This window comes from Tinamus guttatus, unplaced genomic scaffold (genome assembly GCF_059628265.1).
Source record: "Tinamus guttatus ecotype Peru unplaced genomic scaffold, ASM5962826v1 Tinamus_guttatus_pri_ptg000330l, whole genome shotgun sequence".
Taxonomy (NCBI): Eukaryota; Metazoa; Chordata; class Aves; order Tinamiformes; family Tinamidae; genus Tinamus; species Tinamus guttatus.
The window spans coordinates 1960492-2021439 of record NW_028288864.1 but is presented as its reverse complement, the minus strand read 5'-3'; the positions used below and the strand labels follow the sequence as shown (position 1 = coordinate 2021439).

The following is a 60948-nucleotide window of genomic DNA, read 5'->3' as shown; positions in this document are numbered from 1 at the left end:
ATGAGAAGGAGCCCAACAAAGGCGCCCTTGTCCGAGCGGGGAGATGCCGCCGAACCTGTGTCTGGATGAAAACTGCCCTATCAAAATAGCCATAAACAAACCCGCCTCCCCAGCTACAGAAAAGCTGTTGTACCAGGAGCATATTAAATTGTATATGCTTTTTCTCAAGGCAAAAGAATTGCAGCAGTGACGGCAGCTGCGCGCGCTGGAGCTGAGCCACTGTGTTCAGCTCGTGAAGGCCTCGCTGAGGACGGCGTGGGGGAAGGACGGAGCATGAATGTATTATTCAGAGAGACCCACACTGAAAAATCTACCGGCACTCGGGGATGTGCGATGGGGAGAATAAAAAAGTAGTAATTGCCCAGTGGCCAAAAGCTAATGCCTTTTTTTGGGGGCGGCACAGGTGATGGGCAGGAGAACATCAGCATAGGAGGGTTTCATCACCGTTCACACGATCTCAGGCACCTGTGAAATTAGTCTTGTTACCAGCGCTGGGAGCTCAAGGCCTGGTCCTTGGGTTTCCTTCCTGCTTGCACTTTCCTCCCACCTCCTTGGACTGTGAAGGGTCCGAGGGGGAGAGTGTTGCAGCCCTGCATGGAGGAGATGCATCTGTAGCGCCTGTGTGAACCTGGCCCATACAGAGACCTCCTTGGGTCCGGTGAGCCTTGAAAATCTTTTTCCTGCTTTTCTCATAATCTCTTTGCAAGTCAAGTTGTGTTGTGGCTAATGGGTAACTTTCCGATCAGCCTCAAATTTAGACACCTCAGGAAAGGGTGCGGTGCTTCCCCTATTAACTCTGGAGCATGCAGCTCACACGGATCTCCCTTACGTGGGAGCGAAATAAAAGAGAATAAAGCCAGAAAGGACGATATCTGTGAAAGCACTTCCAGGTGCCTCATCAAGGATGGGTTATCCTCAGGCCATGGAGTTCAAACGCAGCAGCCAGGAGGCGGGTGGAGGAGCCCGACACGCTGCAGACTGAACCCGTCACTGCAGCTGTCCCTCCTTCAAGGCACGAGAGGAAATTTATGGCCGCGGTGCAATGCGAGCAATGTCCTGTGAGTGCCCACAAGGTAAATGCCCTTTTGTGTTTGAATCGTCCTGTATCTGCCGTCATCGCGCGCTCGGGCTGACATGATTCAGTGAAAGGAAAGCCATTCCGGTGGCTTTTTAAGCAGATTACAGCAGATTAGCTGCCTAATCTACATGGAATCCTCTCTCCAACAATTTTGAACTGTAAACAAATCCAACCACTTTTATACTGTGGATAAATATTGACTATGGATTAGATTAAGATTAGCTTCAGATGATATTTGCAACAATGGTTTTATTTTGCCATTTGCCACCTTTAAGTAATGTAAAACCTTTTGAAATAGCCGTATCCTCACCAAAGTGTGACTTTCAGGCAGCTCAGCCCTACAATAGCATGGAACAGAGTCTGAACACAAACAGAAATTAAATACTTTATTGCTTGGAGGCGAAGGGAGCTCTGGTGAGTCACTAGCTACCGGTAGGAAATACAACTGAGAGCTGATCACGACAGGGCCGTGAGATCTTCCCCAAAAGATCCGATTTACTGTTAGCACCTTGTGCCTATTACAATTTATTCCACATCTAGAAAACCCAGTGTGAGTATCTGGTTTGTAAGCAGAGGGCATTTGATGGATGCTGTTGAATATTCTGGGTTTTCACCCAGCGATGTTCAGCGCAGTGAGTTTGTTCCTGCTTCTGACCAGGTGATTCCAGATTGAGGAGGCAGCCTTTGGAAGCAGGTGGTTCATCTTCCCGGCAATCCAGGGTTTTTGCCCTATCTCAGGAAACCTGAGATGCCCTGGAGCATCTTAGGACCCCATTGGTGCTCCTGCGAGCCCAGTACATTGGCTATGTGAAAGCTCCTACATTTAATCCCCAAATTTGAAACGTAAGCAGGGAGATGAGCGGTGGGAATGCCAGGAATTAGCAGGGAGCTCGGCAGCAGAGGGGATTAAAAGGTCGAAGAGGAAAGGTGCCATGAAACACGGTGGGGATGCGAACTCATCCCTTGGGAAGCCAGTGATCCGGGGGAAGCTGCGTTCCTGAGGAGCAGCCCTGGCCGCGTTGGCAGCGCGTCGCGCTCCGAGTATCCCCGGAACCGGCCCCGCGGAGCGCAGCCGCCCTCGCGCCTCCGGACGGGCCGCGCGCACTGTTGTGTCTACCAGGCCAGCGCAGGAATGCTCCGTTTACAACACAACGGCTTTTTAGGAAGCCAGGAAAAAAAACTCAACAGCCTTTCCAGATGGAAGATTGTCCCTTCCCACCCTGTGTATAATTAGGGTAGCTTCACTGTCCTATAAAGAGACAATCTGTTTAATATAAGAGATTTCCAAAGTCTTAGCAAACGAGCATCCGAGAACTGGCTTCTGATGTGGTTTATGTTCTTTTTGATAGATTTGGGTTATGGGAATGCTGGTTGCACAGGCAGGGTGTGATTCATGCTGAAACTATCCGGGTGCCATCTGATCCGCGCTGTCCAGCCGAAGGTAGAGCAGGCGGCTGCGCGCGCCGCGTTAGTGCCTGCAGCCTGAGCCGGACGGGGATAAAATTAAAATTGCAGAAAAGTTGCTGTAACACAGAAGGAAAGGGCTGGGTTTTACAGGAGAGGTGATTCCTGCCAGAACAGCGTGTACGTAACAAGCTGCTGTTTTTGTTAGCGATGTCTGGAGACCGCACTCTGGAGGGTTCTGTGGAAGGAGCCGTACCAGCACCCTGGAGGAAACAGGTCTCCGTGAAGCGTCTGGTCTGTTTTGGATGAGAACAGAACTGTTAGCAACTGGCTGCTCGGTGCTTATTGCCCGGCTTGGAACTGCATTGGAAAAATCTCTTCCTTGCTGTTCTAGCTTCAGTTTTGTCACAGTAGTGCTTGCAGGATGAGGCCCGTCAACAGATAGGGGAGAGAAATGTGGGAAGAGATATTGCTACCCTCCTTCTTCCCCGCTGGTCAAGCATTTTGGAATCCTGAAGGTGTTTCAGGAACCCCAAATCAAGCCAAAGGGCAGATCCTGCTTCCGAAAGGAGAGGATCACTGTCCTCAGGCTCACGTGGTGCCTGGGGTCCATGTCCCACCAGGAAGCTGAGGAGAAGCGTCCCATGTCCAGCACGGCAGAGCGATGCCGGCAGCGGAGCGCGCGCCCGCGGAGGGCGAGAGGCCTCGGAGGGCGAGGAGGTGGGTGCCCTGCCGAGTTATGGGAGTTCCCTGACCATTGCAGTTGACTTTAGCACTGCCAAAAGAAATTCAGTCTCTAGGGATCACAAGTGACATCAAGAGAAAGCCCCATGGAGGCCACACAGGCCTGCGGCCTTGTCGCCCTCCGCTGGTATCCAGGGGCTCCCGGTGGGGCCTGTGCCCCTCAGGGGACATGGACACGCTGTGACCGAGCGGCGCAGCCGCACTGGGGTCCTTAACAGCCCACGTGTCCTTCCCCCGAAATCGCCCTGGGGTCCGTAACAGCCTCCGTGTCCTCCCCCCGAAGTCACCCTGCTCGCATCCTGCGGGGCCCAAGCAGCCGGTGTCTGTACCCGCAGCATCAGCAAGCCCAGCTCCACCTGCAGCCATTTGCACTGTCACGTAGAGCCCCAAACCTCCCGGATTATGAGGGGAAAACAAGGGACAGCAGCAGGGACACATATCTTCTCTGAATTCACGTGACCGCGTCCCTTTTTGCCTATCGCCAGGTTGTGGCCTTGGGCGAGAAATAATCTCTAGCTGGACAGTCAACAAGGGAGCCTCGCTGCGCTGGCAAGAGGGTGGCTGGAGAGCAGCACTAGCAACTCCTTCTGTAGATAACTCGGTGCACTTTCAAGATTTATTGCCTTTATCCCCATTTATTGCCAGCCTGAATGTTTCAATTATCTTTTTATGTTTTGGCATTTCCCTAACAAGTAATGTTATTTTGTTGCTTCTGTTGGAGCGGGGACAGAAAGGGCCTTGTTTTCCAAACAGGGCGCGCGCACCCTGAACAGGCGGCGGGCGAGCGCGGGGCAGATTTGCTCTGTCTCAGATCTGAAAGGTTATTAGCCGACCTCTGTCTCATCACCTTAGCCCCATAAATCTCGTAACGGCTCCATTCTTAGCCCTTTAGAAATGAATCCTGTTTCCTCTGTAAAGGACTCGTGATTTTATTGCTGACCTTACCAATAAATCCCCAATTTTCATTCAGTCCGAGTTGCTTAGAAGTTAACCCGCTCCCTTGCTTGAGTTTCCTGGGGCAAGTCCAGCCTCAGGGTAACTCCACTGATAGTAACAGTTCCATCAGCACCATCTTTGGCCCATGGTTGCTACTTTTCGAGTCTATTAGTGTCTTAACTCACTGGCATTGGATGTTTGTGTTAAAGCTCTCAGATACCTTCAGGTTTTCCTCTTTGGTGCTATGTAAACTCATAATAAACCATGTTAGCTAATCTCCTGAGGGAGTTCATAATGTCTTATGGAGAATCTAGTAGGATAAAATATCCACCAATTTGTTCTGCTGTACAAAAGGTCCTTCTGATTTAGCCCTTCCGGAGAAAATTCCCACTAGGGGTGGAAGTGTTCAGGAAAAATCATGAGTTTCTTCCTTGCAACCATCACAATGTTTCACATTCTGATAGCTGCAGCTCTGCCTGGCTTGTCTCATGTTTCTGAACTTCAGAAGTTCTCATAAAAATGTCCATCGCTCTCCAGCAGCTCCTTGGGTGACCCTGCGCTGCCCGTTACCCTCTGGAGCCCCATTGCAGCCCCAGAGGGGTGGCTGGGCAGAAGGTGCTTGCTGCACACGTGGGTTTCCATGGGGCAGGATTAGGGTATGATCCGGGGGGGATTATCAGCGCCCAGGCTCCACACGCCGACCGACAAAACTAGATTATTAAAGGGAAAGAAAAACAGAAACACAAAGCGATGAGAACTCTCCTTATGTCGCTGCCAAATGCGATCCTTTGGCATTAGCAGATTCATCTAAATAAAGTTCTGGCCTCCGCTTTTTAATCTGCTTCGGGTCCCACCCAGCATTAGCAGCGAGGCTGCCAGGCCACCCCTGTGCCTGGCCAAGGGCGAGCGAGGGCTGGTTGTCCTCCGTGGGGCTGCTGGCGTGGGCTATTCCGTGTACAGCGTGGGTTATTTGGTGTTTGGCATGGAATATTCGGTGTATAGAGCAGGTTGTTCGGTGTTGGGCATGGGTTGTTCAGTGTACAGGGCAGGTTATTGGGGTTTGGCATGGGTTATTTGGTGTGCAGGGCAGGTTATTTGGTGTTTGGCATGGGTTATTTGGTGTTTGGCATGGGTTATTTGGTGCACTGCCGACGCAGCCAAGCGTCACGCTGCCCCTTACGCTCGACACCATCCTAGGCCAGACGTGTCTGTCCAACTCCCATCCTCGCTCAGAAATCGCAACAACCCGTGGGTGCCAAAATGCTTCTTTTTTTAGCAACAGAAATACGTGTGAAACCTCCGTTCCCAGGAGGGGGGATCAAGGGTTGTGTTTTGGCTGCAGAGATGGAGCGGGTGCCGTGCAGGTACGGCGAGCGCTGTCTGGGCCTCGCCACGGGCTGCTGCTAAACTCATCTTTAATGGAGCGTTTTCAATTATTTCCTATCCACTTGATACACCACCAAAATAGATCCAGTTCTCCCCTGTTTTAGCCTCTGCTAAAACCCTCAGACCACATCTTCTCCTATAACAAAAAGTATGTGGAATTGGCTAAAAAAGAAACATTCCTGTTCTCACAACACTTAAAAAAAAAAATCCACTCCTTTCCTAAAGAAAAAAATAGCATTTCTAAGCCTTTATAAAACTGCTTCTGTCCAGAGAACTCCTGAATCAGATCAGCTTTGTCCCTTAACCATTGCTTTGCCAAGCCCCACTGTAAATTATTAATCATCCCAAAATAGCTGCTGAAAATAGAGGCTAAAGGGAAGGCTTGATAACAGAACGAGCATGACATAATTTATTTTGATCTGGCTGCAAGTCCCGCCTGGAGCTGGCAGCCCAAAGCCCTGATCCTTAAGAATTCGGGGCAGGACAAGGGGCACGATAAAAACCAAGGGGCTGCAAGGAGAGAAGCGAGCACCGGGCAGGGACAAGCGGCAGGATGGGGACAAGGAGCAGGACACATTTATCAGGCTCAATAAATAGCCGTGAAAGGGAGCGGGAGAGGGGGAGAGAGAAATCCTGCAAAGCAGCTGAACTTGCAAATGTTTCTGGCATGAACTCACGAGGGCGAATGCAAAGCGCAACACCCACCCGCATGTTCGTGTGGCTGCCACCCTCCGAGGACATCCCAGATATACGTATATGTACATATTTTATATACATATATATATATGAAAGAAGGGCTTTGCATGGAGGGGTTCCTGGCTGCTAGAGCCGGAGCAGGATGCCCTGTGGGCCACGTTACCTCCTGCGGCAGCCTGGCAGAAGGTGCAGGGATGGATCAGGGCAGATGCTGGAGGGTTGAGGCATCGCGGGGCCGTGAACCCCAGGATGAGGAGGACAGGGCAGCCTAGGGTGCCACGGGGGGCCTGGGCGCTCCCCGGCCACCCCAACCTGGGGACACCACACGCGGGAGGAGATGCCTGCAGAGAGTGGGGCGTTTTGTTGCGAAAAGGAGGCTTCTTCTGCTGCTTTTTTTTCCCCCCCAGTTGCTTTTCTTTGCAAGGCTTTGTGGACGTGTGGGCAGAGCCGAGTGGGAGGAATGTGAAGGGAGAAGCCAGCTCGGGGTCACAGCCCGATCCGTGAACATGAACCAAGCGGTGGCTCGTGGCACGCGGCAGCTCCCGGCGCTGGGGACGCGGGCGGGCGGCAGGAGCCAGCTGTGGCTCTGCTGAAGGAAACCTGCAGGTCGGGACGGCTTTTCTCCTCTGCCATGTGCAATGGCCTCTTCTCTGGCACCTGCTTCTTTTTTTCTTCATTTATAGCTAAATGAGAAAACAACTATCGGAAGGAAGAGCGGAGCACAAGAAATTGTAACTGGATCTAGCACGGCTTCATGGCTCTTGTGTGCATGGCCGGGGGTTGCTCTCATCCTGTTTTCCTCCTTGGGACACGCTGGACGTGGGCTTCGCATCCACTCCTTAGCTTTGTGCCATGCTTTGGTGAAAATCCCTGTGCCTCATGGAGCCCTTTGTGGGGCCAGGACACACGGAGCCGGGTCAGAGCTCCGCGGATGCAGAGCTACCATCTCTGGGAGATATTTGCAAAGCGGCTTGCAAGATTTGGAGGACAGGGAAGCGTATTCCCCATGGAAGGTGGCCCAGCGAGCGCCGCGGTGGGACTGCGCTCCCTGGGAGCACCGCGGACCTCCTGGGCCTCGCAGCGCGGGCAGGCCGTGTCTCAGGAGGGAGGCTCTCCCGGCATGCCCACACGTGCGTTAGGAATTGGACCGACACCATGAAGTTCACTGCAGGTCAGAGACGTGTTTCGAGGCAGTGACGTAGAAGTTAAAGGCTCCCTCAATGATTCCCAGTCTCCTGTGCCATCTGGCTCCCCGTCGCTATTTTATCTTGCTCGAACGCTGCGAATGCCAAGGCCTCGTCCTGGCGTGATGGTGCTGCAAAGAAAACCGACAGCCCGTTCGAGTTACGCCGCCGTGAAGCTGAGAACCGCAGGACGCGGTGCAAGATCGGCCTCGCGGCCCGTGTTTGCTGGTGGCATCCGTGGGGGCCGGCGGCTCCGGGGCGCTGGAGACCATTCCAGCAGCAAGGACGCAGCCAGCCCCGAGCGCGGCCCGCAGGCCAAGACGTGGTTATGAGATCAGAGAGGAAAGTCAGCCGAGAGGTGGGGGAAACCCCGCGAGCCACGAGGTGGAAAGGGTGGAGCTGCTTCGTGCCGGGGAAAGAAATGGCCCACGGGATGAAGTCAGTAGCCCACTCGGTGCTCCTTGTTAGTCATGGTCCTCGGCGCCGGGCTGGATCCCGGCTGCGCTTGCACCTGGCCCCTGCGTCCCTCGGGAAGCTGGGCCTGAGTAATCTGCACAGACACCGCACGGCCCCGGGGGACGTGATTAAGCCGTGATTAAGACCCGCCGGCTGCTGCTGCGTTTGAGGGTGTCGTGTGCCCTGAGGGCACAGCAGGAAACCCGACCTTGGCCACGGCAGCCTGGGAGCAAAACCCCGGGAAGGACCTGGACAACACGCCAGGAGCCCGGGCAATGGAAACTCATGCCGCGCTAGCTCGGATATTTGGATTTCTACATCGTTTACACCTTACATAAACAAAGGAGGCTAGGGAGGTAGGTCCGAAATCCTTCGATAGGATCCTTCAGTAGCCAAATTCCCATTTGGCCCTTCCCAGGTCCTGAACGGCCGCGGGATATTTCCAAAGTTTTTGTAATTACAGCGGAAGACTCTTGCAGTAGAAGACCCTGAGGCAGTTTTATCGCTGCCTTCAGTAAAGCCGAGCGCTAACCCTGGGTGCCGCTCAGGGCAGCGGCCAATCGTGCCAGCCGGGATGCGGATAGAGCGGTTGGCACCGGCCGGCAGCGCAGCCAGGTCACTGCCCGGGGAGCCCGAATGCAGCAGATGCAGCCAGACACACGTGGGAGTGTGTTAATATACGGCCTGATGTGAAAACCACCTGCTGGCTTGGCAGGAAAGGCGCGCGCGCTCATGTGATTTTGCAGTGTGTACGAAGGCACCTACTGCCTCCTCATCCCACCACGTGGAATTCCCATTTGCCTTCACAGGAGTCTCGTGCACTGAGGCGCCGAACTGGAGCGAGATGGAGCCGATCCCTTTCATGCAAGCAGCAGGCTGATGTCTTCAGTGTTCCCTTTTTCATGTTTCCCCATGGGAAGTGTGCAGGGCACGGCCAGGAGCGATGGCTTGGCCTCCTCCGGCTGCCCTGCTGGAGCCCCAGGCCGGCTGGGACACAGGCCGGGATGCCCTGGAAGCTCCTCTCTCATCTCTCAGCTTCCTCCTTAACGTTTCCAAACCTTTTCTGCTCACCTTACTCCTTTTGGGTTTTCTTCTCGCCCAAAATAACCGCAGCAACACAACCCACTCCTTGGAATTGCTGTCATGGCCTCGCAGTCGCCACTTTCTGTTGCCTTTTCCCAGTTTCAGGCAGCCGCCTGGATAACAGGATTATTTATCATGCTCTCCCTCCCCTGGCAGGATGACTTGCTGTTTATGGAAAGCGCTGGAGTGCAGGGGAGCTCGGGCTGCAGTTAAACAGGCACCACTTAAAGGGCCATTCCCCGTGGCCAGGCTCTACACGAGGCTTTTTTTGGGGGGAAAAAAAAAAAAGCAAAACAAAGCAAAACAATCCTTCACCTTCCTCTTATCTGGGTTTCTGGGACAAAAAGAGTCAGCAAATCAATTAGGAAATGTCACAGCAGCTGCAAATGACGGCAGTCTGCAGCAAATTAGCCATCCCGCTCCGTGGGTCCCTGCATCTCCTGCATCCCGTGGAGCCGGGATGTGCCTGTCGTCCTCCGCAGCTCCTACCACGTGGGAGGGAACCTCCCGGGACGAGTGTGCAGTGTTGCAGGAGCAACCAGGTTGCGTGGGTACCGCAACACGAAGGTTGAGCTTTGAGGAGCTCAAATTGTTTGGAAGAAAACCATGGTGGAGCTTGGAGGGAGCTTCCTAAGACAGCCAGGCCTCGACAGGCTTCCAAGTTGCAAACAGTGAGGAATAATATCCCAATTTTATGGTGCCTCGCATGGCTGAGTTGCACCCTGGGGAGTCTCCATGGGAGCGCTGCGCCCGGCTTTGGTTTGAGTCCAAGGAGCAGAGTTTGACACCCGCGTGGCTGGGGGTAAACGAGCCCCCCATGCACGGGGCCCTGGATGGCACAGACGGAGAGTTTTGATTTCATTTACAAAGTCTAACAGCCTCGTATACCTTAAATGGAGCCAGTACAGGTGTTCAGGTGTGTGAATCAAGGATTACCGAGAAAACATGGCCCATTTTTAAGAGACAAATCCACCAGGCAGGAGGTGTCCCCTTCCCAGCAGAGAAACCATCTCCCAAAACGTCTTTTCTTGCGGTTATTCAGCCACACGGGCCAAATGGGCCGTAGTTACCTCATGTGTAGCTGCACGGAGCCCTTTTGGATCCCTCCGCTTCACCGAAACCCGCGGTGGATTCTGCATCTCATGATGATTTGAAAATGATCAACCAGGAGAGCAGCTGGAGAGCGGCACCGAGGAGAGTTTCAAAGAAAACAGAGCTCCGCCAGGAGCATGGAGCCAGTGCAGGGATCCAAAAGGAAGAGCTGGAAAGGGAGGAAATGATCTTTGTAGGTGTAACAGCTGGAATAACATCTCTCCTGCTTGTTTTCCTTGTGTCTTGTTGCTTTTTGTGGGCCAAGTTTTGAGGAAGAACCTGGTTTTCCTGCCCGAAGAGCGTTCGGCGCTTGCAGTCCTGGCCGGCGCTTTGCTCACACCTGGAACATCTGGGATGTCTCCGTGCCCCTTTCCCAAGGCAGCTGCCGGTCGCTTGCAGAACCCACCTGTGTGTTAGGGGCATTCGTTTCATTTTGAGTCTGTTTGAGGGGGCTTCAACGCGTGCCCCCTGCACCAAGGGCTGTGCAAAGCCTCCCTCTTGGCCACCTGCAGTGTTCTCCCATAGCTCCTAGCATTTGAGGGGCTTGCAACACCTTTAAATTAGACAAGTACTATCCTGCTTGCTCCTCTTAATTGCATTTAAAAAAAAAGCAAAACATAATTTTCCGATGCTCTGCTATTTGTGCTGATTTTCTTTTAAACCTATAAATACCACCCTGTCACTCTTTTGACATGTCTCGTGGTGGGTCTTGCATAGAATATGATATTTCAGGTATGGCACACGCAGGTCTAATGGAGCTGTAGACTGTAGGAAGGTGCCATGCAGAAGCAAAGTGCTTTTATTTCTCCCGTACGGTGTTTTTCATGCGGATATATCTTTGAATCCTTTAAAAATTCTCACAGCTTTGAGCAAATGCATTTTTACATCACCCGACGTCCAAGGAGACAATTTGTTTCCTAAGTGGAGGGATAACCCAAGTATAAAGCTGTGTGTAGAATTTGTGTGAATTTTACTCACGTTCTCCGGTCTTTGGTCTCTTTGGGGATCTTACATATTTTTCATTATTATCAAATATTTGCAATGATCCATATAAACAGTCTAATGTTAAAAGCTGCTCCAAGTGTAACTCGACCCAGAGGAAAGATGCTTATCTGAGCTCAACAATGACAGATTTAACAAAGATGCTGAGGCAGTGTGTTTCCCATAAAATCGAGGGAAATGCAAGAAAAAATCCAAATTGCAAAGACTCCTTAACAATAGCCGCAGTAGAAGTTATCTGCACGTTTAGTAGGGGGCTATCACTTGGAGGAGCTCCACACACATGCCCAGCAGTGCCGGTGCCAGATCCACATTAGCCAATGAAGGGAGAAACGAGAAGTAAACGCTCGGCGAGACCGGTACTGTCAGAATCTATTTCACTGTTTGGTAATTATTATTTTTATTACTATGACAACCCAGACCATTGGAGTTGTTGCTTTAACCCCAGCAAATGATAAGTGCAGATCAGACATTTTTTAACTGAAGTCATCACTTTTTGCCTCTGTGATGTAAACCCCCAAGTAAAGAAAGTGATGGCAACTACCGAATGCTCTGGTCCCTCCCTGGCTTTCCCCGCTGGCCTGAGCGGGTCTGTTGCAAAGGGCCACTCCAACCAACCTTTCTTTATTTCTTTCTTTTTTTTTTTTTTTTTATCAGAAGGCATTTGAGAATGGCTCCACACTGGCTCAGCATTTTCTGCTTAAAAAAAAGCAGCATTCCTCTTTTTAAAGTGCTTCCAAATCTTTTACATCTCTTTCCCTTTTCTCCCTTTTCAACCCCCACCTTTTTTATTTTTTTTTCCTCTCCCCCCTTGTGGTCCTGCAGACCACCCTGTAAGCCTACATGACATCATGAGGGAGAATTAAAACGTACTTGAAAGGCCACTTCTGTTTTGGTGGGAACTTCTATGCAATTGCAAAGTGCCCATTAAAGCACAGGTTGTTTCCTAGAAGCATGTCCAAGCCAGTAGCGTGCAAACCCCTCCAGGGCTTCTAGAAAGCATTCGCTTTTGAAATGCTGAAGGAAATTCAGAGATGAAAGGATAAGTCTCCCTGGCTGTGCATTTACAGTCTATTGTCTTCCATGAAGGATAGTATCACTCCTCGCTTGTGTTATTGCAGTTAATCCACTTAAATGCTATTGGATTTTCAGATGAGCGGAATTCTTTGCCTCTGCTATTAAGGTGCTTTGTTTGGCTGAGAAAGGGCCGTTATTTAAATGACAATGAGTTCAGGGAGATGTCAGGGTGCGCGGGGCATTTCCCGGGGGGGCGGCCGGGGCGCCGCGATCCGCGGCCGCGGCGGGGAGCCCCGCGCCCGCGCAAGGCGCCGCAGCGCGCAGGGCGGCCGCCCCGCTGCCCGCGTGTTTATTATATATCTGTATCTGTGTATACACACACACACACATCTGCATTTTTTTTTTTGGGGGGGGAAGGTGTTCTTAAGTTTTTTTTTTTCTTTTTTTTTCTCCCGTGCTATGAAGGCTGAGCTGCAATAGTAAGGGCAAATTAGGAAAAAAAAAAAAAAAAAAGGTAGAAAACAGCACCCCCCTGTTTTTCTTTTTTTTTTGTGGGGGGGGCTTCTTCCTCCCCCCCCCACCACAAAAAAATAATAATCACCACGAAGCGCCCCCGCCAAGCAGGGCGAGCCCTTGCGGGGCACAAGGTGGATGCGGGCAGGGCACGGCCGCCCCGGTGCCGCAGAGCGCCGGGGCTGCTCCCCCCGCGGCCCCGCGCCGCCTCTTAGCGATTATTAGGAGAATTTGATGATGATTTTTCCCTCCCCTGCCGCCCCCGCGGGCGGGCAGAGCCCCCGGAGCGGCGGCCCCGCCGCTCCTTGTGTCGGGGGCCGGGCCGGGGGAGGCGCAAGCAGCGCGCAGCGCTAAAGGCTGCGCCGCCCGCGCCGCTCCGCACAGGCCAGCGCGAAGCCGGGACCTGCTCCTCGCCTCCGGCCCCCTGCGGATTTAAACCTTCATGCCTATATCTATATAGATATATATATATATTTTTCCTCTTTCCTCCTCGCTTTTCGCCCGTGCAAAGTGCGGAAGGAGCCGCACCGAGGCAGCCGGCGAGACCTTTGCAGTATCGCTCCGATCTATCACCGCTCTTACCCGTAACCAATTATTATTTTTCACCTCGCCCCCCAGGCGGGAAGGGAAGAGGGACGATTCTCAGCAGGAGAAACACTGCGATCCGTATCAATAAAGACCTTTTTTTTTTTCCTTTTTAAAAATATTTTTTTAATTTTAATCTATATTTTTAATTCCCTCCCCCCTCCTTTTTTTTTTTTCGCGGAGGGGGAGAGGGCGGAGGGCAGCGCAGCGGGGAGGGGGAAACGCGGCGAATCGCGCGGAGGCTCCGCGCCGCTGCCGGGCGCCCGGGGGGGGCGGCCCCAGCGCCGCCCGCCGCGGGGGGGCCGGGGGGGCGAGCCGCCCCACACAGGTGATGGGCGTTTCGGCTGCGCTCCGGATCGACTCCTTGGGTTTCACTTCGGTCTGATCTAAGCAAATATGCAGAAGTACCGGCTGGTCTAGTGCAAAGAGCCAAGAGGAGCGGAGCGCGCGCGCGGCGCCGAGGAGCGCGCGGAACGTACAAAAACCCCGCGGCGGCGCCGCCCGGCCCGAGGCCGCGGCGACGGGCGCCCATGCGGAGCGGCCCCGCGCCCCCGCGCCGCGCCGCCCCCGGGGGATGGTGCTGAAGCGCTGCGCGGCAGGAGCCGGCCCGCAGCCCCCCGCCCGCCGCCGCGCCTCGCCGCCCTGCCCGCAGCGCCCGCGATGAGGACCTGGGCTTGCGTTTTGCTGCTGGGCTTCGGCTACCTGTCCTGCACCTTCGGCGAGGTAGGTGCGAGCCGCGGAGCCAGCGCGGGGCCCCGCGGCGCCTCCGCGCCCGGCTGCGCCCGCCCTGCGCGGCCGCGGCAAGAAATAGCTGTATTTACATACGTATCTAAAGCGAGTTGCCATTTCATGCGTGCCACAGAAGGGGAATGACCGCGCATTGCGCTGCGGGGCTGCTTAAAGAAATACATATCTATGTGTATTTATATGCATGCGCACGGGTGATATTCGCTGCGCTGCCGCGGGCTGCGCGGCTCTGCGCGAGGAGCGCAGGGCTCCGCGCCCCGGTGCGGAGCTGCGGCGGGGCCGGCCGCGCTGGATGCGGCCCCGGCGGCGGCTCCGCGCGGGCTGCGCGGGCGCGGGTCGGGCTCCAAGCGGCGGCCGCGGAGGCTACAGGTGGTCGCGTCAGGGTAGGGAGGGGGGCTCGGCAGTGCCAGGGAGCGCCCCGCGCCCGCGCAGCCCGCGCGCAACTTCGGGCAAAACTTCAGCCCCGCGGGCGCGGGGCGCAAACTCCGCGCCGGGCCGCGGCGCAGCTGAGCGGGGCGCGCTCCGGTACCGCGGGGCGGAGGGGGGGCCCCGCTGCCTGGTGCTGCCCGCAGTCCCCGCGGGGGCTGCGCGGTGACCCGCGGGCCGTGCGCGTCTCTCCGCAGGAGGCCGAGATCCCGCAGGAGCTCATCGAGCGGCTGGCGCACAGCGAGATCCACAGCATCCGCGACCTGCAGCGCCTCCTGGAGATTGACTCCGTAGGTAAATTAGTCCCGTCCTCCTTCCTTGCGCGCCCCGCGGGGGGCTCCGCGGCCCCGGCCCCGGCGCGGGGGTCGCCCCTGGGGGCTGCGGGGGACCCTGCGCCTCTCCCCGCGCAGCAGCCGCAGCCCCGGGGGTTTCGCCGCGGCGCCCGCATCGCGCTCGTGCCTTTCAACTACCGTCCGAGAGGCATTTAAAATATTTGAAACAATATTTATGAATGAAGTAATGTCTCTGCGAGAGCAGGGCTTTGTTAGAAGGAAAATAAACGCTCCGCGCTGATTTTAAGCAGGAGCCTGCCTATGAGGCTTACTCTTAAAAATATGCTTTTTTTTTTTTTTTCCTGGAGAAAAATAGCGCGGGTTATTTTCTGCATCATTAGGCATGCAAATGGGTGTAGTGAGAAGGCGCAGTTCAAACAGATCGTTGCAGCAGTAAATCAGCTCCGGGAGCACTGGGGAGCCGGGCTCCTTATCGTTCGGTTTCACTTGATGCACTTTGCTCCCGGTGCTTTCGTCTCTCCGTTGAGAAAGAATAAACCCGGCACCTTTGATGTGCCCAGGGGAAACCTGCATCTTCCCGAGAACAAACATGGAGCAGAATGAATGAGTTCTTGCTTGCGTTGGGCCCGGGCCATCTCCCTTTAAACCATATGCTGTGTATTTTTGTAAAGTCTGCGCCAGGTTCAATCACCTTCATTCAGGGCTGCAGGATCCTTCGTGGGTTTAACTCGCCGATTTTTGTTTTTTTGCTTAGTGCCGTATTCCTGAGCGGGGAACGTGTTTTACGGATGCAGCTTTCAATTTTCACGCGATTAGGGAGTAGGCAGCTTCCCATTACACTGGAAATGGGAATATTTCGCTCTTGCACAACACTTCGCCATAGAGGCAAACTGCTAATTACCCGATTTGCTGGCATTGGTTTCCTATTTTTGGAGAGCAGTACTTCATCATTATTGCTTATCATTGCAATTAAAGGAGCTTTCACAACAGCGGGGGGGAATGCAATGCGTATTTCCCCACTCAAGACTCTTTCGGAGCAGACAAGTGCGCCGCCGCTAAAATCTTTTTCCCAGTGACCTCAGGGAACGGCTGTGGCTGCAGGAGGGCCGGACCCGAGCGCTGGGATTTTAAAATAGCGCTTGCTTCTTCCGCTTGTTTCTTCCCCTGCATTCGGTAGCTACCAGAATACATTATTTTTCAAACCCTCCAGTGTAACAAGCACACGCTTCATTTTTAAATGCCACTTGCAAGGGGAGCAAAAGTTCACAGGGCTCCATTGCAAGGGAAGCAAGCAGACAAGTGGAGCAGCGGCGGGAGCTGAATACGTTAGTGGATGTGGCAGATCAGAGAAATTTATTCCAGAAAGTAATTATTTACCCCACAGCAAATACTACCGGAGGATGCATGACCAGACACCAAAGAGGGCTGCCACAAGTTTACCGTTTCGGTTTGCTCTTCTCGTGCAGTTCATCAGTTTAGAAACCATTAGAGAAACAAGACGCATGAATATTTCACTATTTCAACATGAAATAGTAATGCCTTAAGACACGGACTCAAAACAGTATTAAAAAATAAGATGGAAACAGGCTGCCTTTCACCCTGGTCTTGCACATGGGCGTTTTGAGCTACGCAGGCAGGACGGGATCTTCGCAGAGAGCAGCCCGGCTTCGCTGCCCGTTTTGTGCTTTCTGGGCATGGTCCTGCAGTCTTGACTGTCATGAGTAATTCTTGCGAAGGGCTTATCAGTGTGACTAATCGAACATTAAAATTACCATGTTTTCTTTAGTAAACAGGATTGGGCCTGTTTTCTATATTTAATGCTATGCTCAGATTAGCAAATCAAACGCTTTGCAGTTTGCACTGGCGGGCTGGTATTTCTGAAATGTGTTTTCTTACAGCTGTAATTGCATTTGGAAAAGGGTTAGTTCAATGAGGGCTCGTGCAGTAGATGTGTTTCTGCTTTGTAGCATATGCTGATTTAAACCAAGGATCCGAATAAAAACACTCCAGGGATTATTTTCTCCCTTGCTTTAGTCCCGATGTTGCCAGTCCTTGTGCATGTGAGTAGCCCTGCTTCAACTCAGTGGGTGGACCCAGGAATTAAGAATGATCTTGTAGGGGAAGAGTTTGCAGGATCAGGCATGCATGCAGAAAATGTCTGATATTCTCAAGTAACAAGGCAGAATCTGTGGAAAATGAAGGGAGAACAGCCAGTTTCTCTCCTGCAATGCAAAGTATATATTTTTAATTGGAAAAGTAAGTTCTCTAAGTCAGAGTGGGCAGGTTTTTCTTGTATTCTGACAGATTTGGTCGCTATATTGTAGCGCAGAGATGACTGATAACCCCCTTCATAAAATTAGAAACCACACCCCCAGACCATCTGGCATATTACTTAAAGAAAAACACTCCCCAACATGGAGCTTATCATTGTTTTCAATGCGGAGAATCCAGGCCAGTTTGTCAGAGCCGGCGCCGCGTGTCCGATCCCGTGCGCAGCCCCGGCGAGGGCAGCAGGGCCCGGTGCTCAATGTGCTGCGGCCGCTCTGCACGGCGCGCAGCGTGACGGGGAGCCGGGTCTGACCCTGTGGAAAACAGCGTTTTCCTGGTCCCGGGAAGCCGGCAGCTGCCGCGTGCGGAGTACACAGTTTTACTACTAGCAGACCGACTCCCTGAAACGGGGGCACTTCCTTTATTCCACCTGTGAAGTTCTGCCTTGGCTTCGCCGCGTGGTTTTTCTCCTCGTGCTTCACCTCTCCCATGTGTCCCGTGGGAGGTAGGGTTCATTTCATCACCTATTATGTTGCCTCCCGCTGGGAACAGACTTTCCCCCCGCCGGCTCCCTGCGTGGGGAAGTGCAGGGCTCTGTGTGCTGCCTTGCATGGTTTAAGGGCACCAACCGCAGGGTCACCTTAGGCCATGTGAATTTAACGGCCTGTGATTAAGAACTAGCAGGGCAGCTCGTGCTAAGCGGAGATACCTTCTAAATTAACAGCCTACCTTTATGGAAAGTGTTAGGTCATTGCATCCCAGGCCTCAGTCCATTGGAAAAACCTGCTGTTGACCTAGGGTTGGTTTATTTTTTGGTGTGGGGCTCAAATTAAAGACATTATGATAGAATGTGCTGAACTCTTCTGTACCCCGAGACTTCCTGACAGGCGGACACCTACCATGTGCCTGGCGCTTCCCCAGGGCGCGTATAGGGAATGCTCCTTCTTTACAGCTGGTTGATCATGTCTGCGTGAGCGAGGGGAAAAAAGGCCTCAACAGAACAGGATCTTGCAGGCTGCTACTTATATTTCCTTTAACAGATCAAAGTTGAAAACTTAATGACATCTATCTCTGCATTTGGATGTCAGAAGGGCATATTTTGCATCAGCCAGAAAGGAGATCAAACAAACAGATTGACGTTGCCTTGGGCTTTCTGGCTCTAGGACCGATTTGCAAGACAGACCATTTCGGTTTATTGCACCTTACTCTGAATTCATGAAAGAGATAATGAGAATTTCCTAAGCTGCTGCTGGTGGCACTAGAAGGTTTGGACCGACACTTCCTGGGTGCTCATCAAAGTGACATGAGGAAGGGTGCGTGCTAAAGTTGCATTATATTTAGGATTGTACCTATACATAAGATTTGTTTGGAAAAGAGATGGCAATGTGGAAATACAAGGCTATGAATGTAAAATAACAGTAGTCTTCGAATGCTTTCCACATGCTTATTTAGGAGACCAGTAACCACATTGGCAGGATGTCACAGAACTGTGTGATTTATATATTAGCTACACCATGACCTAGTGGAAAAATGCCAATCCAACAAAAAAAGAACAATTTCAGCTACATTAATGGATTGACCAAGGCTAATTGCGAGAGTTTTCTACCCATCATTGAAATGTTGTCAGTAAAGAAAAGATTACAGAGAGATTTCTTGATCATCTGCCATGAAAGCATTTTTTATTATTAAAATGTTAAAAGAGAGCTGCATTAATCTGGCTCAGTGCAGCATCCTCCATCTTCGCTTAGTGACAAGCAGCGTTGGATTTCTAAACTGAGAACCACCCGTTTCTAAGCTTTCTGCTTCAAGCCTCTCTTTGTAAGGTGCTAAGCACCCATAAACTCCCGTTTTCCTCGCTAAGCACTGAGAGCTCATCCTGCAACTTCATAGCCAGTGTATCAGAAAACGGGTGCAAATTCTGACATGATTCATTGGGGAATGTTGTTGCCAGATCGTATCAGGCCTCTGTAAAGTCAGGCTAGGGAGAGCAAGTTGTGATTATTGTAGCATCCCTGTTTGAACTAATTCAAATAGAAGGTCTTTGGGCCACACATCCAGAGTGACGTGTGGGATTTTGCTAGACTTTCTGATTTTGCAGCCCTGCTTGGGCAAGACTCCTGTTGACTTGAAGACCTCTTAAGTCCAGTGACTTTTCCAATGACTTCAGTGGGAAATGGAATTACTTTCAAATGCCCGTGGGGATCAAGGAGAGACCAAGTGTCCTCAGCATTACAGCAGTTGGTTGACACCAGCCACATGCTCTGTAGTGCTGTTTATTAAAAAAAAATCAATGCTTTGGCAGCAGAGAAATAGAATTTGTGTTGCATAATGCATTGAGGTTTCACTGGAACTTGTTTTGCAGTCTGCTGTGCTAGCTGTGTAGATCTCTTTTTTTTTTTTTTTTTTTTTAACCTAAGAAATCCCCATCTGCAACAGGACATGAACCTATGAAATAATATACATGCCTAAGATATGTAGCGAGACAGCAAAACACAGTATGAGCCAGAGGCCTTCCTCACCTTAGAAATTGTCTTATAAGCAACACATGCTCCCCGACATGTCACTTTGCTTTATAAACACGATGATAGAATGTGCCTAATTGCGGCTAAGTTGAGCAGTTATATATAAGCACATGGCTTAACATATTGGTTAGCTAATCATACTATTCCTTTGGTCTTACCAGTTTCTCTAAACAAGACAGCATGGAATCAGTCACGTTAAAAGGGAGCTATGCCAGCGTGTTGGATACGGGATTAGGACCTGTGGCTCGAGCTCTGTGCAGCTGGCACCAGCGGCGGTTTCTCTTTTCAGCTAGATGGCTGTGCCCACCAAGCAGCTAGGATTAAAGGCATTAATTTTACACTTAATCTTTTCCTTTTTTACCCTGTTTGCGTGCACTTGTTGCTCAGAGCCTGGCTTGGGTCTTACATGGAGCAAAACTCGTGCTGCTTTCCTGTGAGCATCACTTCATTGCCTCGAAACGAGGGAAGGGCTGCGGCGAGCTGAGCTTGCCAGAAGGGAGGTTGGTGTGAAGGTGCCGGGCGGCTGAGCATGAGGAAGCAGGAGAGGGCTGGAAGAAGATCAGAACGGATCCTCGTTTTGCAGGGCACCAGCCAGGGTCAGGTGGATGGCCTGGTGCCATCGTAAGGGGATGCTGGAGGCCTGGCTCCGGCCCCCAGCTCAGCTGCACACTTCCTGCAGGATCGCAGGCAGGCCCTCTTGTTTATCCACCGATCAGTTTTCTGGAGCGCAGGGCAAAATAAAAGCAGAAATAACATCCATTAGTCATTGCTGTGCTCAAACCTTACAGGATGGGGGACTGCAAATAAGGTCCCTGGTCAGCTAACCAGTCAGGTTGAAAATTTCCCATGAAAATCAGTGGGAAACAAGAATTCTGTGTAGGTATTAGGGGCCTGCTTGTCACAGTGAGTTGAGACCCTAGATTTCACTTATTTCAGACATCAATCTGTTTTACTGATGAGGAAAATAGGATGGACCAGTGGGTGCGCCTGGCACTGTCTCATGGATCTCCCATTTCATCTTCTCTTAACTGCCTAGGACATCCTTTTCCGAAGAGCAAAGATTCCCCTCGCAGCACAGAGCTCGTTCTTGCTGTTACGTCTTTCCAGGCTCCAGAGGTTACTCCGCTGGTTGCCCGCTCTTTTGGGCAGCTTTCCTTGGAGCGAGGAGGAAAGGAGGTAGTTTGTTCTCAGAGCAGGCCCAAACCCTTTGTGTTATTAGCAAAGCTGAGCAAAGTCACCAGGGCATATTCCGAACCGTGCATCCTGGGAGCAGGTAGTGTTGGCGGGGTTAAAAGCAGCGCGAGAGAGGACTATGAGATGTAGGTAGCACGTGGGCAGGGTGATTGGTTATTGTGTAATCATTTCCATTTTCTTAGGTATATCACAGCTTGCTTTGGAGCCAGCAGGGAAACTCTGAAGCCCTGCAGTGATGTTACAGAGGGGCCTTCAGGCAGCGGAGTGCTAGAAATCCACGTTCAGCTGTGCTGGAGTCTATAGGCGGTGCCCAGTTTACTTCTGTCTTCCTGATGCTGTTTGCAGATTGCGCTGCTGCTTTCAGAGCCCCACTGCAGGGGACACGACCTGGACTGCTTCACTTAACAAAACCAAATAGTTGGAGCAGTTATTTTGTTGTTTTCTATGATAAATGAAATGCCAAGTTTTCCATCCTTGCTTTTTCTCATGGCCCTTTAACCCATGTGGTAGGCTTATTTAGGGAACAAGACAAGCCTGGATGCCGGCCCAGAGTTTGCAGTAGCTTCAGATGCCCCTCCAAAGGTTAGGATACTTCACAGGGGATTTGTTCTGCTACAGAGAGGCTAAAAGGAAAGCCATGCTAGTTACTTTTCACTTTTGATTCTGTCCTGGTATTGTCCTTAAAAGCAGGCAAGAGAAAATTTACAGAAGCAGTATTGTTGCTGCTGGGTGTGTAATACGGTATTTTGTACTGTAGTCTCATGCCAGAAGTTCAAGAAACTTCTTCTAAGAAACATTTTAAGTGACATATTGTTGTTCTGATTTCTGTACATTTCCCATAAGAAAGGTTTTATTATGTGTTTTATTTTTTTACATGAAAATGCAGCTGTCTTGTCTGTGTTGCAGAGTAGGCGCTGTTTTGGGGGGCTTTCAGTAAAATGTATATTAAACTGTGCATGCTTATATATGACATTCAATGTTAATGTCTTCTCTGCTTTATGCCCTTACATTTGCACTGGCAGGAGTTACATTAGACTAATTACAACAGAATTTGGTCTTCTGCATATAAACAACACATTTATGTGTATGGAACAGCACTGAAGTGACAGTGATGCTTATAACATAGCTGAGGTTTAATATTTTGTTTCCTGTTTTAGGGTATGAGGACATTTCAGAAACAAACTTGAGATCTTACAGTGTTCATTCTGCTAAACATGTGCAAGAGAATCGTCCTGTGCCCATTCGCAGAAAAAGAAGCATTGGTAAGAAACAAGCTATTCGTACAGAGAGTAAAAACAGAGGGGTGCTTTTGGTCAGCCAAGCAGGACGTTTCACTGGAAAAATGCGACACGCACAAAGGAAAAAGGCCATTTCTAGTTGCTGCCTTTTTGTGTGCACAAAATGAGCGTTGCCTGAGAAGCTATCTGCTGGAGGATGTCCATAGGAGACAGGCGAGCACAAATTCTTTACATTCAGCTTCTTGTTGCAGCATGTTAGGAAGTTAGACCTTCGTTAGAAAATGCTGTGATATTCAATGTATAATTCATAGTGTGGGGAACAACTACAGCAGTGTGCTTTAAAAAACATCAACAGTTGGTAGAGTTTTCAGTACAGAAGCTGTACAAAAGGAAACAGCTTGACTCTTTATTTGAAAGAAAAATAAAAGCAACAAAGAGAGTTTATTCAAAAAATTAAAAGCATTGACGGAAGTGCTGGGGCATTGATTTTCATCGTTAATAAGGCACCAGGCATGTTTACAAGGGATTTTTTTCTTTAAAAAACATTAATGATGATCCAGCAAAGCCCAAATACAGAATTAAAGAGATGTCAATGGATTTTAGATTGGGATTTTTATGCCCCCCTTGTTCATCTGATTGGATCTGATCCCTCTGCTCGCCTGCAGAAACCTCCGTGCCATGAACAGCCGTGTTGGCTGCTATAGGGAACCCGGAGTGGCTGTATCTTCCCTTTGGGCTGTGGCTGCAGGCAGCGCGGCTGCTGTCACCGCGGGTCTGCAGCGTGAGCTGGCGCGTGCACGGGGCGCACCGGGCGCCTCTGGAGAGCAGCGCTCCCCAAGCAGAGTCTGCTGCGCTTGGCCCCTTTCTCTGCGAGCTGCTCGATTCCTCCCCATAAAAGTCAGGGGAACAGGATATGCCCAATAACTCGCCGGAGCTGTCAGCCAGCTTGCAGTGTTGGATGCTCTCATTTTGTGGAGTTTGCAGTGCTGGGGATTGAGAAGAACTTCTGTTTAGCCCACCAAAATGTCTCTTTCCCAAAGCCAGGCCCAGATTTTCAGGCCAGGCCTCAATTTCTTATACGGCAGAAGTTGCTGAAGAAGTGCAGGCAGTGCCCTAGTTCCCTGCCCCATCTACTCCAAAGCTATCACTGCTTCCACTGAAAAGCCAAAAATACCCTAAGCTGCCTTCAGATAACTTATTGAACAAGTTATCCCTGATATTGCTAGTATTTTGTGGACTATGTTTCCTTTGAATTAATCAGCTTTGCTTCTTGGGCAGTCCCTTGGTTGAAGAAGGTAAACGGTTTGGATTTCTCATGGCAGCATCATAGCACACAGCTATTCCTTTTTGATCCTCATGTGTTTGGCTGTCTACAAGCTCACCTTACCTGGGCCCAGCAAAATACTGGTTTAATTAGAAATTACATTGCAAGTTCTTTCCTTCATGCTACTTTTGTGATTTTTGCCTTATTCAAAAATAACAAGTCAAATAAAATCCAACACGTACAAAGCTTTGATAATTTCATTGAGAAAGAAGAGCAGTTGCCATTTGGGATAGTGGATGGAGCCAGCTCCCTGGTACAGGGATGCTAAGGTTGTGGAAGTGGAAACCCAGAACTCAGAAATTTCAAGCTGGCGCAGGTGGTTTCCCAGCTCAGCCAATTTGGGTGTGAGATAAATATTCTCAGTGCAACTTCTGTGGTGGTATCTGCAATGTGTTGCACATTTGTGTGACAGTATCTATATGCAATGATAGCCCCAATATTGTAAAATAACAGCTGCTGTTGAGCACTGGCTATGAAGCCGTATTGGAGGAGCGTCTAATTTGGAGAAGCCCCTGGCTTGCTGCGAGTCCTGAAGAGCCAGCGCTGCCTGATCAGGCGGAGTGTGCTCCGAACTGTGCTGGGACTCAGAGCTTTGGAAACCCTCCTTTTAGCACAGGGTCTTTTGGAGCGGCCCAGGCTCCTCTCTGGGGCAGCACACAGAGTTTAGGACAGGGCAGGCAAGCAGGACTTAGCACGAATTATGAGTAAGCAACGGGAAGTGAGAGCCCTGTCTCAAAACGCCCGCTAAGGGTGCCAGTCACACATTGGTGGTGTAAAGTATCGGGGTGCTCTGAGGTGAGAGCAGCTGTTCACCTGCAAGTGTGAATTTCTTCTGCTTGCAGAGGAAGCCATCCCGGCTGTCTGCAAAACACGGACGGTTATATACGAGATACCTCGGAGTCAGATCGATCCCACCTCCGCCAACTTCCTGATATGGCCGCCCTGCGTGGAGGTGAAACGTTGCACGGGCTGCTGCAACACCAGCAGTGTGAAATGTCAGCCCTCACGGATACACCACAGAAGTGTCAAGGTGAGCACACGGTGACGGCGGGACCCCAAGGGGCTTCCCTGAAGCACAGGAGCTTCGGGTGTTCTTGTGGCTGCCCTGTGTTACCTGATCGTTGTTGTCCATCCTCGTAGCAAGTGCATCAGACAGCTGCTCCTCTTCACTCTGTGGGAGCTTTTCAAATTGCACGATTATTGGAAAATGTTTGGTTTGGATTTGATTCCCTTTAGGTTTTCATCTTCTGTGAGGAAAATGAAGTTGGTTCTGTGTTTCCCATGATCTTGCACAGAACAGAACTTGAAGTTAAGGAGATAAAATGACTCAAGGGGCACTGGACTAAAAAAAAAATAAATCACAGTATGGAACGCTGCTTTCTTAATTAAATATTATGCAGCCTAAATTGGGCTTTTATATTTGACAACATAACACTTTTGATCTGAAAAAATGTGTTTCAAATTATCTTACCCCAGGGATAGAAGACTCAACGGCTTCATGCTGTACTTAATCATTAGAAAAAAATCTATTTCTCCCTGTTGCAATTTTCCAGTAAATATTATGTGAAATATTTCTATGTTCATCGGGCTTCACTGTGTTCTAATTTTTATCAGTGTTTAAACAAGTAAAGTTGATTTACATCTATGTGCAGGAGATTAGTTACGGTAATGATTTATAGTTAAACCTATGAATTCACGTTGCTTTGAGTATTTTAAGAGCAGAATTTATTTTAAAAAATAACATTCTTGAACATAAAATGGCCCAGCACAGCACACTGATCACTGTACTTGCAGTGGATTTCTAAAGAAAGGAGCCGTTAACCCATGTAGCACTGTATGCTCTGAACACCGAGTGTGACACCTGAGCCAGGTCACTCCTTCTCCTGCACAGTCACACATCTGAGCAGGACACCTTATTCTTTTTCCTTTTTTATTTTCCCAAGTGTATGAAAAGCATTTTCACACTCAAATAAGACGGAGAAATATCTGAACACATTTCCTTAGTCTTTCCAAAAATAATTATCCTTTACATTCGCTTGTCGCCATTTCTTTGGTACGCTTTGCAGAAACAATTAAAAATGAGGGAAAAAAATGGCATCAGTTTAATTAACTGAGAGCTGAGAACAAGCTGGGCGAGTTGCTGCCTTACAGCTGTAAGCCATTTAGAATAGGAGCGTAACAGGAAAGTGCCTCCTGGACCAAAACTGTAACATGTGGTGCTATTACCTGTATGTTTGATACCACTTCCAATTACTTTTGTATAGCAGCTAATACGTACAAAGGTGTCTAGCGAAGAGTTGTCCTGTGTATAATGAGCTTGTGTGCTGGGGTCGTGTGCCCCAGAACAGCTTCGTGCCTGTTACCTACCCCAGCAGTGATGGGGAGAGACAGAAAGGAGAGACTTGGCTGAGGCCTCTGCTGCCAGGGCACCCCATGCACCCTAAAATCCCCACTTGGAAACTCTGCTGGCAGCAGCTTTGCAGGGACATGGTTTCTGGGGCTGCTTCCCCAGCCTAGTGCTGTGCTGAAATCTCAGTTTCTCGTTCAGGCTGTGGATACGGTTTTAGCGCTTTCAGATTTGCATTCATTTTAATAGGGCGCAAGCTAAAAGTAGGCTCAGCTGAGCAGCTGCTTTTTGTGGCTGTGTAAATATATTGCCACCAGCAATATCATTATACGTCAGCCAGCTTTGGAGGACCTTTTTTGTTGTTGTTTTTTTCCAAGCTCCAAGACTGCTCCAAAGAGTCATTAAGTACAAGGGAAAAAAAGGACAAGGGGTCAAGCAGGAACAGGATGTTCATTGTAAAGGTTGTATGCTGACCCCACTGTCACACCAGAAATCTCTGAACAGAATCCATATTTATGCCCTCCAGAGTCAGATCCTCTTGTAACTTTGATATAATTGATGGTTTTATGAGCCTTTCGCCAAGCCTATGTTCAGAGCTGAATGTCTGCTCATGCCATTAAGTAGCTGGCCCAGAGCGAGGGTCGCTGGAAAGGTAGGGGGAGCGGTTTTGGAGAGCCTTCTGGGCTGTTCCTGCCGTGCGGCTGGAAAGCCCTTGTGTTTCCCCCTGATGTCAGACTGCATAAAAGCCCTCTTTTGATTCCACATTGAAAAGGCTTTCCCCACTTCCTCTTCATTGACAAGGTAGTGAGATCATAGCTGGCCCATTCACACTAGGAAAAATGTTCACCCAGAAAGGTCAGCAAGTGGGTTTGCATCATCTAAGGGGCTGAAGCAAAGGGTGTTTTCTTTGTCTTACTGAGGGCCATTGTGGCCAAGGTTAAGAGCAACAGCCGGTCCAGAGGGGTGGGAGCAGCGACGGTGCTTCATTGGAACATGCCTTTCTTGGGGACCTGATTCAAAGGCATCCTTGAGGGATGCCCTCCCTTGCTTTCACTGAGCCTGTTCAGGTGCTGGTGTGCCGAAAACGGGCTTGGGTAACTGTAGCTGCAGGGAGGCCCCAACCAGTGGTGCTGGTGACAGAACTCCCCTAACATGGGACTTCTGAGATTCCCCTTCATGAGGGACATTCATAAAACGCAGGTTCCTCTGCATTACAGCGTGGTGAGCCCGTGAGGATACAGCCTGATCTGTACCCAACAGCTGCTTGGGAATTGCTCTTTGGTAGGAAGGAAGGTATTGCATTTCTGTCCTTGTGATGGAGAAAGGGTGTCATGGACTAGTGAGTAGGAGTGTTGGTTTCATTTACAGATACATTTCCTCTCTGCAAAAGTGTTTCAGTAACTTTCATAGTTTTGGTTGCTTCTGCACTGTGAGATCAAGAATTTATCTTTACCAAGTCCTAGACCATTCGTTTGTTTGGGGTGGTGCTGACCTGAGTCTTTGCAGGAGGTTTTTGATAATGTCGAACAGAATGTTCTCAGCATTTTTGATCAAGGCAGAAAATGGTTAACATTATGGAGCATATCATGTCTATACTGCAGTTTTTCAATAGGCAAGCTGAATGTTACAGTTGTTGGCAGCAATATTCATTTTCAAACTGAGAATAGCTAAATCATTTTATCTACCTCTGGTTTACCTTCTGCTTGGCCTTAGGCTGTAGCTGTACCAGTTATTACCATTTCTGAATGTGGTATGTTAGCTGATTTGGGGGTGTTTAACATGGGCTAAATAAATAGGAGGGAAATACTGAGAGAAAATGAACTGGAAAGGAAGGAAAAGACTGAAAAGCTAGTCCTTAGCAATCATTTGAAGGTTGTCAAGTGATGGATTAAGAGAAATGGGCAAAAATGGAGGAAGGCAGAATGAGTTGTTTGGCAACAGTATCTGAGGAGGTTGAGATCTTGTGTCAGAAATTGTGTGTGCAGGTAAAATGGCACTAATGTCTTAAAACTATTTTTCCTCTATGATTCCATTTCTAGCAATGGATTAAACAGCACCTTTTAGCTATGATTTAGTTGCAGGCTACTACCTGCAGGTAGTCAGGCCTCCTGGGCAGGGACAGCTGGTAGATAATATGAAAGATAAAATTAAGAATAGGACGAATGGGGGAAGCTCTGATCCAGGTGGGGCCATGAGGAGATCGAGCCCCAGAGGAGTGCCCTGAGGTGGCCAGGGCAGGGTCTGCAGCGGACGCCATGGCCCTTCACACCTCCCCTTGCAGGGACAGGGCCTGGCGGCCCCTCCTTGGGGGAGAGGCGCCTGAGAGGCCCCCAAGGGCCGCTCGGAGGGCAGCGGCGCGGCCGCAGCCGCCGGCATCCCCCGGCCCTGCCGCCCCGCGCTCGGGCCACGCGGCCTCCCCTCAGGGGCTCCCGCCTCCGCCGCCCTCCCGGCCCGCCCCGCGGCGCGCGGACTGCGCGTCCCGGCGTGCCCCGCGGCGCCGCCGCGCACCAACCGCCGCGGGCTCTGAGGCGGCGCGCGCAGCCCCGGGGCCCTGGCGGGACCTCCGTGGGGCTGGGACGGGATCGTCAGTCCCCCCTGAGCAGTGACAGGGCTGTGGACAACCTCTGAGCCGTGACAGGGGCTGCGCACAACCCCTGAGCCCTGACAGGGCTGTGAACAACCCCTGGAGCAGTGACAGGGCTGTGAAAAACACCTGGGTTAGTGACAGGGGCTGCGCACAACCCCTGGGGCAGTGACAGGGCTGTGCAACAACCTCTGAGCCCTGACAGGGCTGTGTACAACCCTGGATTAGTGACAGGGGCTGCGCAGAACCCCTGGAGCAGTGACAGGGCTGTGCAACAACCCCTGAGCCCTGACAGGTCTGTGAACAACCCCTGGAGCAGTGACAGGGCTGTGCACAACCCCTGAGCCCTGACAGGGCTGTGCACAACCCCTGGGGCAGTGACAGGGCTGTACACAACCCCTGAGCCCTGATAGGGCTGTGAGCAACCCTTGGAGCAGTGACAGGGCTGTGCACAACCCTCAGAACAGTGACAAGGTTATGCACAACCCCCTGAGCTCTGACAGGGTTGCGCACACCCCGCCAGGCAGGGCAGTGACAGCACCACACTGAGTTTTTATAGAATTCAGCAGTTTTAGAGGTGTTCAGGGTTGTCACAGTTTTTAGTTTTGTTCCATTAGAGATAAGCTGAAGAAGTTGATGCTGACATGAGTAGTTTGTTTAGATGTGATAACCTTAAAGCAATAAGTAACACACGTAACAATAATTGTCCCAGATAAACACCAGGGAGAAAAACACAATGAATAAGGAAAAAAAAGTGCTGATACAAGGCCAAATTCCATGCTATTAGCATTGCTATCCCTGTTTATAACCACTGAAGATCAGACTTGCAACCTTTATCATTTTAGATTAGCATAAATTGCAGATCCTGTGTAGCTGCAGGTGTTAGGATGTGACACAAACACAATAATTCAACTCTGTTGTGTGTTGCTTCAGTTTGACCATTTACAGCATGTTGCAAAACATCTTTCTTTGTAGCCTGAAGTATGTTGCATTATGTTTTAGCTATAGTACAGTAAAAAGCAGATCTTCTAATTGTCTGCTAGCATTCATTCTTCAAAGCATTACCTCCTTGGTATTTACTGTTATTTAGTACCAAATAGCAACAGGAACTACCTTTGAATTTGAAAAACCAAAACAGGGATTGACTCTAAAGAGTTTTATGACAGTTTATTTTTGTTGCATGTAATTTCCATCAGGGCTGGTTTATTCTGACAGTTGTAATAAGCATGGCAGATATCAAAGCTGTTTCATGATTGCTGGGTCTCTTTCTTTGTATCTGGTGATGGAGGTGTCTTAATTACTGTTTGTTTTTGTAAATTTTAGGGATTACTCATCCTTTGATGCGGCATGACTCAGACCAACCATGCATTTTCAAATCTTTGTGTTCAAAGGCTTGATGGAGTTGGGTTTTTAGATAGAAGATTTTGAAACATATTGCTTTGACCTATACTTAATCTTTCAGCAAAAGCATTCTTATATGTCAGGGACAGCTCTTAATCTTTTTATACAGAGAAGTGATACTTTTGGAAAACATCTTTAATGAGGCCATTTTAATTATTGTATCTTTCTCTGTTCAACTTCGTTTGCTGAATAAATGCAAATAGTCTTCAGATCCTGTGACTAAAATGTGGATTTGAAGTCCATGAAAGCAGTGGCAGATCTCCCATAGACTTTTAATAAGGCCAAGATTTCACTCTAACTTCTGTTACTGTCATTCATAGGTCCCCGACAGTTTGTGTCCAAGATTCAAAAGAGTTTCTGGGAACAGGGAATGTGATTTTTTTTTTTTCCCAGCCACCACGCTCATTTTGTGACATTGTTCTTCCACCTTTGGAAAGACCAGGGAATGGTATTTTCATAGTTTGAAAATGATTTGGAGCATTAAAAATACCACCAAACATACTAGTAAACTATTACCAGGAGAGCCTAGTGTAACTGTGAATACTTCGGTTGTTTGGTAGTGACCGGAGATTTTGCTGTTGCACTCATTGGACTTCGTGGCTCTGTCATTTGATTTCTTCAGAGCGAGCCAGCCTCTCGTCTCCTTGCTCTCCTTCCTCTTCCTCAGTTGTATACTGTAATACATACCTGTATTATGTGGTTGTCTTGTTCATTGCGACACATGGCAGATCCATAATTAGTAGGGTGGAAAAGCCATGATTTCAAGAACAACAACTCACAGGTTCCTTTTGGATGAGATGTTCTCTATTGGTGTTAATGCCTGATAGGTGCGTCTAGTACCACTTAGGTTTATCCTAGGTTTCCATCGCAGCTGTAGGTTGACCATGGCTGGGTCAGGGTAGAATAACCAGAGTGAATGAAGCCAGTTAAAACATGTGTCACCTGGGTTGTCCTCCTGGGCTAGAAATAATCCATGCCAGCTACGCTAATGGTTACCGCCTGTTCGTGCAGTGTTTAAACACAATTGTCAACTAAGCCTCGAACCCCTTACACCCAGCGCAGCACTGGCTTCTCCTGTATTATGTCCTTGCACAACATGCCATGGCCATCACGCCTGTGACACCTGGCACCACTCAGTGTCCCGTCTCCGTGTCCCAGCACGGCAGTGTTCCTGCCCCGCACGGTGCCTCGTGCCCAGCCTGCCGTGCCAGTCGGTCGGGTTGTCCTCACGTTCAGTGCTCCCCAACGCACTTCCCTTCTACCTTGATCTCCTTCAGATGCCAGGCTGGCTTGTGGCCACAGCTTCTCCAGCTTACTGCTTCCTCCGACCTCTCCTTGCCCTCTGGCACCTTTCCTTAAGGAAGGCTTCCTTAGGGATGCCAGTGCTGAGACATGACATGGAGCAGTGCCACTGGACAGAGCAGAGCGCAGTGCTGTGCCTGTCTATACATGTACCTATAGCTGTGCCAAGGGATGGGTACAGCCCGTGGGCGGTGGTTCCCCGGCTGTAGTGTCAGTGCATGGGAGCTCTCGTAAATAAGCCGCAGGTTACAGCAAGGAGCTGCTAGGATTGAGAGTGCTGCTTTTTAAGCTGATTTTCAGATTCTGTTTCTCTGAAGAGTGGGCACTTTATGTTCAAAGGACTCTGCAAACACCAATTTGGAAATTAAAAAATACCTTGCAAACCAACCCAAAACCTTCACTGTTCGCCTTCAGCTGACGTTTGGTGGTCAACACGTACCATGCCAGAATTGATAATGTACAGAACAAACACTGAATGTACAGAACAAACACTGATATGAATGCATATATAAAAGTTGGTTCTGATATATGTGAAAACTGAGTTGCTTAGAACTGTAAAACCCACATGAATGGGAAATTGTTTTATCTCTAGGGGGAAGATTGTTTCAAACTGCTGAATTTGGATGAACAAATATTCTGTGCAATAAATAGTTACACGATGCGCAATTAAGATAAAAGGTGATTAGTATGCTAACGTTTTATATGGGTTTGGCTTCAGGTATATACAGGTATATATTTACCTGTGTTCAATCCTGAACTATGCTACTGTGTTTCAGTACGTACCTCATCGTATTTTATAGGTGGCAAAAGTGGAATATGTTAGAAAAAAGCCAAAATTAAAAGAAGTTCTGGTGAGATTAGAAGAGCATATGGAATGCACCTGTACATCATCAAATACTAATTCAGATTATAGAGAAGAAGAAACTGGTATGTTTTCCTTTTATTTTTGTATTCATGCTTATTTCTTATGGACCTTGTTTTTATATTAGTAAAGAATGTAAAGCAAACTTTGCTTCCAGTGAACTCAGTGGAAAAGCTCCCAGCTGCTTCTCTGTGTGTTGAAGACGCAAAATTAAGGGAGGATTTGTGCTGTAGAAAGAGTTTGGATTAAAAGTGTAAATTGTATCAGTTCTCATTAGGTTAGCCTTTAAATAAAAGTAAACACCCAATATTATTCAAATCTTGCATAACTAAGCTAAAGGTTGTCCTGTTGCAGTCGGTGGACTCTATTGCCTAATTTCTTTGACTTTGTAGAGACAGGGCTAAAGCTGAGATTTACTTGACCTTGGGGAAAATAGCCTTGAAATGAATATAAAACACTGAGGAATAACTTCTGTGTTCAGAACTAAGAAGTTTAGAAACAACAGTGCCTGTTCCCTGTGTCTTCCTACTCCTGTATAGGCCAGCATTTCTTGTGAGTTGTCACATTAAACATTTTTGCCTTACCAGGACAGCATTTAAATCACCACAGGGGTAGATTTATGGGGAAGAACGCTTATTTTCAACGTGACTTTCATAAAGCCACCTAAAATCTTGGCCTCAGATCTTCATGCTAGAGTGCCATCAACACAGGACTCTAGAGGGATGCTGGATAACCACGACAGCAGAAGGGGCTGCTCCCATCCTCTCAGTTTTGGCTGGAGGCACGCTCAAAAGTTTGCTGTCACCAACACAGGCTTTTATGGATGCAGTAGATCCAGCCCCAGAATAAAACCCACTGTAGATCAGGTCAATATAGGAGGAAGGCTGCCCAAAGGTGATAGGTTTCATAGGTGGCTGTGTAAGGAGGATTTTTTTTGAATAGCTTCCATGCAACAGTGACACACAAATCTGATCTGAGCAAGTGCCAGCTACAATTGCTACATACAGAGCAGAAAAATTAGAACTTGTATAAAAGCAAAGTTAGGCCTCTGCTGTGATTCTTATCAGACATCAATTTATAATGAGTGTTTGCTTCAAACTAGACTGAATTATGGGTAGACAAAAACACATTAAAAGTGATATTCTTTTGTATATGGTTTGATATTCTTTCTATGTCTTGTACTAGGAAAAAAAAATCATGAGCTCCATTTCAGTTTTTCAAAAAGTCTTTAATAGCTAAAGACTAAACAGCTGAGAATTTAAGCTGAAAACTGTTCTTTTTGGTGTGTGTTAAAATGGTGTGTAATGAAAGAATACAATTTTGTGGGATTTCGTTATTGATAGGAACAGCAAACGGATGGTGAGCTAAACTGCAGAGCTGAAAGCAAATTCTGAATACAATATGGCAACAGTTTTTATGGTGGGTCTTGGAAATGACGTATGCAATGCAAACTTTATTATTTTTTTACTTTTGTATAATTACTTTGTAAACAGAATGTCAAATCAGAAGTCATAAAGTTATTACTTTAATGCAGAGGATAATGAGGTTTCTTTGAAATGTAAACGGTTTGAGTATTTATTACTTCAGTGTTCAACAAAATGCATTACCTGAGGGCTTTTTACCAGCCCTGCCCTTATGTTAACAGGAAGGCCTAGGGAATCAGGTAAAAAACGGAAACGAAAAAAGTTAAAACCAACATAAAACCTACTGGAACTATTTGATATTCAGGTAGGACCTATATGCTGAACACCCTAATAGCACAAGTAATGGAAAACTTAATCAAATATCATCACTTCAACTTAATCACTGTTCAAAATCTTGACACTTGCTACCTCAAGGCTGCAAAGAGATTAGATCTGATTGGCTTTGATAATTCTACCTGCTGGTATTTTTCCTTTAAGCTCCACATCACCATCAGCATCTTACATTCTCGAGCTACTTCCTTTTCTTGCTATTTTTTTGTTCTTTTTTTTTGTTTTTGGAGGTCGCTAATACTTCAGCTTCTGAAATCTCCAGTTCCATCGCCTCTGCTTTTGTGTCATTGTTATTGATTTGTGAGGTCAAAGCATCACATAATAATGCATGAATGAATTGCCAGATTACAAATCATTTTGTTCCCCGTCGTTGGCTGTAAAACATTGAGTGTACATATGGTAAATACTACATGCATGACCATCAAACCTGTGTTTTGGCATGAACTGGGATTGATGTTACATGCAGCTGAAATGAGCTGACAATCTGCCTACCAAACAAGGATGATGCTCAGAGATAGCATTTTTGTGTAGCAGGGCTTGTGTTATTTATACCAGGAAACTAAGATCTTCCTTTGCTTTGTTTTGCTTTGTTCAGTCTCAAAAAGATGATAATGGTCATTAAAATTAATGAGGATCTCAGGGCAGTGAAAAACTGATAATCTCATAATGCAAAAATGACTAAAATCCTTTGGCAGTGAATTAGCAATGTATGATCACGGCGATACACCTTCCAAATCACTTATGGAGTTGCCATTTCTTAATGACCCAAAATAATGTAAGCTACAGCAGCTGTAGTTGATTCTAGTGTTTGGAGTGGGAATGATTTGGATTTTGCAGTGTATGTGCCTAACTCCTGGATGATGGTGATTTTAATTTGAAGTACCTGTTTTTGCACATAAACTCCCAATGGCAGTTTGCATTTATGCTGATGTATTTTTTTCTAAAGAATGCTAAACTTGATATCCTGTTTCAGATTAACAGGTATTTATTGGGAGTAGTATGCTAGAAGCAAAGATTTGGTAAAATTCAACTTTAAAAGTGAGCATGTAAACTCAATCAAAACAGCATTTAGAACTTCTTGTCCCAGGTTAGTGACTCTTCATGCAGAACAGTTTTTTTTTAAAGTCATCTTAGAGGATAGGACCTTTGATTCTAATCATAGAGTTATTGTATCTTTTTTCTCTCCTGCAGATGTAAGGTGAAAATAAGCTAGAAAAAAAACTTCTCTCTGGGACATGGATGTACATGGTTTGTTACATTCCTGAACCTACTATGTATGGTGCTCATTGACTGTATATTTTATTTGTTCTCCTATGTGAAAAAACTGGCTCAAAAGAACACTTAATGAGAACAAAGAGACAATGTACATTTGTTTAATGTGACATCAAAGCAAGTATTGTAGCACTCTGTGAAACAATAGGAAGCTTCCCTGTCCAAAAAAGAAAAAAATGAAAGAAAAAAACTGAAAAGAAAAAAAAAGACAGTTGAATGAATGGAGGATACCAAAAGTACTCACAAACATGACAAAAATCTAAGTGAATAGTGGATTTCTGTCAGAGCAGTCAACGGTGCTTTACGTCAAGAAATGTGCCTGTGTTCTTGATGAAGATGGATGGACGCTGATGGACTTCAGGCACAAAAAAAGCAGGAATGTATGAAATGATCAAATGCCACGCAAACACTATAGAACAATACATCCTTGCTTGGTGGTGTTTCAAAAGTCTATACAAAAAAAAAAACCTTCTGGGGAGCCTTAAGTGGATTTTTTTTTTTACACCATAAAGTGATTATTAAGTTTTCTTTTTACTCTATGCCTAGCTTTTTATTATCTCTTGGACTACATTTGCCAATAACACATATAAAAGACTGGTATAACAATAGCAGAACACAAAACATTATGGTATTTCTCCTAGTGGGATGCAAACTAATGAGATGTATTAAAATAAAAATGGTATACCTATGCATAATTTTCTAGACGTTTCTTGGTTTATGTTCCCCAACCTCCCCCGTAATTTAAAACATTACATAAAAAGAAAAAGAGAGAGATGTGCGTAAACAAATCATAGGATATCCATGCAAAAGTCCTTCTTTTTCCTTTAAGACTTATGCCAGTTGCCTACTAGTGATATTGTGTTAGCAATTGTCATTCTTATCAGTATACAGATACTTTTATTTCACATGTTGGAGCTGTGTGAAATGTACAAATTCTTGTATCTGCATTGTACAATGTCATGGTGGCATGGGAACTACCTTGCTGCAAATATTTGAACAAAACCTAAAATTCTTTATTTTTGGTAAAATGTTATGCTTTATGTGTATTCAACAGAAATATGTGTTTTTGTAAAGGTGAAGTTTGTATTTTTATCTAAAAATTAACAGTTTTATATACCTGAGAAAGCCTGCTATGTTTTCTTGAACCAAAAAAAAAAAGAAAAAAAAACTAAAAAAAAAACATTTTGTGGTCATATTTTTGTAGTAGAATAGCCCAAATAACATCCAAATCTATTTTAACTATAGCAGGGCAGATGAAATACTCTGGCATCAGCTCCTGTGTTTTCAAAGTGCCAAAGGATTAAATGCGGAGCTCCCCACGGATTGGAGTGGGAGCCACACGGCTGCATCCTTGTCTGCTGCTTTGGAAATGTAGGGCTGTGCCAGACCGGGACACGGCTCCTCGCCTGGCCGGAATCACTGCCCCAGCCCAGTAGTCTGGATTAGGTACCCTGTGTTTTATTCGGAGTACTGCATTGGATATGTAAAAGGAACTACTGGATTCTCTTCTTTGTAAAACATCTACAAAGAGGTGAAAGCGTTTTCTCTCCTTTGTTTGGAACGACAAAAAAAAAAAGTTTGTCTTGAAGACAGTGTTTCCACTCCAATCAAAAATATCTTGAAGTGTGAATGAACTGCAGATCCTTATAACAGGAAAAAAAAAAAGAGTGAGATTTTTAACCTTTCCATTTCTAAATATAGTCCAACTGTTCCCCTCTTGTTCTGTAGCTATGTCCAACCTCAACCAAACAAAGCAATGTTAGCTAACAGGCATTATTGGCTTCAGATGCTAATGCAGAGATAGAGTTAGTCATCATTCTATTTTGTGATCATTTTCCCAGTGTATTCGTTGAGCACCAAAACTGGAAATACATTTAACTAAGATTGTCTGTGCTTGTTTTCCACTAAGTGTACTGTTCACACTGTTATGCACATGAATGTATGTGTCTGCGTTGAAAAAGAAAGTGTATAAAATGTAATTTATATATTTATGTTTCAGTGGGATGCCAATAATGTTGCTCAGTTCTTTTTATTTTTTTGTCTAAAAGATATCTAATGAAAAAAAAAAGTTCATATATCCATTAAAATCATGTAGATAAAAAATGTTACGTGACCCACTCAGACACTGTGCAGGTATGAAAGGATGTCAAAGTCACTTAAGTGGAATATTTGCAAAAGAGTTTTTAAGAGTCCTGTAGCTGCCCTGGCGTTAAGAAGGTTGCATTCGGATCTGTGGGCCAGATTTCCTGGAGTAACTCCATTGGATGCAGTGGAGCTCTGCTGATTTACACCACCAGTGAGTCTGGCCCTATATTTAATTCTTGAAATTAAAAAAAAAAAAAAAGCAATCTGAAAGGCATGCATTTGATTGGTGCCAGCAGAGAAATGTGTTATGCCAAATTCAGAAAACCATGAGAGAATGAAGACCGAATGGAGACTTTTCCAGTAATCGTTTGTTTGAGACTCGTAGTCTCTAGTTAATTTTGTTACCGGGAATGAAACGCACATGAGTCTTTGTTCTCAAGCACAGTGTTTATACGGCATGCAACAGAAAACACAAAATCTCAGGGCTATATTCTCAGCTAGTATAAATTGGCAAATATTTTTGACTTCAGCCGCCCCTAAGCTAATTTACATCAGATGAGGATCCAGTCCACAGTTTTTTTTTAAATAAGAGCAGTAGTGTCATGACATGTGCGCCATTCACTGTAGTCCAGCTGCAATTTTATCCAGCCTTACAGGCCGTGGTAGTGTCCTCCTTGGAGATGGCAGATACCACCAGAAGGAAGAGTTGCATTAAAGGTTGTGACACAAGAGACAGTAATTCAAAGTTAAGTTGGACATTTCAAGGGCCATATCCTCAGTTGGTGTAAATCACCATCGCTCCATTGCCTGCAGTGGAGTTGTACCAGCTTACACCACTTGAGGGGCTGGTCCCTCATTCTTGCCCATCCCTTTCGCTACTTGGTCCTGCAGGGATCTCAGACTGTCGTGTACTGTTAATGTAATCCTGTGTTCTCTAATACTTAAGCACAATAAGTGAATATAAGAATGAGCGTCAGACTTAACTTTGAATGTCCAAGCTCTGAAATGGTTTGTTTCACCATTGTGGCTGTAAATTAAACAGTTCTCTGTGCATTTGTGAATGCTGTGTCCTATCTTCTTCCGCTGTCTCCTGGAGGTGGATTCCCATCTGGACTGTCCATGTGCAACATTTGGAGTGTTACAGGAAAGGGTGTGAGCAATAGGAGTCTTGAGATGTTTGTTTGAAATTCTGTTATTTGGGAAGTGGGGGGCTAGTGGGGGACTTGATGGGGGAATTGAAGGTGATAGTTGGCTGTAAGTCACGTTTCCACTGAATCCTTTAAAACTTTGTTGTTTTGTCCTTGAACGTTGCAGGGATTTGGGGGTCAAATGCTTTTCTGTTCAACACTGTAATCTCTTCCACTGTTCACAGATTCTGGTTTCATCCTTTTTGAGGTCTTTGCTGGTTAAAAAGCATGTGTGGAGGGAACTGGTGGAAAACAATCTCAGTGTTCCGATACTGGTGCCTGATCACTGTTTCTATAGTCGGTTCCTTCCGTTTAATTCTGTGCTTCATCTTTTCAGAGCTGCCCTGCAGTGGCTTTGGTTGAGTGAAACGAAGGATCCCCTGCCCGCTTGCTTTCCTTTTCCTCTCTCCTCCGTCCTGCTTGGCATCCGCTTTGTGCACAGTGACTGCAGGCAGTTGCTGCTCAGGCTCCTGGTGCTTCCTAGACAGCTTGAGCTCTAATGTGTCTTAAGCTTTCTACTCTGCTTGGACTGGCATCTCACAGGTCTCCTCCCTCCGGCCGGTGTCAGCATTCCAGCTGGGAAGTTCTCAGCCATCCTCCTTGGGTCGGCAGCACATCTCCTGCTGTGGAGAATTCCTGCTCTTCTCTGCCTGACTGTAGGGAAGCCCAGACTTCCCCATTCCTCCATCTCTGCCTCTCAGAAACCACTTCCCTTCCTAGGTTCTTTCTCATCATATCTCTCTTCTCCTGCCTGAGAGAACAGCCTTTGATCTGTTTATCTCTAAATCAATTGCTTTATCTAGGCATGTGTCCTGAGATCCTCTCTCCCAGGTGCAGAGGCCCATAACTGACCCCTACATGAAAGACAAATGCTGTAACATAGACATGCACTTGAGGAGGGAAAAAGATTCATCTTTGTATTTGGAAAAATATCCATTACTGAAAGCTTCCCGCTAAAGCCCTGTCCAATACCAGTAATAGTAGTGTATATCTGGAATAGTCATGTTGAAGCTATTCCAGACATCTGACAGTTCAACTAAGATCAGCGACCCAGTTTATAATTTAATTAGAAAACGTGCCCAAAAGCAAAGATGAATTTTCAAAGCTTCCTCAGATTTGGATGATCGCATTTTACTGTAAATTGAAGGAAATCGTGTTGGTTGGCCCCCTCCGTGGCTTTGAAATCTTATCCTGAATACTTATCTGACCCTCTCTTGGGCTGGAAATCTTGGTTGCTTTAAAACAGAAACAAAGTGCAGTTACATATTTGTTTTCAAGGAAGTATTTTTTTCTTCTGGGGTTGCTACTCCTCCTTCTAGTGCTACCAGTTCCCAGAAACACAATCCAACCCATGAGGACCCCACTTAAGTTTGCTTTAATTCCAGGTAACAGAGGGAAGCTATCAGTATCTACTCCCAAAACTTCAACTTATACTTTGCATTTTTCATTTTACTTAATTAATGTGTGTTTTCCCACAATTTAATAACAAGGTATTATTTATGTCTGAGCTTTTCTGTGCTGCTCTTTGCTGTAGCGTCTCACTGCAGCACAGCCTTGAACAGGTTTGAACCCCTCTGAAATAAAGAATATTGTTATCCCATTTTAGGCGAGACCGAGGCATGGAGACATGACTGTGCAAGGTCACACAGCAAGGCTATGGCAGAACCAGGGATAGGACTCAGATCTGAGTGCTCATCCAGTGCCCTAAATCACACGACCATCTTCCCTTTCCAAGAATGAATCCTTGCACCCTTAGAGCTAAATACTGAAAAGATTGAGGGTAAGTCATTTTGCCTAATTATTGTGCATTGGATACATGATCAAAAACCACTGCTGTATCATCAGAAAGTGTAATGACTGATGAAAAAAGAGCTGTCTGCCCATGCAAATACACATGTATTTTATGCTATAATCAGCTAATCATTCCCTGTATCTCTAAGGAGCCAACCTTTCATGACTTGCAATGAAAATTATGCACAGAGAACAAATGTAGACTCTGATTTTATGGGAATTTACAAAAATTCAGTGGACAATTTTCATTTTACTTCCCCTTCAGTTTGTCCTCCTCAGTCATTCATTCCTTTTATGGCATGAGTAACATTTCCTAAGGGATCTGTGTCTATCATGGGCCCAATCCCAAATTCTTTTCCCAGGCTCTAACATGGAAAAGCACTTAAAGAGGTGCTTATATCTGCCCTTCTTCATGCCCGTGCCTAAGCATATTTGTAACTCTGGACAAACATCCACTGACTTTAGTCAACTGGAGCTAAGGGATGTGTTATCACTCTTTTTGAATAGGATGGGATTTCCTGTCTCAGGATCACAATTCCAGGATGGGTGTCTTTATGTTCTTAAAGTGTTGGAGTATGTCGTAAATAAACCCAAAGAAGAAGTAACAAGACTCCAGTGTACAAGCAGAGAGACAGATGAAATTGCAGGTGAAATCTGGGACGCTGTAGTTTAGATAAAAAATAAATAGAAAATAAAATGAGTAAGATCAGAAGGTTGGTCATTTTCAGTTGTGCAATGCTATCATTCCTTTAGTCACTCTAAATATTTGCTGCATTAAGCTGGAGTAGCTCAGAATCACTACAATGCACATAAAAAAGTTATGGCTGGTTCCTGTTGAACTGCTACCCTATTTTCATGGCATATGACTGTGAGGTGGGGCCTGCAATCACAGTTGTAAATCAAAGAACAAGTCACAGGTTAGGTACTGTTTTCCATGGATATTGTCTCTAAGTTTATTTTCTGTATGCTAGTCTCTTGAACAATGTTTAGTGAGCTTTTCAGCTTGGTCAAGTCAAAAATACATGGTTCCTGAGCTGAAATTATGAAAGTCATAACTCTTAGTCTTGCTAATAATCAGTACATCAAACCGTGGCAACATCCCGGTGATGGAACTGTTCTCCTGGAAGGTTTGTGTGACACTTTCTTCCAGTGTTATTTCTTTGTCTAGAGGAGAACCCAGTCATTTTTGTATTCGATTCATCAGCAGGCCATCAAATCTGACCTGGCTTGAGTTTTTACCATTTTAAACTTCCTTACTGGACTGACCTTTATGCATGCTAAGTGTCTTTCAGGAACTAGGTAAAAATATACAAGGAGAGGCTAACTTCTGTTCTTCAACATTAAAAAAAATATATGAAAGCTGGAGTATTCCATCACCTGGGGAAATAAGGAGCTACATTTTTAAGAAGAGTTGCACATTCATCTTCCTAGAATCGGACAGCTACTTGGGATCTTGGCCTCTGCATAGTGGCTTTAATCTTCTGTAATCAATGCAACCGGCTTTACTTGGCATCCTTGAAAACTGAGAGTGTCTGATAAGGTCAGATGTACAAAGAATATAAGCACCCAGAGATGCAGATGAGCCCGTAGCACTTGAAATGGCCAAGGATTTTAAAAACATCTTGATGACTGAGAGCAATCAGAAATCAATAGGAGAAAAGCACTGCGGCATCTTTGCTTATTTGGCAAGGGAAAAAATATCAAGGAAATACTGTACATTTAATGATCATCAGTGACAAAGAAGCTGTTTGTGAAAAAATGCTCGTGCTTAAATTTTTCAGCAGTTAATGATCGTCTTTACAGACCATAATACTTGAATACTTCACTTATCAATATATCAGGGCTTGGAAGAACTTTGAGACTTATGGACTGGGACACTCCTTAAACCAATGATAGTTATATGCTCTAGTAACTGATCAACCAATTACATAAATGCCCAGATCTCTAACCAGCAGAAAACAGACACAACACCGCTGACTTCACTGGAGCTGACAGTTACCTGAGAATTGACCCGAAACTCTTGACACGAAGCTGATAATGATTTCATATTTTGCTGGTTAGTGCTGCTGTAAAAATAGACTCATATCCTGGAGCAGTTGAAACAAGAAAATCGGGAGTAGCAGTTTCCCACAGAGACTCATCCAGCCTGGAATTTGCCGAGATCCCCGGATGTGAACATGTGCTGCTGGAAAACACAAAACAGCAACTTTGTTTAGGGAAGCCTCTGACCCATCAAAAATGCAGACTTTTCCTTGTCAATTAGTGGGTAGTATTACTCAGAGAAATTGGTTTGTTTGCTCACGAGAGGAGAAGCAAGACATAAATTCAAGATATTCCCTGTTTCGTTGTTAGAAAGAAGACTATTCACAGAGGGCCTGTGGGTGAGATCCTGAACAGCCTGGGGATGAACCCAGACGTGAAGACCTCAGTGAAGCATCAAGAGCCCTCCAGAATCACTGGATTTCTCTGGCTGTGAAGTTTTTCAGCCAGCTAAAGGATGTGAGCATCCAATTTTAAATCATTTTTACAAGACTTCTAGTTGTCTCAGTTGGCCTCAAAGCTCCTCTGTCTACTCTGTAAAGAGGCTAATTTTGATTGAGCTGATGTTACTGTGGATGTTGCTGTTCTCCCTCTCAATAATGGTGCTGAAGCATCAGGTTTGTTTGCTGCTCTCTGTAGAAAATGTTTTTCAGCAGTGACTTTTCCAGTGCCTGTTGTATGCCCAGTTCATCCTGATGTTTAGGGTGGAGCATCTTCTCTGCTCCAGCCATGCTTTGCCTTTTCATTTGTGCAATTCCTTGCATCAGAGTGGTTTTGGTTTAAACCGAAGATGATGAAAGATATAAAATACCAGATTTTCTGCTATGACCCCTGTCCCAGGGGAGCAGTGTCCAGCTGCGCCTGCTGTATGGGCCAGAGAAGGAGAGAGGCTGCAGCACTTCAAGAAAGCCAAGATGTGCCTCTTTCTGCTCAAACGGTCATGCCAGAAGATACAACTTCCCTTGTTGTCACCAAGTGCTGCAGTTCCCTTCTTTCCCCACTACGTTGAGAGCACTTGCTTCACTGTTGCTTGCACGTCCCTTGTGCTGGGAAGTCTCGTACGGTTGAGGAGATATGGTGTCGTCTATTAAGCAGCAGGACTCCCATGGAAACTGCGGCTTTCCTGCAGTTGGGATGGAAGATCCTTTTTTTGGTCCAAGCTCACCTACAGTAAAATAACATGGTTAGGAATCTCCTTGGAACCACAAAGCTACTTAGATATGACCTTAGGATCTGAATTCTTCCTTTACCTCAGTGGATTTCCATAGCATAATTAGTCACAGAAACTGTTTGTCACAGATTGAGTGGTTTTGTGACAGGCCATGTATGAGTCCTGTAGGGTAAAGCTCAGCTGTGCATTGCACCTGTTGCCCCAAATGCTGCTTTTAAATCCGATTTTTCACTATTTGTCCAAAGCTACCTGCGTTTCTTGCTTGTATTTTGGAAGGGTTAGCTTGCACCTGTTTGCTGTGAGGAGCTTGCTGGCCAAATCAATATGGTTAGGCTATGTCTAAAGGGGCTTTTCAGGACTTTATAGCTGGGGTTAGCAATTGCAAATGTTTCCCATTATCTCCCTGCATTCTCTCGAGTTGTGATTCAGCAAGATACTCAGTGAAAAGCAGCACTTGAAGCATGTGAGATGTTTCTTTGAAGTCACTGGTGTTAAAGTTAGGCATGATCTGAATTGGCTTGCAAAAGTGAGTACCTGAAGCTCCAACTGTGATTGCCCACTGTAAGCTTAGTGTTTTCTTTTGCATTGCCTGGAGTGATGCTAGTTTCAGAAACAATCTCCAACCTTTCAGAAACAATTCCATAGTATTGAGAACTTTAACTGTTCAGTAGCTTTCCATTAGCCCCTCCAGCTACACCGAAGAGCCCATAGCAATGTCTGTCCCTTTTGTGTTTTTTTTTTAGCATGTTTCTTTTTTTAAGGCAAGTTAAGAAGAAGCTTAAAATGGTACCTTAAAAAGGAGGGAAACTAAGCACATGTTAACATCTTGATTCCTTCATCTAGCTTAATTAAGGAGATGTTTGCCAATACTGGTGTTCCCTAAAACAAGCATAAATGAAGAACAGTTAGAGCAGCTTCAAAAGAATTTTCAAGCGAGATCAGGAAAAGATAAAATGAGAAGTGGAAACTTCTAATACACTTTATAGCTCATTACTTACAGGAAAGGCATTGTTACATAGGATACTAATGAATTTTGCAGGATGAAGTTTCCAAAAGGAAAAAAAAGCACCTTCTTTATCTTAGATGAAACGTTTCAAGACTTTTGCCATTATAGTAGAAGGACAATGGATGTTTATAGTCATATCACTCAGAAAAGGTCTAGAAAAAGTGAAAAGTTTTTTTTAGTTAAAATGTGTATACTATTGAATTTCTGTAAGAACTTCCAATCTAGCTACTGAATAATCATAAAGGGAATAGTAAAATCCCATCTTGTTTTCATCATTTAAGTTATTTTTGCATCATTGCACATAGCTGGCTGTTGGGAGGACAGCAGGAACTCATTTGAATGTCTAAGCATGAACATGTTAAAGTTGGTGCTGAGGTTCTCAAGGAGGTGGTGAAGCCAACCAAGTCAGAGAAACAAACCAGATATTCAGGTTTACCAGGGACACACGTAGGGCATCGCACACGCACAGCTTACCTTGCTGTCCTGGGCAGGCTATACTTGCCACTATAGTACAAAACCCAATAATAATTCCAACCATAAATCGAATGGCTGTCTCTCTTAGAAAGCCATAGAAAGAAACTGGGATACCTAATATATATCACTTCTTCTCAAAGCACAGTTCCCTGTGGATCAGCACACATGTCACTAAGTGTGCACAGTTAAATACATTCAAGTCACTTAAAAATCAGGTTAGCTGCTCTGTGGTATCTTCAGGCATCCAGATGCCTCTATGCTTGCAGCCGCTGGAAGGCTGTCCTCCTGCAAATCAAAAGCCATTTGACCTTACAAAAGTGTCTTCTCATGCTTGAAAGTGAGGTTTGGACTCCTAAGTCACCAGACTGCTTTGCAAGGTTATATCTGTCTTTATATTTCCCCATAAATCAACCTGCTTGGCTTGAACTGAATGTTTAAATGATGAACAGCTGAAGGACAGTCTAATTGCTTCTTTCTGAGTGTTTCCCTCAGGAAGTGCTTGGAGGTGCACAGCATCTGCCATAACCTCAAGTACCTGCTGTCTGGAGGCTTTTCTAAGATGCTAACAAACCTCTCCTTTTAACTTGCCATTAAATAAACCAGCCAGTGGTAACTATTTAGGATGAGGATTAGAAGGGTATTCTTATTGGGATACAAGATGGCTCTGTCCATGTGCTGGCCAGGGATGAAGGGCTGGAAAACTGTGTGCTGGAAGGGAGTATTAATGTGATTTTCCACAACTTTCCTTACAGCTGCATTTTTGAGGAGAGAGAGAGAGAGAAAGAGATGGCTAGGCTTGCAGTAACATGTTGTGCCGTCATAAATGCTACAGCCACCATCTGTTTCCAGCCCACGACTTGAAAGAAAACTGAGCAGCAATCTCATAATTCACATGAGCGTTTTACACTTGTGAACCCTTCCCAACCTTTGTCTAATAATGAGAGGAGTGCATGGTGCTAAGGTTTGTATTTTTCCTGCACATACAAGTGTTTATTGTCTGTCTCTTTCTGTTTATTTTTATTTTTTTCCATGGTCCCTTAAAAATTTTTCTGTGAGGAAAAGCAGACCAGTTTCATGGTCAAAAGAAACATAATAAAGAAGAAATCCTGATTCCGTCAACCTTGCTGGCAAAATTGTCTGGGAGGAGATACATCTAATATTCTTTGTTGTGTCTGTCTTAATTACTTGTTGATTAAAAGAAAGAAACACAGTAGAAAGTGAAGAGGCAGGTTGCTACACTGCCCTTTCTCCATAGAAATGCTAATTCTGAGTACAGCTAGGATAGCTGGACATGCGCGTTTGAAACCGGCACCATCAGATAGGAAGGTAATGGTAAGTTGGATTTTAATGAAAACAAATTCTTCTGCTAATCTTGGCTTCGGGCTGGCCCTCCGCGGGATTAAAGATACCACCTGCTGTGCCAAAGACATGCTCAGGTTCGGAGCTGCTGGTGGGTGGGAAGAGCACAAACATCTGAGAGTGACTTTTGTGAGTGATCTCAGCCTGTCCTCTTGCAATGCCCTCAGGGAAGCCAAAGCGTTGAGATCATTTAGTTGATGGAAATCCTGCTCCCTCCAGCCTGCAAAGCAAGGCTAACATCATTAAGGATTTCTTTTTGACTGCTCAGCAAAACCAAGGGCTGCTGTTTCTCTGGGCTTCTTCTTGTGCTTGGACCCAGTTTGCACGGCTCCTCCTAGCACAACCGAACGGTCTGGATGAACTGCTGGTCTCCTCTGGCCTTAGAAACCATGACTTTCATCATCTCCACCGGACTGCAGAGCAGTTTAAGGATGAAAGGGCTTCTCATTTCATATATCCCACTGCTGCTAGAACTGTAAATCCTTGCAATGCGGGACTGTGTTTATAGCAAACTGCTATATTAGTAACATATATTGCGTTGTCATGTGTACGGTCAAACTGTCCGAGACGTTGCCAAACAAAGAATGGAGCTTCTGATGGAAAACCAATTCAATCTCTACTTCTCGTTTTATTTAAAAATAATAAATAACTATCAATCAAAGGGACTGATTCTTGCATGTGCTACCTTTTGGGTGACCTCCAGTGTCTCCAAGATACACCCGTAAGCAGAAGAAAGCTACCAGCTCCTACAAACATGACATGAAGTTCTGCCAAGAAATGGTTTGTAGGCTCACTAGGTAGGGGACAAGGTCAGGGCTATGTCCAACCACCCCCTTTTTAGCACCCTCTTGCTCTTCTGGATGTATCCAGAATAAGCCTGAGAATTTACCTGATTTTTATGTATTATTCAGGTTAATTATTTACAGCCAGAGGGTGCTGGGAGCTGTTGGTTTAAACAGGCTTTGTTTGGGATGGGAGGGGGAAAAACCTGTCTCATCTGCACCCTGCCGTCTCCACGTCCTCATCCCACGGCACCTGCTGGCAGGAGACCTGTCCCCACTGGTGTCCATGGGGCAGCTTCCCTGCTGCTTCCCTGCGAGGGGAGCGCGAGGGAGCAGGGGGCACGCGAGGGGCAGAGGCCTCTGACATGAAATTCCCAGGAACGGGATTTACACATTTTATGACTGTTCAGATGGAAATGCAACGGAGCTGAATTATTGCTCCTTAATCCCGCTTTCTCAGTTTCCTCCCCGCAACCTCCTTCCCTCCCGCTTAGGTAATACAGAAGCTTATAAACAAATCCCACTGCATGAAAAACAGCCAAGGGCGGGGGAAAAGGGGGGAAGGACCTGGGTTGGGGTTGTGATGGATAGACAGGTGGAAGACAGGCACCAGAAAGGACATGAATGGCAAAAGCCTTTGATGGAAACACTAAAGCGCTATTGAAAATGCCAGGGCTGGGGGAGGGCGAGGAAGAATAGCAGGAGGAGGGAGAGCCAGGGAGCCCTGTCCCCCCCCCCCCCGGCCTCTTTCTCAGGATGTTGAAAGTATTTGTCCTTCGTTACAAAATGATTGAACCGCCGCCAGGCCAGGCCACCCTTCCAGCCATTGCACTGGGAAGCTGGCACTTGGGAAAGCCTTGTCGCTGCTCCGATTTTACAGCTTTCCCTTTTGTGGGAGTTTTTTGTTTTGTTTTGTTTTCTGCTGCTTGCTTTCAGTTTTGCTGCGTATCAAAGGAACTCGGGTTTGTTGCTCTGACAAACGCTGCATCCAGGTAATGAAAAGGGGAATTAAGAAATAAAAGCCTGTTTTTTTTATCAGAATACCCAGCTGTCTGCCTGTTATTGAATCAAAATTTCATGCGTTTGGTATTCACAGCATTGCATTCATAGTCCCTTGGTTTATCTCTACTGCTTCTTGAGGAATTTCATCCTGTAAATAAAGCTTCCACGTTCCTGATGGCTCTGTGTATACAAAAGCAGGCCCTGCTCTTCATAGTCTCGGATAGTGGGAACAGTCCTGTTATAATTAAAAAGGCTTTTGCATCAGAAGAATGCATGCAGCAATGGAAAAAAAAATATTTTCCAATGCAAGAAGATGGGCCCTGACCTTCTGAGGCCTCCCATATTGCTCCTGCAAGACCTAGAGATGAACAGAACTATTAGAGATGTAAAGATGGGATCTACTCAGTGGATCCACCGTGGTCAGAGCTGGCGGTGAGTTGGTGCTGGGCTCCAACACGGGCAGCAGGGCCCTGGCTATTGGCATATGGGAACCTGCACCAGGGCAGCATCCGTACCTTCCCATGGGCTGCATCGCCCTCCTCGCAGCCAGGGACACTCCGAGGTCACCAGCACAGGCAGGAACCTGCCAAGGTCATATCTGGAGATTGGGTCTCTGCTGGGCTGGCTGCACCGTGTAATTAAATAGATCTATGAGGGCAGGGAGGGCAAGCAGGCACCACACACGTGGCTGAGTTGTGACGGTGTGGGGGGCTTCGCTTGCTGACAGACTCACTGCAGTTGGACGCAAACCTCTCCACTAAAATAACTCGGAAACGGCGCTTTCCAGCTGAGCGTCCCCAATGCCTGGCTATGCTCACTCGTGTTTTACAGCACCCTGCGGTAGGTCAGACCGGGCTTATCCCCACTTCAGATGCCTCCGAAGGGAAAGGGCAAGCGGTTTGCTCAAGGTTAGACGGGGAATTGCTGGAGACAGCGCTTCGCTCTCCCGTCTCCGGAGGAATGTGCCTCAGGGACCGAAGGAAACGGCCCCTGCAGTGGCAAAACCGGGGTGGGCTGTGGCGTTTGTGTCTGGCGTCTGCGGTACCGAGACGGGGCCGCTACCACGGCCGCGCAAAGGAGCGCGCGGATCCCGCGTGTGGGGCAGCCCTGGTCACGGTGCCTGAACCACAGAGTCCAGAAATCCCCACAGCAATTCAGGTCATGGGGTGGCAGCGGGGAAATGCCGCCTCCGAAACGTCCCTCCCCGGTTAGTGCCGCTGGTAGCGATAATTTAAGCTGCAGGATGCGGCAGGCTCAAAGATCAGGTCGCAGCGATACCAATCACGCCTTGAAAGGACTTTCCTTCGCACGTTGTGAAAGCCGCAGGAGCATGGGAAGTGAGGGAAAATGGGATGTCCCTGGAGGGTAAAGATTCCTTTAATCAGCTTTCCTAATGTTAATTAACCGTTGGGAACAATGGCACGGGCCCGGGAGCCGCCCGGCGTTACATAACCTCTCACAATACCGATTTCACTTTCTTGTTTATTTGCCAGCCGGATTCAAAGCGGGAGCTGGGCCGGACTCTGCGCCCAGCCGCTCTGCAGGGTTTGAGCTCGCTCAACTCCCTCGCTTGCAGTTCCTAGGGAGAGAAGATGCCTATGCCGGGAAATGCTGCTTCCTTCCCCGACAGCCTGGGTTTCTTGGCCTGGCCCCAGTTCCTGGGACAGGGCAGAGGTGCTGGCAGGTGCTCTTGAAGAGCTGGCATGGCCCAGAGGGCTCACGACACTTTCGGTAGTTGCCCCATCTATAAACGGAGGATCATAAAAACTAAGTTGCCTTATAAAGCTATTTTGAGACCTATGACTGCTATGCATAAATATATACCCACCCATGGGGAGAAATGGGTGTGTTTCTGGAGCTTGGGACATGGATGGGGTAGCCAGGGCAGCAATGACGCAGTGCCACCTCTTCCTTGATGTTTTCACTCTTCCCATGGTGTCCTTGGTATGTGCCAAGGGGAACCACCTTGCCCGGTTTTTCAGACAACAGGCTGCCTCCCATTTCGGATGTCCCCAGCTGGCCACCATGGTCCTACACCTGGCTTTAAAATTACAAATGGCTCTTGTTAAAACCATGGCTCTAAAACCTTCTGATGTTAGGCCGCATCGGGGGGAAAAAAAGTGAGCTCCTTCCCTGTTAGGTCAAAGTGTTATCTGGCCCAAGATTTTTAACTATGTGCAAAATGCCAGGACGTTAATCAGCCTGGGAGGACCGCGAGGGGCTCAAGCCCCGTGCGCTCGCTGCCCCGCAGGGGCCCAGGCAGCCCCAGGGCAGCCTTCGAGGAGAAGGTCCTGCTGGCAGCAGCTGTAAAGGCCCAGGGCAAACAGACGAGGTGCGTTTGAAAGATGCTTTAAGGGAGCTCAAAATACTTGGCTCCATTTCCAGCAACCTGCTAGGCAACAGACAGGATTGATCTCCAGGCTGATCTTGAAACCGCGGGCGCTTCTGCCTTAATATATGTATTGGCTGTGCCATTAAAATAAAAATGCATGGATTTCTTTCATGGCTAGCAGTGTGGGGCATGAGAGATCGAAACTTCCTCTCCACACCCTCCGATTAGCATAGGAGTGGCAGGAGGAATTTTTTCCCTCTTGGTCGTTCAGAGCAACCTTTGAGCCCAGGTTTTCCACCCTGTTCCCAGTAGCCAGAGGCGAGAGTGAATCTCCAGCCCGCTGGGGGCCACCAGCGAGGTCCCCTTTGGGGACAACTCTGTGGCAAAAGGTGCAAGGAGGGAGCACTGCCAGAGGGACCTGGCAGCTCCCTCTCCTCAGGGTTGGCGTCTTCTAAGATGAAGGACATGAGGGGAAAGCCCATTCTTTAGGCTCTAGGTGGCTTTTTTTGCTGACATCCTGAGGAGCAGTCAAGGCGCCTGGCGCTAGGTCTGCTTTTCATGCTTGCCTTTGAGGGAAGACTGCTGGATCCAGCGTTTCCAGCCTCCGTGGGAGCAGAGGGATGAGGCCCCGGAAGCTGCACACTCCCTCCTGGCTTCTCCACTGTGCACGGTACAGGACACCAATAATTCACATGCAAAGAAATCCAAGATCCTGACTGCATGTGGCGGGCTGAGACAGATTAAAACGTTGTTGTCAGTCCGACTTGGCAGTATCTTCCAACTCCTTTTGTTTTCTCCCCCTGTGAATTATTTCTCCATCTCATTCTTCTTTTGTTTGTTCCATAACTTAACCTGGAGGCACGAGGCTTCCCCGTGGAAACACCACCGGCACCGTCAATCAGCAAAGGAGAGGTAGTACAGCCGGTGCAGCCCTTCCTCCCTCTGAGGAGGGAATGAATCATGCCTTGAATATGCAATATCATCCAAGACAGGAGCCAGGATCCTCAACAGACACATGAATTCCAGCATCTCTGGAAACATTATTTCCACATTTTGGGCAGTCTAAGAGACAGTAAGTAAATAAGCAAGCTATGGCATCTGCAATTTCTGTAGCCTTATTTAAAGCGACTGCCTTGGCTCTGAATGCCTCTATGGGTATTAAAAATACAAGGAGAGACGTTTCTATCCTTGATGTGATCCTGCCCAAGGCAGCTTCACAGCATGGACCATTTAATGCCATTGAGCAGCCCATTGAATAAGGAGGAAGCCACCAGAAATGGGACGTGATTTTCCCCTCCTGGAGTCGCACGCCAGCTGATATATCCCAAACACATGTGTCCCGTTGCTGGCCTCTGTGCTGAATCCCCGCTTTGCTGCTTTCCATTGCTGCTGTCCTTGCTTCCCTTCCCTGATCCAGAGTTTTCCTGGAAGGGGCAATCAGCAGGGCCCATTTCCCAGCTTTTCTCCTGAACTGGCAGGTGAGATGCAGCTCATGAATTCAGTAAAACTGAATAAATATACAGTTAAACTTCATTACTGAATGTGCAAAAAATGAAACGGGAGAGAAGTACTTATCAGAGCGAGCAGATATATCGGTCAGCAGGGTTGCAGTGTTGTTTTCTCTGCTCTGTTATTAATACTAATAGCCAAGACTTTTTCTGCTTTGTTTTCATGCCAAGGTCATAGCTACAGGTTAACCTTCATCAGCCCTTTTGACGATAACAGTGAAAGTGAAATGCCATTAAAATTATCTTCCTATATGTTTAAAGCACTCCGTCACCTTTGCAGGCAGTATTTGTGCCCCTGTTTATGCAGTAGACCCTGGTGACCCTAAAATACTTTTATTTACGACAGCACAAGCATCATTTCCATGGCAACATGTTTTTCAAGCTACGGATTGAGGATTGCAATTTCCTCAGCAATAGAAGAAGCAATGGTGGATTTTTTTTTAATCAGCTAGTGGCAACTTTCATGTGCAAAATGATCAGCCACAACAAATCATTTAAAAGCTACATTATAATCAAGGCAATTTTAAAGCTCAGCATGGTTAGTCTAAAAATAAAGAGAGTTAGATCCAGTTTAGTGGAAATGAAGATCATGCAATGACATCCTCACTGCTAGTCTAGTAAATTGGCTTCAACTTGCTCTGAGATGTAGCCTAATTAGGAACATAACAGTTTCCCTCAGTAGAATGAAGCATTATTTACAATAGGATTACTACATAATTATAATTCTATATGGTTTTGGACAGCACTTTCCCATATCTGAGGAGACAACTAAGCCTGTTTGAAAATGGTCCAAACTATCAACAAAGCAACGTTATTAACAGCTATGTTGGTTTGCAGCTCATGAAATTGCACTTGGAGCCTTCTGCCCTCAGAGAGCACCGAGGTGGAGCCGATCCAGAGATGGCAAAGCCACCTGTGTGTGCGCAGGCCAGCAAAGCCCTTCCAGGTGCTGATGGCACTGCAGAGAGAAATGCACAGTTGATTCTATGGGGAAATACAGCTTGGCAGCATCGGGATGTTGTTTATCTCCCCAAAATTGTGTTTCAAAGGAGACGAGGTGTGTCTCAGGCTGCCCTGGAGCCACAAACGGGTCTGCTCGGGGCCCAGGGAACCTGCTTGTCTCTGGGAGGCCCTGGCCAAAGACCAGGTTGTATCAAGGCTGGGCTTCTTGCCCCAGAACATCCCTCCTCACCACCAGGGTTCGTGCCCGCACTGTTATGACCCTTGGGACCCTCGCTGGAGGACAGTACTTCTCACAGCTGCTCCTCTCACCACCTTTCACACGTTGAAAATTGCTGGTATAAAGATTGCTTTAAGGAATGCAGAAAAGGATCAGACTATTCCTTTTTCTTCCTGTTGGATTGTCCTTGATAGCAATGAAATCTCACTTTATATCCAGGCAAGGTTCCTGGATTTGTGGGTTTTACGGGACCCCTGAACAATGGTGGTTATTGATATCTCTAATTTTCAAGTTAGAGCTTTATGGTGACAGCATAGAATTATCAAGGATAACTTATGTAAGTCAGGCTAGCAATTATTTTTGAAGAAAACGGGAACTGCTGTTGGTTTTCTCCTCAGCTGTATTTGGGACGACAGGTGGGGGTGACCAGGATGAGGGGTAATGGGTGGAAGTTGAAACACAGGAAGTTGAAACACAGGAAGTTCCACCTCCATGTGAGGAAGAACTTCTTTACTGTGAGGGTGCCAGAGCCCTGGCACAGGCTGCCCAGAGAGGCTGTGGAGGCTCCTTCTCTGGAGATCTTCAAACCCACCTGGATGCCACCCTGTGCCACGTGCTCTGGGTGTCCCTGCTGGAGCAGGGGGTTGGACTGGATGATCTCTAGAGGTCCCTTCCAACCTCAACCATCCTGTGATTCAGTGTGGGCATTAAGGTTTACTATAGAGGTGCATTCTGACACGAAAAAAACTGTTTTCATAGCTATTTGCTTTGGACCTCCAGTGGGGGGCAAAACCTCCACTGATTTTGAAAGCACTTAGGCTGGTATGAGGACTGGTAGAGGAGAACTCCATGTTCAGGGGACCTCTTGCGAGGTCCAGGTGGTCATTAACACTCCTGGGGGAAGCTGGGCAAGTTTTTTCTTTCAAACATCAAATTTTCTACAGCAAGAGACCAAATAAATCAGTTCTGGGCTGTTGGATATAGGAGCGAGCATGCTTCAGAGCTCGGCATCAAATGCTTTCAAGGCATCAAGAGCAACAAGGAACCCTCAACTGAAGACAACGCACACTAGTGTGGGACCACAGAGTCCTCCTGGCTTTGAAGTCTGTTTGATTTAGCTCCTGAGCACCTGGGTTAGGAAATGAGGGAGCCGCTAAATACTTTTTACCCTGGGGAAGTGTTCGCCTCTGGCTGGGGCCGGAGGGCGGTTTCTCAGTGTGCTCTACGGCTTCAAACCTGAACTTGGGACTGTTTGTTTTCTCGGCGGTGCCACCTCTTCCGCCCGGGTTAATCGTCAACTCAGAAACCCAGCTCTGCGTCCTGGGTGTCTGATTTCCATTTCAAGTGCACGGCCAGTGGGGAAGGCTGTCTAGAGCCCTTGTCAGCACAGGGGAAGGAGGTGACACAGTGGGATGAAGGAGCGAGACGTATCTGGGCAACCCTGGTATGGGGAGAGTCCTCAATGAGCACCACTCACCTCAATCAAAGGTTGAAGTCTGACCAAGGCAACACAGAGCAACCGCCTTGTCTCCTTCGACTTTTTGCCTTCCGGAAAATACTCACTTGGTTTTAAAGTCATCAGCAGCCAGCCTGGCATTGTCAATCTGCAGCACAATTTATGTCCCATTCCTCTAATGCCACCCTGCATCCTGTTTTTCCTACCTGTTGCAGCTTTGTAAGAAAGTGAGGGCTTGAAAATACCCAGGGAGCGGAGATGCTTTTGAAACCAAAAATAACCTGTTGTGATTCAATTTTTTTTTTTTACATCTTCACCTCGCAGTCTTTTAAGTTTATCGTGTATCTGTAGCTGCATTGACATGTAGGAAACCAATTTAATTGCCAGTCTGAGGGCACAGGACAGAGCAAATTTGACCAGGGCTTTGGAAAACTTTCTAGCTGAAAATACCATGTTCAGCTGCTCTTTGATGAGGTAACATGAAGGAGCAAAGCGGCCAAGCGCACCATGCAGGCAAACACCCAGCAACTTGCGGGACCAGGCAATGCCCCTTGAGCAAAGGGGAAACATCTGAAAAATCCAGCCAGTCAAAAATCAATTAAATGCGTTTTGCAGTTATTTTCCTGACTATTTATTCTAAATAAAACAAATAGGTTTGGCCCATCCTTTGAGACCTCCATGAGTTTGAAATTTGGAAGTGCCTGACGTATAGCAGAAAAGGGTCCATGTGAGGACAGCAACTCCAGAGAGGGGCCGTTGCAGGGACGATGGCCGTGCTTGTCTTGGTGGTGGTACAGCCTGCCACCTTGGCTCCCCCTCCAGCAAGCCTGCACTCTCCGTGGTTTTGCGAGATTTTCCTGGAAATAGCATTGGTTCCTTGCAAGCATGTTAAAAACTACCAGCTAGATTTGGCTGATGTAGATCCCCATAAATTCATTCATTCCTGGAGAAATGCTGCTTAATGCTCTGCTTCTCCATAGCTGCAATTTCTCTCAGCTATTTTAACGATGGTGTCTTGCTCTTGGTTTCACCGCACACGTCCTTTTTACTGCTAAAAATGTACTGAAGAACATGAGCTGTATTACCAGAAATTACATTCCAGTTCCTGTTCCTTGGCTCATTTCTCCCTCATTTCCCATTACCTTCCTATTTTAAGACTGCATGGATGACATACCCATCAGCTAGATCCAGTCAAATATTTATCCAGTAATTCAATCAGTGAATTTCATGGTGGGCTGTTAACTGTATTGCTGATTTCCTCCTCATTCACATAGCCAGGTCTGCAGGGCTGCGCGTTCACTGAGGTGTCTACATTTGGGGATGTTGTGTGGGACACTCGAAGACCTTCCCGTCTTTCTCATGGTCCTTCAGGGCTATGAAGGCCTTGGGCACACCACTGGAAGGCTCATCCATGGAGGGAAGGGGAAAGCGCTTTTAGAGGAAAAGGGAAAATTGAGACTACTGCTCTCATCGGGCAGCGATGAAACCAACACAACATTGCAAGAGATCTCAGCTTTGCATTTCGATGGACACCACTACTTTTCCCCCCAGAAGAAAACAAACAACAACAACAACAAAATAGAGACTTGCAAGATAAACCATTCCCATTAAGCCCAAAGCAAGCTCCTTTCTTAAGCCAATATGGGCAGCCAAGCTACTACAGCTGCCTAAAGCCTGCAGAATATGTCCCTGAATCCTGTCCCCAGCTGGGCTGGAGCTCTCCTCAGCTGTCCTGAGTTCCCTATCAGAATGACCAACACCTGAGCTCACCCCCAGGCCCCAACACTTTGGTCAATCAGCCCTGTCCTTGCCTCCAATTGGAGCCTTATATAAACGGAGGAGAAAGAAGGTGTAGCCTTTCCTAGTGTGAGTAGTGGCTCAGTAATATGTTCCCTCAAGACAAGGAATGCTCCAGACTCTGCAACTTTGAAAGAAGTGCTTAAAGAAGGAGGAACTACCTGAATGCACCCTGTAGGTAGGTACTGGCTCCTCTCAAGAGATTTATAGTGTATGTATCCAACTGTTACTTGCTCAGTGTGTTGTAAACAAATTTGCTGTTGTCTTATTCTTCCTTGAACTTGAAACTGCTGTTTCTTTAGCAGGCAATATTCTGTCCTGAAAGAATGAGGGAATATTACACACATGTAATGTGTGTGTACAGATATGGTACCATTTATTTGCATTGATAAATGTTGTGAATAAGGATCTAAGTAATAGTTTCTCTTTGTTGCATACTGTGAGCCATTCCAAGGAATCTTGTTGCTTAATGCTGGAAATATCCTTAGTAGGTAGGTGTGTGTAACTGTTCTCTGTTCGTTCCTGCTTCTGGAGACAGCAGTGCACATAGATGTGTGCTCACTGCGAGTGCCAGCTGTGGATATGGTGATTCTGTTCTGAGGATGGATGTGCTTAAAGGCTTTGCTGGGCTAGCTGAGCTAGTGTGTTTGATTCCTTGCAGGGTAGGGGGGAGGAAGGCAGATTAAGGATTTTATCTTGCTCCCAGGAAAGCTCACTTAAGAGTTGTGTTGGTTTCCACGGAAGAGAGGCCATCTCTAAACAGCTTGCACAACTGGAAAAGAGGCCCAGGAGATCCTAGTGTCCTGTCCTCTTCCCCAAGCATTCAGTCATACTTTTCTTGGAGTAAAACATGGGGACATGGAGGGCTCTGCATTCCCTCTTATAGCTATGTGGGTTTCTCTAAAAAGCGGTGTTTTTTATAATAGCTAATCTAAATCTACAGTAATTATACAATAATTTTATAATTAATTCTATGATATACTCTGCAGGTTACTGCATTAGGTGTAAATGTGAAGCTGCAGACTATAGCTTTCAGAATACCTTGGCAGTTCTACCAAAAGAGCAGAAAGTGGAGATTCATACAGCCTTTTTGTAGAGTGTTTTTCTCCTTTTCCCCATCCCCTCTCCTGTAGTACTCCTAGCTGAAATTCCAGAAGCGATTACATTTTATTTTGGAACATCTCCTGTAGAAGTGGCATAAGCTGCATCAGGAAATAACTTCAAGTCCATTGAAATTCAAAGCATTTTTAGTGCATCGGTGTCCTCAAACAACTCTTGCTAATTGCTAAAGTAGCACTACCTTCTCTTTTCCAACCATGTTAGCTTATTTCAGTCAAGCCGTGAATATGAAAACCTTTCTAGGCTGAAACATCCCCTCTTTAGGCTTTCTTACATGCTGTCAGCATAGGTTCTTCAGCATGCCCTGGTTTTCTCAAAGCTCCCTCAAAAATTATTATTATAATTGCACTATGTTACTTGGCCCTCAGGGATAGCTCCATTTTCCATGCACGTAACCTTTACTGCTTTGGGATGCAAGCTATTTGTTTTGGCAGCCTGAAACAGCCCATAACTTCACCATGATAACCATTTTTAGTTTGGCCTGTAGATTTTTTCAAATCTATCTGTCCTGAGAAGTCAAATTCCTGATTTTATCTTGTACCACCCACCCTCTTTGCTCCCAGAGAGGAACTCGGCACAATCCCTCTTCCTCTTCCCTTATTCTCTGGCTTTCCCTTGCCTTCCCTGCCACCCCTTTGAGGTTTGTACTTTTACATTGCTGTTCTGTGCTAAATACTTCTGTCTGTGACATTTAAGGGCTGTGAGGTAGGGAGGCTCCATATTCATTACCTTGTGCTGACATCTGAATCACATTTGTGTTTACAAGCTTGAAAAACAAGTAAACACCACAGTCACTTTCCTGCCTGCCAGATCTGAGTATTGGGTTTTGGATTTAGGGTGTTAGTCCCTGCATTGTTGGTGAGAAGAGACACTCAGAGGTTCTTTGGACCTAGCTGTGCTGTTGGTGATGGATGTACTCTTCGGAGAAGAAACCAACTTCTTCACCCACTCCTATTACTTTCAGAGGAGAAAATAGCAGCCACATCAGCATGGAGGCAACTGTGAGAAGGCTGTCATTAAGCTGTAGCTGAATCCCTGTATTGAAGAATTGATTTAGGAATGCTGCAGAAGTAGAAGGCAATTTGTGAAATGTGGAAAAGATTCATCCAGTAAAGTGTGTATTTCACTAGTAATTTAGGTGTAGGATTAAAATGATTCCAAGTGTTTCTCATTCACTGTAGAATAAAATGCTGTTCCTTCAGGTTCATCCCAAATAATCTGTGTCATTACCTTTTGGAATTAGCCAAGAGGTATGATCATCCCAGCTGTGCTGTGTCTTGCTATTTGATCATAAGGTCTTAAGTAAAAGGCACATTGCTGGGGTTGCTCCTGTGATTAGAATTTTTGGAACTTTTCAATAATTCCAGGAATCTGTACATATTTTAATGAGCTAATGCTACTTTCTAGCTAATTAGCACCAGCAATGTGTCTTCCTTTGGGAGATGCAGCAGCTTTAGCTGCAGTTTGTTAATGTAGAACTGAGGCTCAGAAGGGTCCCTGTGACCTCTCCAAGGCTACACAACATATTTGCAGAGCAAACAGGACCAGGAGGCAGGAGCCAGCTCTGTTCCCAAGTAGTCAAGCAGAAGTGTGTTGTGGTGTTTTTTTTTTTTTTTTTTTTTTTTTTTTTTTTTTAAAACCAATGGGCTTTAAAGTTCAACCAAAGCATGATGCTTTAGGGAGTTGCATGTGTAAGGGCCTGGCAGGGACCAACATTTACTGGTTGTCATTAGTATTGTTTTGAGCATCTCTGTCATAGGAAGCATTGGTCCAGTCTTTGGAACTGCAGTGAGGAGGTGTTAGGAGGGAGGGTTGTTGGTGAATACAAATGTGCCACAACCAAGGTCTGTGAGTGAATGATTTGCACAATATGCATGATTGTAGAGTGGCAGTTAGCCCCATGAGAGGATGAAAACTGATCCTCATCTCAGTGCTAGGAGCATAAAGCACCTGGCATGACCAGCAGCTGATTCCTGTTGTCAGCTGCACTGCAACTGGGTTTGGAGGCTGCTGCCTCACTTCCACAGTTTCCTTCTGTGATAATGCCTGACCCTCTCCTTCTGCCTTTACTGGTTTTTCTTAATGGAGAAGTCTTACCCTTGATATTTAGAAATTATCCCAGTATTATTTAAACCTGTCACTCTATCCCCATGACTACTCCTGATCTGGCACTGCAAAGATTTTACTTCCTTGAGGATGTCCAAAATGTTTGTTTGAACCTGTTTGGCCTGCCCACTGGCATCATCTAAGCTTGCAGATATGCTTCCTTGCACACAGGTGTCATTTCTCTGGATCTCTTCAGTTCTCCTGCTAAAATGCAATCCATTTATTCTAGTTATCTAGAAATACTCCCTTCCATTCCCTTCTAGCCCAGTCCACCTTTCATCCCAAACATCTGGAAAACTGTTGTTAGGCAATGCTATCTTGGTCTAATTTGTAAAAAAAAAAAAAAATAATAATAATAATAATAATTGATTTATTACTGCTACATACCTTTTCTGACTTTCCTGGGCCTAGCAGAAATAATAGGCTGTTCTAGTCTTAAAGAACTTTATATAAATTGCATTCACACACAACATAGTGATAAGGCGACTTGAGCTCAAAGGAAACAGTGTTATATCATAACTCTCTGGAGTTTTGAGGGATTTATTTTAATAATATCTTGACTTTAGCATATACAATCTGTGGTATTTGAAAGGCTTAAAACAACAGCCACAGGAGGATCCTGTCGTATGCTTTGCAACCAGTTCTCACATCAACAGAGCTCTGATCCTGTGAGGAATTCATTCCACATTTTATTCATTATCTGAGTGAGTTATCAAGACAGCTCTCTGCCTGGCTTGAGGTACCAACATAGTGCAGACAGATTTTTTTTTCCCACAGAATGATATTGTCAGCATAGCTATATTTAATGTGTTCTACCCATGCAGTCTGTCTCAGTGCAGAAGAAAGTTTACAGTCTCTGAAACCCTATACTCTGCCACAGAGCAGGGAGAAGTACCATGTACCATTATTCCTTTTGCAGTTTGCTCTATTCAGGGGAAAGGAAAAATTAATAAGACAATAAGGACATTGAAAAAATATTCTAAGAGGCAGAGCAAGGCAAAGAAAGCACCCATCACAGTAGTCAATATCTGCAAGCAATCTTTAAGCTAAAAACTCCCTTTAAATTCTAATACCTTGTGCCCTACTTACCTTGGCTTTAGGCTTAATATTAATTTTAGAAATAACTTGTGATCTTCTGTGCATCTTTGATGCACGGGGAGCTAGGACAAAGAGTTGTACACAGAGACTTTGCTTCAAGTTAAATGCTGTTAAGCAAAAAATAACTGACACTGTGGAAAGATAACATGGCCTCTTTAGGTACCCTCTGAGGTTTTTTAGCAAAGATAGGGAGGAGCCCAGGAGTTTAGATGAAGCATCTTTCAACTTTGTGGCTCCAAAAAGCTATTTCCAGTCTATTATTGCTATAGCTCCTGCAGGCTTGGGAGTATGGCAGGCTGAAAATGCAGATGCTTAAGTAGCTTCTGGCCCAAACTTTTAGGATCAATGTACATTGCCTCTCCTCATGCCCTATGCTGTATGTGTGCGGATTCCTTTTCTAAAGGTCATAAAACTACATCAATTTTAATTGCCCAACTTAAGATTTGACTAGCTACGAGGTATATAAGGCTGGCTGCTCTTGAAAAAAGTTTAATTCTTAATTCTTGGTTAGACTGGAAAAAATCCAAAGTCTGCTTGCCTACTATGTCCTCCTCCCCCTGCCCCATCATAAAAAAGTGCAGGTTATAAATAACAAGTTATCTAACATTTTGCCATATAAGGAATGTGCATAACTGGAAATGCTGTTTTCTTTTTTTGCTGCTAGAATTTAAATTAACTGCAGCCAACTGAGTATTACTGGCAAAAATGACTTTTGGGTCATATTGATCATTAATGCTGGTGTTGTCTC

The 60948-nt window shown here is 46.6% G+C and overlaps 1 protein-coding gene across 6 annotated transcripts; it reads left to right on the top strand.

Annotated features, from left to right (window-relative positions):
• Positions 1 to 13744: 13744 nt before the first annotated feature.
• PDGFA (platelet derived growth factor subunit A) lies at positions 13745 to 45476 on the top strand. 6 transcript variants are annotated; one of them, XR_015913640.1, is made up of 8 exons: positions 13746 to 13896; positions 14544 to 14640; positions 21781 to 21885; positions 24028 to 24215; positions 31620 to 31746; positions 33327 to 33409; positions 34409 to 34522; positions 34627 to 37845. XR_015913640.1 is itself a non-coding variant. In XM_088529444.1 (7 exons), the coding sequence occupies exons 1-6, from the start codon at positions 13834 to 13836 to the stop codon at positions 39717 to 39719; spliced, it is 714 nt and encodes a 237-aa protein (XP_088385570.1). In that variant the 5' UTR covers positions 13745 to 13833; the 3' UTR covers positions 39720 to 39759; positions 45227 to 45476. The 6 variants fall into 6 exon arrangements, 4 of the variants coding, with proteins under 4 accessions (XP_088385570.1, XP_088385571.1, XP_088385572.1 ...); XM_088529444.1 differs by lacking the exons at positions 33327 to 33409; positions 34409 to 34522; positions 34627 to 37845 and adding exons at positions 39586 to 39759; positions 45227 to 45476 and having other exon boundaries at positions 13745 to 13896; XM_088529445.1 differs by lacking the exons at positions 33327 to 33409; positions 34409 to 34522; positions 34627 to 37845 and adding exons at positions 39586 to 39759; positions 45214 to 45476 and having other exon boundaries at positions 13745 to 13896.
• Positions 45477 to 60948: the final 15472 nt, after the last annotated feature.

Excerpts from the sequence above, each read along its gene's own strand:
- PDGFA (XM_088529444.1), top strand. The coding sequence starts at position 13,834 with ATGAGGACCTGGGCTTGCGTTTTGCTGCTGGGCTTCGGCTACCTGTCC. Across the intron at positions 14,641-21,780 it reads CCTGGAGATTGACTCCGTAG|GGTATGAGGACATTTCAGAA; the intron begins GTAAATTAGTCC and ends TTCCTGTTTTAG. Across the intron at positions 24,216-31,619 it reads TACACCACAGAAGTGTCAAG|GTGGCAAAAGTGGAATATGT; the intron begins GTGAGCACACGG and ends CGTATTTTATAG.